This window comes from Magnolia sinica, chromosome 12 (assembly GCF_029962835.1).
Source record: "Magnolia sinica isolate HGM2019 chromosome 12, MsV1, whole genome shotgun sequence".
NCBI classification, from domain to species: Eukaryota; Viridiplantae; Streptophyta; class Magnoliopsida; order Magnoliales; family Magnoliaceae; genus Magnolia; species Magnolia sinica.
The window spans coordinates 82,824,129-82,896,217 of NC_080584.1; the positions used below are offsets into that span (position 1 = coordinate 82,824,129).

General features: G+C 40.0%; 1 protein-coding gene and 2 long non-coding RNA genes across 4 annotated transcripts; 2 read left to right on the top strand and 1 right to left on the bottom strand.

The window, feature by feature from the left end:
* The first annotated feature begins 16,996 nt into the window (after positions 1–16,996).
* On the top strand, positions 16,997–40,161 carry LOC131220337 (uncharacterized). Its single transcript, XM_058215284.1, has 3 exons — positions 16,997–17,389; positions 31,424–31,538; positions 39,437–40,161. The coding sequence occupies exons 1-3, from the start codon at positions 17,147–17,149 to the stop codon at positions 40,159–40,161; spliced, it is 1,083 nt and encodes a 360-aa protein (XP_058071267.1). The 5' UTR covers positions 16,997–17,146.
* An 11,054-nt stretch (positions 40,162–51,215) lies between these two features.
* LOC131221919 (uncharacterized) lies at positions 51,216–60,173 on the top strand. 2 transcript variants are annotated; one of them, XR_009159662.1, is made up of 3 exons: positions 51,216–51,609; positions 53,825–53,919; positions 59,681–60,173. It is a non-coding gene; the product is annotated as an uncharacterized LOC131221919 (long non-coding RNA). The 2 variants fall into 2 exon arrangements; XR_009159663.1 differs by lacking the exon at positions 53,825–53,919.
* Positions 60,174–64,298: 4,125 nt separating this feature from the next.
* LOC131221920 (uncharacterized) lies at positions 64,299–66,225 on the bottom strand. Its single transcript, XR_009159665.1, has 2 exons — positions 65,930–66,225; positions 64,299–64,744 (listed from the first exon to the last, which is right to left on the bottom strand). It is a non-coding gene; the product is annotated as an uncharacterized LOC131221920 (long non-coding RNA).
* Positions 66,226–72,089: the final 5,864 nt, after the last annotated feature.

Below are 72,089 nucleotides of genomic sequence, written 5' to 3' on the forward strand. Positions count from 1 at the left end.
ATAATAACAAGTCATGGCGTCAATCTTAATACACGTTGTAAATTACAGAGGAACCAATTTCAACTGTTATTATTCTCCGATTCCCCAATCCTATATGTTACTGGAAAAATATGATTATCTCCATCTAATGTCATAGCCATAAAGAGAAGTCCCTTATACCTGCCCTTTAAATGTGTCATGTCGACCGTTAAATACTCTTACAATATAGATTTAAAACTTCTAATGCATTGTCCGAGAGCAACGAAACATCTCTCGAAGTGTAGGGTTTATTCATTTACAATCACTTCCATCACTATCCCTAAGTTTGTCTTCTTCAACTCATGAAAATAAGACGGGAGCTCAACATATGAGTTTGTGTATCATCCCATTACCTGTTTTATTACAATCTCCTTACCCATTCACGCTTCCTTATAACTGACATCAACACTAAATTTTATAAATATTTCATACACAATATCTCTTGTCTACATTCTAGTAATAACTTGAAATGACTAACAATATGCTCACTGCTTACTCAGCGATGAGCTCTCCCCCTCCCCTTAGAAGTTGATTAATGGAGCTCTCCCCTTACAAAATAATCTGCACATGTGTTCGAACCTGTATGTCTTTATTTTTAAAACCTTAGCGTCATCCACTCTCGGTAAGTGGACCCTCTAGGTATAATTTTCAATGAGACTAAACCATATATCGATGCGTATTCGAATATGAGACCATGTACTAGAAGTCGTTTCGTATCGCATACTTGCTAAGAATATTCTGTAGTCAACTCTTGTCCATGTACATTTAACTGGTTGATATTTTATTGGGGTCATCTACTACATCTGGAAATCTTGAGAGATCCACATTAATGTATACATCATTATCTAAAACGATATATTCATTATTGGTCTGTAAGCCAAAACATGGGGCAACCACGAGATCTAGTGGAGTATGTCTCGGTAGAGAGGTTGATGGTGTAATGAAGTTGACCAATGGATCATGTCCCCGTTAGGAGAATGATAGCGTAACGAAGTCGACCAATGAATCATGTTTCGGTCAAGAGAAAGATGACGTAATGAAGTCGGTTGTTGAATCATGTCTAGATGAAGAAGATGATGGCGTAATGAAGTCGATCGATGGATCATGTCTTGGTTAGGAGGATAATGGAGCAATGAAGTTGACTGATGGATCATGTCTCGATCAAGAGGTTAATACTATGATAAAGTCAACTGCTAAATCATTTCTCGGTCAGGAGGATGATGACAGAATGAAGTTGAATGATGGATTATGTCTTGGTCGAGAGGATGATAGCACAATGAAGTCGATCGATTGATCATGTCTCGATTGAGAGTATGATGACTCAAATGAAGTCGACCTATGGATCTTGTCTTAATGGGGAGGTTGGGATATTGTCATGTATGTTAGGATCTAGCCAATCTTAACTATCTAGCAAGCTAAAAGTTAAGGTCTTGTCACCCTAGGTGATGTGGGAGATCCAAAACCATATTAGTATCCATTGTTGGTGCCTGATCATTCAACCCAACGAACACAGGTTTAGGAACAAGAATAGCTTTAAGGGTAGTATGATGAACATGCTCAATGTCTTGGCGCACAATGTTACGAGGACTATACAAGTGGCTAAAGGGTATGCTCCTCTCTTGGACAACAGTTACATACCCCACTTTCTCTATGAAGAATTGTATAAAGACATTTGGATTATGTTCACTGAAGTTAAGGAACACAAAGATAACTTCATCATCTATGATAATGGTTGGAGGGAGTGATCCATAACTATGACAAGCATAATCGACCTTTATTTTTACATCATTTTCCTCATGTGTTATCTTCATAATCTTGTGCATTTTAAGTACTAACTCCTTATATGTAGTTGTGTTACTCATAATGACATATTTTAAGTCCTCATTATTGTATGAGAATCTCTTGTTTTCACATACCCACTCTCCATCGTAAAAGCATAGAATAGTCCGAATAGCCATGATATAAAAATATTGAAGTAATTGTACAAAAAAATAAGTTTATTATTCATAAAATAATACAAGAAAAAGAAAAATAGATAAAATCAATGATGGATCGCAGTTTGAACGAGTGACAGATCGTGGTCCTAACAAGAAATCGATCGCGGTTTCGAGAATCCTGCAATCTTTGTTGTTGCGTATAGACCATCACGGTTATAACGTTAGAAGGATTGTTGTTGGAGCACAAGACCAATCACTGTTTGTACGATTAGACGATTGTTTTTTTTTTTTTTTTTTAACACACGCACGCACACCCCCACGTACTCACGCTGGTGGAATTTCACCACCTATGGATGCTTGAACCCTTGACCGGGTGTTGAAACTCCTGAGAGTCTACCACCCGAGCAAGAGTAAGGATCCTGATTAGACGATTGTTGATTGTATGCATGGGCAATCGTTGTTTGTACGTGTGGGTGATTGCTGTTGGACTATAATGTCACAATGCAATAATTATTTTCCCATTAATTTTCATTATACCTTCTATTAAAACAACCTATAACTATGTATCTTCTTACCTGTCATGCAAATAGAGTAGCCATGTTCGCCAATGATTAGTGGGACGGGGTCTACATACATTCTTTTTCGGGTATATGATGCCGAAAAAGAGAATTTAATAGTTGAGTGCATCAAAAGAGAATATAATATTTTGAGTGCATCAGAGAGTAGTGGTCGAACTTAGTATACAGGTGAAGGTTATCCAAACTATGGCCAAGGCTCACCAATAAATCTTTGATGAAGATGTCCCTGTTTCCCTCCCAAAAATTGAAAATGGCGTGAAGTGAAATTGGTTGTTGTCCATGGGCCTACTAGACCTTCAACATTGTTTGACCGTCGGGACCTTTACGAATATATATCCAATCTACACCGTCCATCAGTTTAGGCTTTTGAAGTTAGGGCATGGGCCAAAAAAAAAAAAGGTTAAATCCAACTTACGGGAGGCTCAAATCACAAGAATCGTCTCTAGGGAAAGTCTGGAGTAGGGTAAAATTTGCGTATTCCCCCGTCACGGTTCGTGAGACATTCTGAACAGTTTAGATGGCTCCGTACATGGATCAAACAAAGGTTTCAATATCCCACGTGATGTCTGGCATAGGCCCAACAAATAATCTCTCAAATGCAAACACATTAAAGGGCGCCAGGCTCCATGTCCACTTCTCGGGGGGCATTTTCATCCCAAGAAAATGCACAAAGTCATTTTAAGTTTTTTAAAAATAATTTATTATTATTATTTTAAAAGAAATGCTCTTTTAGATCCTAGCGGACCTCAATTTTACAGGGAAAAAGTCCTCAGTGGACTTGGATTTCCTCGTGGCCCCTGCTCCTAATTAGTAAAAGCTCTATGGGAGCCAACATGATGTGTGTGTTTTATCCATGTCATTTTAGGCCATGATCCCAAAAAGTGAGGTAGATCGCAAGCTCAAGTGGACCACACCAAAGGAAATAGTGGAGATTGAATGCCCACCGTGAATACTTCTTGTGATCCACAGAAGTTTTAGATCAAGCTGATATTTGTGATTTCCCCTCACCCAGGTTTATGTGAGGTTATGAACAGGTTGGATAGTAAATAAACATAGCGGTGGACCCTAGTAAGGTTTCAACTGTGGGTGTTCAATACCTATCCCTTCCTGTGGTGTGGTCCACTTGAGCATTGGATCTGCCTCGTTTTTTGAATCTTGTTTTAATATAAGCTGGAAAAATGAATAAACAGCATGGATAAAACATATACATCATGGTCGGACCCACGGAGCTTTTCCAGTCCCATGCACGTAGGGTTCACTAGAGGTGGGCATTTTTTACTCGATTCGGTGGATCCGACCCGATCAGACCCGATCCGACCCGTTCCGAACCGAACCGACGGCCTGGATCGGGTAGGAACGGGTAAGATCATTTAGATCCGACTAGTTTTCGGATCAAGATCGGATAGTGGTTAATCCGGACCGTTCCGATCCGGCCAGATCCGGAGTAAAAAATCAATATTTTTACTTGTTCTTATGGTGTGGTCCACTTGAGCTTTGCATATTCATCAATTTTGGGTTCAACAGCTAAAATAATTTGAAAAAACAAATGGACGGCGTGGATACACTACATGCATTCACGGTGGACCCCAACAAAGTTCACTCACATATGAGAGTTACTTGCACGACACGTCAACAAGGGGGCAACAGCTGTTTACTTGCTTTGCAAGTCAACATGGTAGGTTGTGAGAGTATATATTAAAGTGGCTTAACCAAGTTACTTGGGCCCCACCATGATGTATGTTTTGTATCCAACCTTCCATCCATTTGGAGAGATCATTTCAAGGCAATATCCAAAGAATGAATGAAATCCAAAGCTCCAGTGGACCCCAACATAGAAAGTTCCATGGACAGAGATGCCCACCATTAAAAACTTTTAAAAGCTACAAAAGTTTTAGATCAACCTGGTATTTGTGTTTTCCCTTATTTCTTTATTTTTCAACTTTTGAAGAGGTTGGATTTCAAATAAACATTACGGTGGGCCTTAGGATAATTTCAACGGTGGGAATCATTCTCTCCACTTTTTTCTGTGATGTGGTCTATCACAGATTTTTATCTACATCATTATTTGGCTCATGTCCTAAAATGATATCTCAAAATTGATGGACGGTGTGGATATAACACATACAGTGTAGTGGGGCCCACAGAACTTGGTGACGTTACTTCATTAGCCTGCCTGATGGGACGTAGCCGCCGGATGCGACAACACATGCAACAGGCGTTGATACAAATTTTTTATAGTCATGTGGGGCCCACCTTGATGTATATATGTTATCTAAGCCGTTCATCCTTTTTGACATATCAATTTAGGCGTTGAACAAAAAATTATGATACATTAAAGATTGAAGTGGACCACACCATATGAAATGATCCGAATAGTGTCCAACCAGATCCGACTCGGTTTCCCTCACCGAGTCAGACTCAGATCGGGTCAAATAATTCAAGCATCGGATCTGTCCAAGTCAAGTGACCTGAACTCGGTCTCGGATTGGATCGATTTCGGGTCAACCCATTGGAATTTCGGATCTGACCGGGTTAGGCCGAATCCGGTCCGACCAGGACCGATGCCCAGCTCTAGGGTTCATTACCGAATCTGAGTCCTTACTCAGTACGCTTACGCAATCTGGCAAAAGATGTGTCTACCAAGCATGGTATGCATAAATTGTAATGTGTCCAGTTGGGTGTGACATCCAGCCCTTCCAGTAGATTGGTCTCACATGAAAATTGCCCTCTGAAAAGAAAGAATCAAGCCTCATACACTTATCATGTGGGCTATGCGATAGAAAACAATTTCTAGCCATTGATAAATAGCAAAAGACAAGCGTGGTCCACGTCATGATTGGATGTGGCTGATTTTTTTATTTTTTTATTTTTGCAAAAGGTGGTCTTCATCATGAGTTTAACCTATTGGATGGGTCGGATGTTGCAGGCACATGAAAGGTTGGAAGATATTCAATGGGTGGACAGTTGCTCATGGTCCAACCAGTTATACATGAGACCTTCTAAATTTTAATTTGGGTCCATCTCTCTATTTTTTCTGACTGGAGTCTACACAGGTTTGTTAGATCTCTTTAACCAACTTCGAAATGCGTGGCTACTCCCGTCCAGTCATGGCAGCGGGAGATCCGAATGTTCCAAGGAAACGATGGAAGAGATGCAAGAGAAGATGGAGAAAATGCAGGAAGTAATTAATAACAACACGGATGAGACGCAAGAGAAGATGGAGAAAATGCAGGAAGTAATTAATAACAACATGGATGAGATGCAAAAGAAGATGGAGAAAATGCAGAAAGTAATTAATAAAAAGATGAAAGAGATGCAAAAGAAGATGGATAAAATGGAGGAAGAAATAAGTTACATCAATTACCATAACAAGATACTACTCGAGCGGACTAAGCGATGTGAGTGTCCTGGGGGGGAAATTTCACTTAGAATCGGTACGATGTGGGTCCTTTGATCTGGGTGGTGATTTCTTGGATGTCTGATACTTAACAAGGGCATGCATGGAGTTACTTTTAGAAACTGTAGAATTGATTATCAAAACATAAATGAGTTTGGTTTCCAATCAGAGAATGTTGTCTTAATGAAAGTGTAATTTATTTGTTTTGGGATTATATTTTCTCTATTTATTAGACATTACTAAGTAACTTGTGCAGATTTGTTGCACTAGACTGAGTTACTTGTGAATGTTAAATTAGACCATAGGTTGTCCATTGATTTCAACTTTGTGGCCTACCTGATGAGTGGATCATCCCGGATTTTGTTGCCGGGTGATCTTTATGATGGGCCCTAAAGTTTACAGGGTACGGATCTCCTGTACAAGTGGCATGTTGGCTGGAGAATCCGAATCCTCTGTTTGTTATTAATAGGGATTTTCTGTTTGGCTGCATTGTGATTGTGCTACATCATCACTGACTGCTCTATGGAGGAAACAGGGAATCCCTGTTCCCGACAAACAGAGGATCCGAACTCTTGGCTGGAAAGACAGCTGCATGACAAGTAATCATGCCTCAGCTTCTAAGTGATTAGCTCTAAGAAAAATCAAGCAGGTCAACTCATCCGTGGACCATATCGATCTGTTGAATCTGAGCCATTGATTATTTTCGTACTCTCCTTTTTGTTTGACAATGCGGACACTTGATGCAGGGCGTGATATTCCTGCCCACAAAGCTCTCAATGATTACCGGTGTTTCTAGAGTGGTTTGATCGAATACATACGTCCTGCCAAGACATTAAGCAATAGGATACATCAAGGAATTTTTCCTTTTATGTTTAGGCTATCTTTTAATGATCCAAAGCATTTTTACAATGGACTTTGTTACGGGTGAAAACGAACTGACATAAGATAACTAATGCAATAGAGTAGCATTTCTGAGGAGACAGCCCGGGTCAGACAACTGTGCACGACCTCTGTGACAGCTAGGCGACTTGGGCGCTATAGGAAGCACAATTGCCATTGAGGTCTCATTTTACTTGTTGAGGATTTGTGGTGCGGAATCACACAGATATGGATATAGAATAGCAATCCAAGAGCACCAAGCAATCACAAGAGAACACGAAGATTTAATGTGGAAAACACTTTCGGGAAAAAATTATGGCACAAAGCGACAAAATTCCACTATGAAAATAGAAATTACAAAGAGAGAAGACTTACCTGATTCAAACAACCTCGAATCTCACCCTTGCTACACCCTTTAGAAATCTTAAAACCCTTTTAGGAACCCTTGGAATACCTTTAGGAAGCCTTAGAATACATTAGAATAACCCTAGAGACCCCTATTTATAGTTTAGGAAACTCTACTTATGCACCTACTATAGAAAAGTCCGGAAACCACCTCAAATTTACGCAATCTGCGCGTAGCCTGCGAGACCTTCGACTAGTCGAGCCAGAGCCTCAATTGGTTAAAGGACCCCTTCGAACAATCGAGCCTGACCCTCGACTAGTCGAGTGCCCCGGACATCTAAAAATATAGCTTGCTGGACTTCGAATCGAGCGGGCCTCGACCAGTTGCTGGACTTCGAATCGAGCGGGCCTCGACCAGTCGAAAGACCCCTTCGATCGGTCGAGGCGCCAGTCCCTCGACTGGTCGAGTAGTGCGGTGTATTATAGATTTAAGACATCTGTTGACAACATTTACGACCAACTAGCTATTATATGGATCTAAAGTACTTCCCGAGATAGGAGAGAACGAAGTCCCCTAGAAAGCATAACTGAAGGAGCTGCGAGGACAGATCGATGACATCTGTCAGGCCTACCACGCACGAATTCCAACCTCCATCGAATCCATGCTGGATGAGACCGAGCCTCCGTCCACTGATGATATCATGGGAGCCTAGCTCCCGCACAAATTTCAAATGCCACAGATTGCCCCATTGTTGAGAATCAAATACTGCATATCAGACCTCAGTTATTACCTAATTTCATGAAAACGATACCGTTTAACACTCTATTTTAATTGTGTTTGTGCTGCAAGGTGAATTTAGGAGCTTGGACTGAAAAAGAGTGCTAAATGCATGGATTTGACGCTCTAGAATAACTAAGGCAAGGGACGGACCCCAAGGGACCAAGATTGACGGATTTACATGCTAGAGATCCGAGATAATCAAGAAACTAAAGATCAAGTGGCTCGAAATTGGTCCAGAATGCAAGATCACAGGGTTCCAACCATCCATTCGGCTCAAAACTTTATACAGGATCTGAACACCATATATTAACCGTACATGTCAAAATTCATCTGTTGGATCGTTGTAGTAGCAGCCCAACAGACAGATCAACCCATAAATTAGTGATTTGGAGCCCACCTGATCTCTGGATACGCTTCAATTTTGGACTCAACACCTTAAATTGGATGGGGAAAAGGATGGACGGTACGGATTTCTAGCGAACATCATAGTGGACCGCACCTGCACTTGAGTATGCACAGTGCGTACGAGCACTAGACGCGCACCGGATGGTCAGCTCGGTTAAAGACGGGTTAACCCGTCTTCTTCTTGCGAAGGAACAGCGAATGGACGCTGTCCGTCCGTTTTTCAGTAGTAGGGCCCACTCATCATCCAAATGGATGATTCAGACCGTCCATTGAATATCTGAGGTAGACGTGACCCTTGAGTAGGTGCCTTTTTGGTCCCATTCATATGTACAGACATAGATTGATGAAAAACATAAGATGAACGGTGAAGTGAGTTGATATAGTGGACCGCACCAAAACTAGAGAAAAGGTACCCATTCCTGACTGGTTTTTCGCCAGGATTTTAATGAATGGGGTGGATTTCTACGAAACCATCACTGCGGGGCCCACCGAACACGTCAGCACGTTTGCGTAGGCTTTACGCGCGTCCGAAAAATTTAAAAATTCCAGGCGATTGTGGGCCACTGTCCGTGATCGGATCAGCGATCCGACCCGTCCAAGTGGAGACCAGGCCAAGGCTTACCCTAGCCATGAAGACAGATGCAAAATCTGGGATGATCAGCGTCCTGATCATCCTTCCAAACGCAGTTGGTTGTACGCAAGGCTGTGCAAAACAGAGTCAGGTTCTTGTGTGATTTGGACTGCGAAAACAGGGTTGGTTCTGCCGATTCTCCGCCACCCCTCCTTGCTCTATAAAAGGAGAAGAAGGAGAGAGAGAGAGGGGGGGATTCAATTCCAAGGGGAGAACGTGAAGCAGAGGAGAGATTTTTCTTAGTTTTTTTTCTATTCTATTTTTTCTGTTATATTATTTTTTTCTTCAAGCTACTTAGCCTCATCATGTTTATGTGTGCCTCTTAGCTAGGGCTAAGAGGTGAAGCTTGTAACATGATGGGAGAATTTATGCGTGTGCCCTTTTGTTTAGATTGAATGGATTTTGATTTAATTTTATCATGAAAATATTTTTAGTTTTTAATGGTTTGTTGTAACTGAAATTACAATGGGTCTGCGATGGCTTTGCGTATTTCTTTTTCCTTATTTTGATTATGACGTCAGGAAGCTCTGTTGTTCGCCATCGTCTCATGGGCATGGTTGGATGTCGGTACCCTTCATAACCTTCATATCATGTTGTTTGGTTGGTAATTAGTTTAGTTTTGTTGTTTAGTTTGTCTCTTGGGCATGGTTTGGTGATAGAATCTATTCTAATTCATATAACTTTCATCTTTTTAAAAACTATATCAAATGAAGTTTAGTCTAATTTTCATGGTTACACCCTTCAACTAGATGAAGATGGACTCTTAGTCTAGTTGAGTTTCTGATGCAGGCATAAGATCTCCCTGATCTCTACAAGTGGATCATCTGAATCTCTAGTTTCCTTCCTCTGAATTCCTTAAGTTTTAAATTAGTATTTCACTATTATTCCTCAAAATCATTCGATTTAGATTTCATCTTAATCTAGTTCTAGTTCTAGTGAGTTTCATATTATGTACAGGTTTCAGTCCCTTGGGATTTGACCTCGGTCTCACCGAGTTTATTACTACATCACAACCCTATACTTGGGGAGTGAACACCCATACTCTGGGTCTGGTGATCCAACCGAGCATTTGGAATTGTTCAGGGCATGGATGGAACTCCTCGGTGCATCGAGCTCAGTAATGTGTCTAGCCTTCTTCTTAACTCTATTGGAAGTAGCGCAGAAATAGTACCGACAATTGAAGTCAAAGTCTATCAGCTCATTCACACAGCTCAGTAAGACCTTCATTACTCAATTTATTGAAATGAAGGATAGGCAGAAACCGATGACTCATCTCCTCACTATCACCCAAAAGGAAGACGAGTTGTTAAAATATTATATCGTGCGGTTCAATCAGGAAGTAATGCAAGTGGAGGGCTATTTAGATCAGATAGCTTTGGCTGCTATGATAAGTGATCTCAGGGAAGGGAGATTTCTCTTCTCGATCCGCAAGAACCCTCCAATGATGAAGAGCTTTTGAGCTCGAGAAAGGCCACCCGAAGTGCCGGAACTTCAGCCAAGGACAAGAAACACAAAGAGGAGGTGCTTCCACAAGCTATCAGCAATAAAAGAAGAAGAGGCGATGACTCAAGCAAGGGTCATTGCCCGAATCGAAGGCCCGAAAGTAGACTCTGTTTGTATACTCCCTTAAACACTACCCCTAAGTGGGTCCTCATGGAAGCTCGTGATAAAAGGATCTTGAAATGGCCGAACAAAATGAAGACCGATGTTGACAAACGAGACAAGAGAAAGTACCATCACTTTCATCACGACCACGACCATGCTACTAGTGATTGCTTCAACCTCAAGGAAGAGATTAAAGCCCTCATCTGCAATTGACACTTGCGGGAGTATGTCTTTAGGAGGAGGGAGGATTGGCTAGACAGCAAAGTCACAGGAACGATAATGAAGTCACAAGTGAAATTTGCACTATATTTGGCGGGCCCGCTGGAGGAGGAGACTCTAACAGAGCTCACAAAGCTCATGCCAGGAGCATTCCCTTAGAAGTTTGAAACATCACATCAACTTCACCAGCAGATCCCAAAAAGAGAAGAAAATGACCCTTGATGACCTGACGTTCACTAAAGAGGAGGCTCGCCGGGGTCTACCACCCACACGATAATACCCTAGTGGTAACCATGATGGTGTCTAACCATAAAGTGCATTGTATCTTGGTGGACACATGCAACTAGGCCGACATCCTCTTCGAGCTTGACTGGCCAGCTCGGCTCGGTTTGGTCAGTAGCTCGGGCCAGCTCGGGCCGAGTTCAAGCCAAGATCGAGCTGAGTTCGCCACCGAGGCATTTCCACAAACACCTAGACTGCACCTTCAAAACCCATCTGTATGTGAAACAGAAGCAATGGTTCTGCAGGTATTTTATCAAACACCTTATAAGCAACATAAAAACTAAGAAAAACCAAGGAAAAAGGGTATTTGTTTCATGTACATACCTTCCTTGTCACCAACCACACTTTGTTGAGTCATTTTATCAAACACTTGGTGAGCAACATCAATGGCAAAGTAATCGAGTCACCGAACTGGTTCGATCTGAGTTCGATTCGAGCTGGATTCAAGTTGGATTCGATCCGAGTCGAGTCGAGCTAGGGCCTGCTCAAACTCGGATAACTCGGCTCGAACTCATTTTCGAGCTCAAAAAATCAGCTCGAATCGGCTCGAAATGAGTCGAATCAAGCTTTTTGGAGTCTAGTCGAGTAAGCTAACCAAGCTAGCTCAGTTTGTGTACACCCCTATGTGTACTATGATGAGTTCCGAGTATTCTTTAAAAATGGTGGTTAACTATTACTTCGTCGGCCATTAATAAATACTTCTTGTGGGACATAAAAGTTTTGAACAGAGCGCTAGTAACAAGCCTTATACTAAAGTGGTTCCACGTCATTTATTTCCAGGTTTGTTTGTTGCTATAATAGCTGGCTTTGGACTAAAGTAGGGCTAGAATACATGTTTTTTCTTTACATTTTACAACTGGTGGAATGAAAGTGAGCCCCACTATTTACAACACTAGGTATTATTTTAAAGTGGGACATACATGGTATCATTAAGACTTTAAGAGTGTAACTTGGTATTAAAAGAAGTTTTTCAAAAAAAAAAAAAAAATGCCAAACATCTCACTTGAAAACAATATAATTTTTCTTGTGAAAATGCTATTCAAAAAACAACCATGGGAAATAATTTTTACTTTCCCACGCTTCTTGGAAATGGCATTTTTAGACAAATATAATTTTATTTCTTATACTTTCCCAGAATCCAAGCAGGGACTAAGGGAATTTTTTGAAGAACCTTAGGGCGTGTTTGGACAGGCCCATCCCACGGGATTAGATTGTAATAGGGTGGATTGCATTCAATGATGGCTGTGTCAGTGGATTGCAGGCAATCCCATAGGATTGCTAAATCCAAGGAATCTACCACCAAGTATGTTTGGCCCGCCTGGTCAATCCCGGGATTACGCTCAGCCAATCCCTTCCAATTTGTTCATCCAAACATGTCCGGCAAAAATTATGGGATTAGGTGGGAATAGGAGGGATTGGGTGGATTTCAATGTAATGATGGTGATGTCAGTGAATTGCTGGCAATCCCATGGGATTGTTCCAATCCAGGCAAAATTTCATCGTGCTTGTTTGGCACGCCCGGCCAATCCCGGGATTACTCCTTCCAATCCCTTCTAATACAATCTAATCCAATCCAGCCTGCCCGGCCAAACAGGCCCTTAGGGTGACATGAAATAGTGGGTTTCACGTGCCCACTGTTGAACAATGCCAGCCCACGCTTAGAAACAAGTGGGGCCCGCCGATGAAATGCTAGGCTGGCCGACCGTGATGTTTGGGAGAAATCCAAAATGTCTACTAGTTTTGTCAGCTCAATTTAGGGCGTAAGCTTACAGATGAGTTATATCCAAAATCAAGTGGGCCAGACCGCAAGATACAGTGGCTATTGAATGCCCACAGTTGAAACAGATGGGGCCCACTATGATTATTTTTGAGAAATCCACCCATCCACTATATTTTCTAGCTCATTTTTTGTGCTGGGCCCAAACTTGAGGCAGATCCAAAACTTAAGTGAGCCACACCCCTTGAAAAGGTGGGGATTATTGAAAAAACGTTTCCGGTTGAAAAAGTTGTGTGGCGCACCGTGATGTTTTTATAAAATCCACCGTCCACTAGCTTTGCCAGATACTTTTAGGGGGTGCGTTCAAATATGAGGCATATCCAATACTCAAGTGGCCACAAGCTTGAAATATTGCTATTGAAAACCCACCGTTGAAATAGTTATGAGGCTCACCGTGATGTTTTGAGAAATCCATCTGGTCCACCAGTTTCACTAGATAATTTTAAGGGGGAGCTCAAAATTAAGGTAGATGCAAAAATCAAGTGGGCCATATGACTTATAACAGTGCATGTTTAATACCCACAATTGGAACAGTCTCTCTTTAATTTCCATTCATGGCCACTGGAAAAATTCATGGGACCTCACCATGATGTTTTTGAGAAATCCACCCTATCCATCAGTTTTACCAAACGATTTTAGGGACTGGGCTAAAAAATGAGGCAGATCCAAAACTCAAGTAGGCCACAAAGCTTGAAGTAGTGGCTATTTAACACCAATAATGACCACTGAAAAGGTCATGCGGCCCACCTTGATGTTTTTTAAAAACACACTCGATCTATCAGTCTTGCCTAATGATTTTAGGATTGGGCCCAAATTTGAGACAGATCCAAATTAAACTCGGCTGCACGGGTTGAAACAATGCCTATTTAACGCCTCCACTGGTGAAATTGTTGTGAGGCGGACCATGATGTTTGAAAAATCCACCCCATCCACCAATTTTATCAAATGATTTTAGGGGTTGGCCAATCAATGGGGCAAATCCAAAACTCAAGTGGACCATACAACTTGAAACAATACCTATTTAATACAGTTGAAACATCCGTGGGGCAATAATGGTCCCAGAAATTTTTTAGACCGGGCCACTATATTTCAGTATCCAGTTCAACCCAGTGGGAATGACCTTTTGACTGGTGGGCCCTAGGAAGGTTGGAAGATATTCAATGGGTGGCCAGTTACTCATGGTCCAACCAGTTGTACATGAAACCTTCTAGATTTTAATTTAGGTCATCTCTCTTTTTTTCTGACTGGAGTCTACACAGGTGGGTTACATGTCTATAATGTATCTACTCCCGTCCAATCATGGCAGCAGGAATTCCAAATGTTCCCAGGAAATGATGAAAGAGATGAATAGGGAAATGATGGAAGAGATGCAAGAGCAGATGTATAAAATGCATGAAGTAATTGATAAGAGATGCAAGAGCAGGTGGGTTACATGTCTTTTTGTTTTCCTCTCTCTTCTTTTTCTTCAAAGTCTCTGCCGCGCCACCGAGTCGCCAACTGAAACTTCCGTCTGCTTCATCCTCAACTAATGCACGCCGGATCCTGATCCAAACCTACCCATCTTCGTCTGGTGATTTCTTGGATGTCTGCGCCACCGCTCTCTATGGTGTGGTCCATTTAACTTTTGGATCTGCCTTATTTTTTGGATAGTGACCTATAATTATCTCTTCAAATGTATGGACGGTTTGGATATAGCACATACATCAAATTGGGGTCCACAGAACTTGGTGACGTCAACACATCACTATTGCCCGATGGCATTGGCGTGAGAAGAGCCAACACATCACAAGTGTTATAATGTTTAGGGCCTGTTTGGGCGGAGGGATTAAAAGGAATTAGGTGGGATGGGATTTAAAAAACATAATTATTACCCATGGCAGGGATTGTCCCCTGCTGCCATGGGATATGATCAATGCCATGATTTGCTGATAATAAATGGATATACCCACCATCATTTGAAATCACTAAGGATAACACACATGTGTTATATCTAAGCCGTTCATTTGTTTTGTAACCTTGTTTTATGGCATGAGCTTAAAAATGAGATAGATCCAAAACTTATGTGGCCCAAAAAAGTTTTCAACGGTAATAATTCAATCCCCGTTGCTTTCTATGGTAGGGTCTACTTGAGCTTTAGATTTACGCCCATGCTCTAGAATAATCTCTGGATAAATGGGTGGACGGTGTGGTTATAGCCCACACATCATAGTGGAACCTACACAACTTGCTAACATTGAGTGAAATTGGCATGGACCCAATGTAATTCCATTTAATGTAATTCCAAGCTTTTCCATTGCTTCCCAAACATAGAGTGGAATTGGCACGGAATCAGATGAATCCCATCCCACCTAATCACAGTTCTAACGCTTTTCTACAGGCGTTATCACATATGCTTGGTCACATTCTATATTCTTTGAATAGCTGGCCGTTAGCTTATTAGCTTGGCTGGATTCCAGAAGTCTTCTTTATTTTAAATGGTGTGGCCACTGCGTAACACAACACTGTACGTATCTGACCGTGGGTCGCACATTAATCTATCTACTGTGTATTCATGCCGTTCATCCATTTTTTTACATTATTTTAGGGCATCACACTAAAGTATAAGTAGATCCAAATCTCAGGTGGTAGACTCTTAAGAGTTTCAACACCTGGTCATGGGTTCGAGCATCCATAGGTGGTGAAACCCACTGCGGCGTGAGTTTGTGTTGGTATGTGTGCGTGTGTTTAAATTTTTTTTTTTAAAAAAACGGATCCAAATCTCAGGTAAATCATACCTCAGGAAAAAAAGTGGTAACTGATGTGGGCCGTAAAAGCTTTTTTTAATCTAATATTTGGTGTTTCCAGTTGGATGGAAAATAAACATCATAGTGAGCCCTAAAAATTATTAAATGGTAAATGTTCAATCATCACTATTTCCTATTGCGTAGTCCATCTGAAATGTATCTACTTAAATTTTTGACACATGCCCTGAAATAATATGAAAAAAATGGATGGACGAAGTGGATATAAAATAAATACATCAAGGTGGGCCCTACGGTTAGCGCCGCACCTAATCGGCTCCGATGGTACGGAATTCTACTTTTTTGCTTTACGTACTCCGGAAGACTCATACTACCTGCTCTCGAAAGCATCTGGTCGGTAGAGAACCTTCCAGGAAGAGATATCGGCACCGGTCGGTTCTGTGGGCCCACCATGATGTATGTGTTTTCATCCATTCCGTCCATCTAGTTTAACAGATCATTTTAGTGTAAAATACTAAAAATTAGACAACTCCAAATTTCATATGGACCACACCAGAGGAAAGAGTGGTGATTGAATGCTAACCATTGAGACGTTTTTAGTCCCATCAAAATTTTTGATCAAGTTGAATTTATTTTCCCCTTTCATGCTAGTGGAAATAACCTTATAAATGGGTTGGATGGTATATGACCATCACAGAGGTAGTTAGGAAGGTTTTAATGGTTTAAGACTACATCCCCTTTTTTTCTTGTGGTGTGGGGTTATTTTAGTTTTGGACGTTCCTGATTTGTGGGTCAAACACTACTACGAGCTGAAAAAACTGATGGACGGAGTGGATTTCACACAGACATCCAAAGGAGCTTATTTTTGCAGGGAAGTGTTGTAGGAAACTGGCCTCCGATTAGATATGGTTCAAGGAGTTATATAATACTCTGGCTGGATAGGACGCTTGATACGCTGGTATGCAAAATGGTACATGCATTATGTCTCAACTGAAATTAAACTGATTAAATTTCGGAAAACACGTTTGAATAATCCTATCTTCGGACTTGTGGAAACTTGTTTTCTGGAATAAGGCCGTTGGATGTTTTCATTTTCACCGTCCAATAAATGTCCGCAATCTAATAATTAAATAATTAAATAAAAGTAATTTCCGGTTGATAATACATATAATATGGTACCCATTGTTTGGATAGTCTACTTTTAATTACATGCAAGCTACGTATTTAATTTCAAAGTAATTTCTAATTGCGTGCGTATCATCCATCATACTCTCTCCGAGTATCAAAGCATTTCTCATTCAACCGTATCATTTCCTCGTACTGGTGGGCCAGGTCACTTGTTAGCCGCGAGTGGTGTAAACTGCACTCGCTCCCCACTTCCCTTTCTCAGGCCTCCCTTGCGGAACGATTCTCAGAGACGGAGAGAGAGAGAGAGAGAGAGAGAGAGAGAGAGAGAGAGCGATTCCCAGAGAGAAGAGAGCCAGTGAAGAGAGAGAGAGAGAGAGAGAGAGAGAGAGAGAGAGAGAGAGAGAGAGAGAGAGAGAGAGAAATATGGGATTTTTGGGATTTTTCAAAGTCTTGTATTCAACCGTTAGAAACGCCTGTCGAAGATTGTACAATCTGGGCTGTGCTGCCGTTAGGAAGATCTGGCCTGCCGGAGTTTCGGAATCCTTGCACTTGACGGCCGTTAAACTCACAAAAACCGTTACCAACACCTGCAAGAGTTCGTACGACCTGTGCTGTGCTGCCGTTAGGAAGGTCGTTAACGCCGTTAGAGTGGCCGGAGAGCAGATCGTGCCCGATTCTCAAGACAGGGAGAAGATGGAATGGATTCTTCTGGAGGTTTTGAAATGCGGGGCCGATTTTACCATCAGGAAGTGGCTCAAAGGCTACACATGTAAGTTTCCCTTGACCTCAACATGTTGTATGTGTTTTATCCACTCCGTCCATCCATATTACAATATCATTTTATGGAATATGCCTAAAAATGATGTAGATATCTAAACTTCAGGTGGACTACACCACAGGAAACAGGGGTGATTGAACGTACACCACTGAAATCTTCATAGGTCCCCATAATGTTTATTTGCTATCCAAACTTTTGCCCCCAACACGTTTTTAATGGTGGGAGTTCAATCACCACTGTTTCTTGTGGTGTGATCCATCTGAGATTTGGATCTACCTCATTTTTGGCTCATGCCCTTAAATGAGTTGGGAAAATGGATGGATGACATGGATAAAACACCCATCATGGTGGGACACCAGGCTTTTCTAGCAAGGAGAGTCACTACCGAATCCCAATCCACAGCTTATTCTTAGATACAATTTAAGTAGAGCTCTGACATCTTCGAATTTCCATTTCTCATTACTAAAATGCTATAGCAAGTCAATATTTTAAGTCCATCTGTTTATGAGGCGGTCCATTTTCTTGAGGATTGCTAGGTGGTTATATGGAGTATTCGTCCACAAATTCCAATTATGGGTGCATTTAGGTTGGAAAAAAAAAAAAAAAAACTAGAACTTCCAAATTACAATTACTTGGATCAAAGCACTACTTTTGGTGGTGAATCCGACTTGTTGAGCGTTGGGGCCATCAAAATTGGGAGTAGGCTCAATATGAATTTTGTGGATCCACTACCCAAATAAATCCTAAAGAGATGTAGATTGTATTTTGTGGACATCCTAGTCAGCGAACTCCGTATGTTTCCATGCATGCCAACCCTTGAAATGATGCGACCCTATGAGTGGCAATGGTGGGCTGGCCCCAGTGGTGGCCGAACCATGTAGGGCTGGGCTCCTGAACTTGGCTTGAGAGCCGGGCCGGGTTCAAGCTAGAAACCTACGCCTCATGTCTAGGTTCATGCCCGGCCTGGTCCATTGGCTTGGTCCAATATACAAGATGACTTGAAGACACCCATGCGGATTCCATCTAACTTTTTAATTTAGTTTAAAGGCTTTGTTTTTTTTGGAGACAGGGAAGATACATAAAAACTTTCTTAGATTTATAATATTTCAAACCTTTAATCACGTTATTATTTTACTTTTACTCCGGTGGTAGACTCTCAGGAGTTTCAACACCTGGTCAAGGATTCAAGTACCCACAGATACATTAGTGTGTGTATGTCAAAAAAAAAAAAAGAAAACCCTTTGATCATGTCATTGTTTAGCCCTAGCCTGTACCATTGCCACCCTATGTGAACCCCATATTTCTTTAGAAATTGGATTCCACAACATTGGATATTTGAAATGATAGAATGATATTTCACAAATATGTGCTGTAAAATAAATAAATAAATAAATAAATAGAGAGAGATTAAATGAAGGGAATAGAAAAAAGATTCATTCCATCATTGAAGTAAATGGTAAAGAACAATCTATTGGCTATTACTATATTGAATCTTGGAAAGTAAGTGTTTCTCTCTCAATTATTGTAAGATGTTTTCCTTCATAATATCTTTTGATGAAAATTTTGAAAATAATCATCTCTTTTTATTAGGCTTCTTTCTTTTTTACGGTTTTAAAAATTTCCCATTACCTTGTGCACTTAAGCTTCAATCTTGTCTACTTTTGGGTAATACAAGAGTATAGATCCATACTATATTTCCTAGGTATGGCAAAAGATTTATCTACCAAACATGGTAAGCATAAATTTTAGGAATTTTTATCGTAAAACTCAAAATTTTGCATTTTATCTAAACAATGCCTTGACAATTGAAAATTCTAGGGAGATACATTTTGGGGAAGGAAATTACCAAAATGCCCTCTATCAATTGTTTATTTAAGCATGGAGAAAAATGAGATTTGTGGGGCCCAAATGGTATACGTATAACATCCAACCCATCCAACATATGCAACCCATAAGAAAAAATGGCCACTTGAATCATCAGATTGGCCATACTTGAATTTGGAGCTTCTAAGTAGTGGACATTATTTTTTTGGTTTGGCCTACCTTATGATTGGACCAACCATATTTTATGCTTGTTTGATAATATTAGTGGGGTGTATTTATTAGACAATTGGAATGTCATACACACATCACGCAGGCCCCACAATTCTCTAGTCTTTACTTTTTAAAGGAAAATTAAACATTGGCATTTAAGTAATTTCTCTCCTTAAATGCTCCATCAGGGAATTTTAGTTCTTTGAGGTACTATTTGGGAAAATCCAAACTGCTAAGGAATTTTCTGGTAAATTTTCCTAAATTTTAATGAGAGGGTTGCAGGTCCAACCTATTGGACCATAATTTATCATCTGCTCAATGAATAACTTCTAACCCATCATTTGATTATGGCATCCAACCCTTACAATACGTTAGTCCCACTGCAAGGATTGTGATGTGCAACAGTAAACCCCCCATACACTCATCATATGGACCACACCATAGAAAAAAATGTATAGCCATTGCTGAATAACAAAATACAAATGTGGTCCACTTGATGATTGTATGTAGCTGATTTTTCACAAAAGTGATCTTTGTGATAGGATTAACCTATTGGGCCGGTGGGATGTTACACGCACATCAGTGGTTGGGAGATATTCAGACATCAGTAGTTGGAAGGTATTAGATGGGTGGACGGTTTGTTATCGTCCAACCAGTTGTAGTTGAGGCCTTCTAAAAATATAATTCCCTTTTATTTGGATCCATGTCTCTCTTCTTCTTCTTCTTCTTTTCTGACTGGAGTCTACACAGTTTATTTACAAGTCTACAAGATTGTTCGAGTTGGACTCAAGTCTCACCGGCCATCGAATCATTGCAACAAGAAACCCAAATGTTCCGAGGATGAGGAAAAGATGGAAGAGGTACAAAAGGAGAAGTATAAAATGCAGGAAGAAATGAATAATATCAAATACCATATCAAGATATTACTCGAGCAGATTCAGATATTACTGCCGTGGATTAAGCTGTATGAGTTTCCAAATGAAAAGCTCCTCTTGGAATCAGTACAAAAGCTTGAAGAAGTCACAAGCCCTTGTGAGATGAAGGAGGAATTAAAGGTTGGTGATTAATTGCGTGCTTAGTGCCCAAGGGCCCATTTTGGTGTTGCCTCTAGCAACTGCAAATTTGATTCTGAAACAATGGATTAGTGTTTGGTTTGGTTTGAGGAATGGTTTTTTTTTTTGGAAGTATAATATACTTTGGTTTCGGATTATATGTTCTCTATTTAATGCAGCAGACCGAGTTACTTTTGAAGTTTTTATAAGCATGAGAAATATTTGCTTTTAGAGCACTATTTATAGTATATGTGATGGGACTAGCTTTTGGAGATTTTTGTTCCTGCGATTAGTTTTCTCAAGGTGGGAGATCTTTGGATATTCAAAGGAAACGAAAAGATATAAAGTCATGGGACCCCACCATGAATTTTTTGAGAAATCCATCCCATCCATGAGTTTCAGCAGACGATTTTAGGAACTGGGCCAAAAAATGAGGCAGATCCAAAACTCAAGTGGGCAACAAAGATTGAAGCAGTGGCTATTTAATGCCGACGGTTGAAAGTTTCTCTCTGGTTTTCATTAATGGCCACTGAAAAGGTCATGTGGCCCATCTTGATGTTTATGAAAATACACTGTCCATCAGTTATGCCTTATGATTTTAGGATTGGGCCCAAATTTGAGACACATCCAAAGCTTAAGTGGGCCACACTCTTTGAAACCATGCATATTTAAGTCCCACCATTGAAATTGTTGTGAGGCACACACCATGATGTTTCTGAAAAATCCACTCCATCCATCAATTTTTCCAAATGACTTTAGGGAGTGAGCCAAACAATAGGGCAAATCCAAAACTCCATTGGACCATACGGTTTGAAACAATACCCATTTAACGCCCACTGTTGAAACATCCATGGGGCGATGATAGTCCCAGCAAATTTTTGGACCAGGCTACTATATTTCAGTATCCAGTTCAACCCAATGGTAATGAACTGTTGACTGGTGTGCCATAGGAAGGTCTCAGCAGTCATTCGATCTTGATTGTTTCCTTTCATGTTGTCTACTTGAGTTTTGGATTTGGCTCTGACGTAGAAGGTTTTATAGATAAATTCTTAGTAAGATTAGATCAAAAGGAGCCCAAACAGAAGTGGAAGTAGTCCATCAGATCCAGACATAGTCCTGCATAGGGCATGACATAAATGGGTCCTAGATGCGTTCAATTTGAATAAATTCATTTCAAATAAGGAGAAATTATCAATGAAGTGTGGATCATAAATCTGTTATAACTTTTGATCTAGACATTATTATGAAATGAGCAACCTATCAATCTGTATGTAATAATGGTTACTGGGTCAACCAATGTGCCTGGTAGGTCATCCACCTCCGTTTGGCAGAAAAAATGCACAATTCCGGTTCAAAATTGCAATATGAGGAAAAATTATAATTTTTAATTTTGTCATATCATCTAACTTTGATTTTTGTCTATTTCAGAAATTGCTCCTAATAATGCAAAAAATGTTTTGGTAAGGTTTATCTGGACTTTTTATTTTTGGCAAAGTAAACTTTACAAGAGTTTTGCTATTTTAAGTAACTAAGAGTTTTGCTATTTTAAATAATTTCAAATTAGGCTTTGAGTTTTCTTTATTAGTGAAATAATCAAGAAATAGTACACATGTTATTCAATAAAATATCCAAACATTCTCTTCCATTTTCTTGTTGACTCAAGAATTCATCCAGTGGATTCAAGGCTTTAATTAATTGGGGAAGATGGTAATCCTCCTCTTACTGTTTCACACTCTTCCTTATGTCAATCTCATTTTTGGGCCCACTCCTTAACCTGAGCCGAAAATACAGATGGAAAGGGTAAATTTCTTAAAAATATCAAGGTGAGCCCTACCTCTACCACAAGGGATCGAAGCCAACGAAAGGAGGCCCCTCAAAGCAGCACGGTTGTTTTCGTCGATACGCAAAAATATAAAAGTCAAACCATTTAGGAGACTTAGCAGCAGGCGGCTGCTTGACAAATGGTAAGCAGTTTTATGAAAATAATTTAGAAGTAGAAGGTTTTCAGTGCTAAGCCCCAAAGAGAGTAGCTATATAGAAAATTCCCCTTTTAAAATCACAAGGACTTTGTCGCCACATGAGCACACTACTCCTGATCAAGCATATGGTTTCGCAAAAGCAAGAGTGACTTGCTTTTGCTTTTGTTTTTAGAAATCCTAAGGTCTCGATGAATGTTGTACGGAGTGTGCAAGTGAGCTCATGATAATTAGGTGTTCCAAACTGCTGAATGGATATATAGCATTTGTCCTGTTATAGATTTTATAAAAATATCATTTATTGTCTTTCATGTGACAAGTACAATCATTTATCATCACTTTAAATCTCTTTCGACAATTACTTATCCCCACTACAATAACGATAGTCATTCTATTCTATACCCAACTAAATGGCTTGATCCATCTAGAAAGAAATATTGTTCCGTAAAAAAATATATATATATATACATACAAAATATTTTTTCACCCCTAAAAAATTAGGTCATTTGGCTAAATACAACACTCATTTTTAAGGCCATAAAAGTCATTGGTGGTGCCCTTACATCAACAAAGTTGATGATTGTGGCCGTACACCCAAAAATATAGCCAAAATGGTTGATGGTGGGTCCCCGGAAGATGTGTTCGAAAAAGAAAAAGAAGAGTAATATAAAATCAATAAGAAAATATCTGTGAGGGGACTAGGTTTAAAAGCCTGGGCATTTTTGTACGCTAATTCTTTTTGAAAACATTAGTCTAAGGGTTATAGAAGTTTTTTCAAGGATGCTTTTTGGTCCCTTTGCCAGTAGCATAAGTTATTTTGTTCAAAATCCTTGACATTTTCTAGAGGGGAATCGGATTGCGTACCGAGTTACTCGGTATACTCTTATTGTACTGAGTAAACTCAGTTGGGCCCACCTTGAATGTATGTGGTCTATCCACTCCGTCCATCCGCTTTTTCATCTAATTTAAGGTGTTGAGCACAAAATTGAAGCATATCCAAAGATCAAGTGGATCATACCACATGAAACAGTGGGAATAATGATTTTCACCGTTGAAACCTTTCTAGGCCCCACATTGATGTTTATTTGTCATTCAACCTGTTCATAAGATTATACAGGCATGGATGAATGGAAAACACAAATATAATCTTCATACAAAACTTCTACTGCCGCTAGGAATTTTTCAATTGTAGATGTTCAATTCAACTGTTTCCTTTGGTGTGGTCCATTTAAACATTTTATATGATTTATTTTTAAGCTCAAGCACTAAAATTACCTGATAAAATGAATGAACGGAGTAGATAAAATACGTAAATCATGATGGACCTCATAGGGTTTACTCAGTATCCTAATCCCATGGCTCGTCATGCATATCCCGGGATATCGTGATCCCATCCCTCCTAATCTCATGGGATTCGCCCTGCGAAACAGACCCTAAGCATAATAAGTTACTGGCCACGCAATCTGCTTCCATCTAGAGGCATAGCAACTGATGCTCGGTGACTATTGCTTTTTGACTTGACAGGAGTCTTCCTAATTTCTAATGGTGCAGCCAGGCCTCACCCAACATGATGAGGCCTGACTGTTGAGCCAAAGTTAATTTCTTTAATGGATATCAATGCCGTTCATCTGATTTGCTAGATTATATTAGGGCATGATCTCAAAAAATTAAACAGATCCACATGTCAGTTGGATCAACTAAAGGAAACAGTGGTGACTAACCATTAAAAACTTTTATGGGCTACAAAAGTTTTATATCAAGCTGATATTTGTTTTTTCATTTTTGGTCAAGCTAATATTTATTCTCCTTTCATCCAAGTCTGCGTGACCTTATCAACATGTTATACGTAAACATTGTGATAGACCTGGGAAAGAATTTAATGGTGATCATTCAATTATCATTGTTTCTATAGTGTGGTCCACCTGGGATTTGGATCTTCTTCAATTTTGTTACCATGCTGTAAAATGAGCTCTCAAAACCAATGGACAAAGTGGATATATAATAAATACATCAGGTACACCTAATCAAATCTTCTTCCTATACCTTATAACTAATGCTAGGGACTTGTGCTTTATTCGGGGGAGCCGGGGCGCACCTAATCCACTCCTTCATCTTACTTTTTAATGGCACTATTTAGTAAACTCTGTGGGGCCTACCATAATATATATTTTTTATTGGCTCCATTTACCCATTTTACTAAAAAATTTTAGAGCTTGAGTCAAAAAAGAAGCATATCTAAATCTCAAGTGGACCACACCATAGGAAATGGTGCGAATTAAATGCCTATCGGTGAGAAATTCTTGAGGGCTACGTAAATTTTGGATCAAGCTGATATATGTTTTTTTCCTTCATCCATCAGTTTTGGATCAAGTTGATATATGTGGTTTCCTTTCATCCAAGTTTGTGTGATCTCATGAACAGTTTAGATAATAAGTAAACGGTTACTGTGGGCCTAGGATGGTTCCAGGGTCAAAATTATTATTCTCACTACTTCCTGTGGTGTGGTCCACTTAAGCTTTTGATATACTTTGGGCTCAACCCTTAAAATGAGCTGAATCACATACATTCACAGTGGGTGATTTCGTGTTTTTTTGGCGTTATAAATATATCAAGGTGGGCTCCACACGGCTAGGGCCGCGCTGTGTTGGGTGAGACCGGGGCGCACCTAATCGGTTCCTTCTTCATACTTTCTAATGGTACGGATTTGTGCCTTTTCGCATTATAAACACATCAAGGTTGGCCCCACAGTCAAGACCGCACCTTGTGGGGGTACCTAATCCGCTCCTTCTTCCTACTTTCTAATGGTACGGACGGGTGCTTTTCGCATTACTTCCTCCCGAAGTCTTCTTACTTTCCAAGGACACCCGTGGATGTCTACTCACACTCTTACTTGCAAGCATGCTTGACACTGAGGCATCCGCACGTGGCCGGAGCATCATTCAGCTCAGAAATGACAAACGGTCCGCATTCACCGTATATGTGGCCCACCTGATTAGAAGTGGAGGAGACATCCTAGTTTCTGGGCCAAGGCAGGAACAGACTAGGTTAAGTTCATAAAGTGCAAGGATCTTTTTATTCCACGTTAGTACGGTATATATGGCTAGCGTGAATCTGCATATCGAGTGGACAACCGTTCTATCTAAAATCACAGCTTATGAAATCCTAGCCCTTCATCTTTTAACATTATGAATCACATTTCAAATACCTTTCAAATGTTTGTCGTCCATGAGAGGACTAGAAGGTTGTGGAGCCCCATGGTACTTCTTTTAGTCCAAACATGAGAGAGATACAAAAATAAAGTGGGCCAAATTCTTGAGGACTACATAAATTTTGGATCAAGCTGATATATGTTTTTTTCCTTCATCCATCAGTTTTGGATCAAGTTGATATATGTGGTTTCCCTTCATCCATGTTTGTGTGATCTCATGAACAATTCAGATAATAAGTAAACAGTTACTGTGGGCCTAGGATGGTTCCAGGTCAAAATTATTATTCTCAACTACTTCCTGTGGTGTGGTCCACTTAAGCTTTTGATATACTTTGGGCTCAACCCTTAAAATGAGCTGAATCACATACATTCACAGTGGGTGATTTCGTGTTTTTTTGGCGTTATAAATATATCAAGGTGGGCTCCACACGGCTAGGGCCGCGCTGTGTTGGGTGAGACCGGGGCGCACCTAATCGGTTCCTTCTTCATACTTTCTAATGGTACGGATTTGTGCCTTTTCGCATTATAAACACATCAAGGTTGGCCCCACAGTCAAGACCGCACCATGTGGGGTACCTAATCCGCTCCTTCTTCCCACTCTCTAATGGTACGGACGGGTGCTTTTCGCATTACTTCCTTCCGAAGTCTTCATACTTTCCAAGGGCGCCAGTAGATATCTACTCACACTTCTTACTCGCAAGCATGCTTGCCACTGTGGCATCCGTGTGTGGAAGGAGGTTCATTCATCTACGAAATGACAAACGGTCCGCATTCACCGTATATGTGTGGCCCACCTGATTACAAGTTGAGAAGACATCCTAGTTTTTGGGCCAAGGCAGGAACAGACTGGGTTAGGTTCACAAACGGCAAGGATCTTCTTGTTCCACGTCAATGTAGTCTGGCTAGCTAGCATGAATCCGTACATCGAGTGGACAACCCGTCTATCTAAAATCACAGCTTAAGAAATCCTGGCCCTTCATCTTTTAACATTATGAATCACATCTCAGGATATCTTTCAAATATTTGTCATCCATGAGAGGACCAGAAGGTTACGGAGCCCTTTGATATTTGTATTAGCCCAAACATGAGAGGTCCAAAAATCAAGTGGGCCACACCATAACAAACAGTAGATTTTGCATTAGGTTGATATTTATGTTTCTCCTTTGGTGAGGAAATGCAAATTGCTTGTAACCATGGCCAAGTGCCTATTTTCTACACCTTGACATGGCTCAATGAAAAAGTATAACGTAGCCCCACGTGGAAAATTAAAGTTTCTCGAGCTTCAAGCTACCATTTTGCTTCTTCTTCTTCTTCCAATGTGGGCTTATATTGCATACACACATAGTTCTTTCTAACTCGGCCATGTTAAGGATTACAAGAGATTCTTATAATTTTATAATCTCTCGTTGCAAACAATTCTGAAAAATTAATAAAAGGAACTAATATAATTAATAATAATAATAATAATAATAATAATAAACATCTTAGGGGGCACCATGAAGCTTAGGGTTCCTCTAAGGGTCCATTTGATTTTTCAAATCAAGTGTAAATACCTTGTGAATGGGTAATCATTACCATTTCACTCGGCTTGTATATTCATTAGAAATTTTATCTTGAAAACCAGTTCAAAAGAGTTAGTTTAAAATTTTGAATTCCATGGTGATGTAAATAATACATTTGTTCCGTCTAGCTGTTTTGCCATAACCGTGAGTTGAAAAATGAAGCAGATCCATCACTCAAGTGGCCCACGCCAAAAGAATCAGTAGTCCCAAGAAGTTTTTAGCAGTAAGTGTTCGATTTCCTTTTTTCATGTGGCGTGGTCCAACTGAGCTTTAGATATGCATCATTTTTTAACTCATGTCATAAATTCAGCTGGCATGATGGATGAACGGTGTGAATAAGAGATATGGCTTTCTTGGTTTTTGTGTCTAAAAAGTAGACCGTCAAAAATATTGTAAATACCTATGGAAGTAATTATTACCCATTTACAGGTATTTACCATGAATTAAAAAATTAAACAAGCCCAATCCCTTAGTCATTTGGAAAGTTTACCTGACATTATGATAGGGTGTCCCCAAGAAAAAAAAAAAAACAAAAACAAAAACAAAAACAAAAACAAAAACAAAACAAAAGAAATGCTGGGAAGATACTTGGAGAAGATCCACTCCTTTTCATTATTTTTTGCAGCTCATGGTAATATGTCAAGTGTAAAATTAGGCAGGTCCAAGACTCAAGTGGACCACGACACAAGAAATGTTGGGGATGGGGATGAAGATGCCCACCGTTAAGATGTTCTTAAGCCTCTAGAATTTTTAGATTGGGCTGATTTAGTTTTTTTTGTTTTAATAATCTCCCTTTCATGCTAGTGAGAATAACCTTATGAATGGGTTGGATGGCTTATGAAACATCACGATGGTTATAGAAAGGCATTGATGAAGAGCGCTTGAATTCCATTATTTCTTATGGTGTGTGTGACATCCAGTAAGTTTCTACAATATTATAAGTCACCATATATAAGAAATAATGAGCAACGTCCAGGGAGTGTCTTAGGGAATTAGCCTCTCATTAGACGTTGTTCTACCATATTATAACATGAGTTATATGATGCTCTGACTGCACATGCATGATGCTTGATACACTGGTACATAAGATGCTACATGCAGAATATATCAAATCAAATTGAACCGATTAATAAATTGCAAAAACCACTGTTTTAAAGTATCATTCTGAAAATGAGAGATGTATATATATATATATATATGGGAAAAGGTACTATGCGCTCGACCTCACGAGTCTGTCCCATGAGGTCAAGCTGTGTGGGCCCCACCGTGATGCATTTCCAACATCTAACCTATCAGTCAGATGCACCATTCCATCGTGGGCCTAGATCTCAAAAATCAAGTCAATCCGTGACTTTTGTGGGCCACACCACATACAGAAGTGGAGAGGGGCCGTTGTAATTCTTACTGTCCTATTCTGGGATTATGGGAAACATTTTTATTTATTTATTTAAATATGACCATTGGATGCTTTTAATTCTTACTGTCCAACAAATATCCAGCAGTCTGATAATGACTTGATTAAATAAAAGTAATTTTTGGTTCATTATACATAAGAGGTGCCCATAGTTGGATGGTCTATTTTGAATTACTTGCACTCCACGTATGAAAAGTCCAAGTAATTTCTAGCTGCTTGATCATCATCCACCACATTCCCTGTGCATCGATCAAAGTTTTTGTCATTCAAACTGTGTGTTGGATCCCTGGCTGTGGGGCCCACCATAATGTATGTGCCTGACATCAATGTCATCTCTCTGTTTTGACAGTTCATTTAGAACATGATCTAAAAAATGATGCAGATCCAAATCTCTAGTAGACCATACCACAAGAAACAACGGGGATTAATCATTAAAAACTTCTCAGAGGTCACAAAAAGTTTCATATCAAGCTGATATGTGTATTGTCCCTTCATCTAGGATCTGTGATCTTATCAACAGGTTGTATGGCAAAAAAGTATGGCAAATAAACATTTCAGCGCCCCTAAGAAGTTTTTCATGTTAGGTATTGGATCATTGCTCTTTTGGAGTTCACCTGAGATTTAGGTCTTGCTTCATTTTTTAGATCATGCCCTAAAATGAGCTGTCAAAACAGGTGGATGGTATTGATGTAAGGCACATACATTATGGTGGCTCCCATACCACCTCAGTAGATCTGGGGATCCATGGAGCCATACTTAGAGATGTACACGAACAAAGTTACGGCAGGTAACTCGCTTGACTCATAACTTAACTCGAACTTAACTCGGTTCGAATTGATTCCACTCGGATCGGGTTCAATGATATAAATATTTATATAAATAAGTTATATATTATATATATTATACCTTAAAATTCTAAAATCTAAACTCAAACTCACACTAAGCTCAGCTTGAACTCAAATTCAACTTGGAATATTGAGCTCAATCTCAGCTTGAGCTGGGCCAAGTTGTTGACCAAGCCAAGTCGAGCTAGCCAATCAAGCTTGAGGTCCGAGCTAAGCTGAGTTTGAGCTAAGGTAACCTGGCCAACATGGCCAATCTGGACTCGGGTCAGCATGTATACATTTTTAGCCATGCCCCATTCAACTAGTATCGTCTCCTCATACACGTGTGCCGAGCCACGTGTTAGCAGCGTAGCAAGTGGTGGAAGGGAACGGATTGGCTACTCCCCCTGACACCAGCTCCGTGGCTGGTGTTCGGCGCTCTGTGGGCCCCACCATGATGTAAGTGTTTCATCCATTCCGTTCATCCATTTTTAAAGATAATTTTATTTCTTGATCCCAAAAATGAGAGGGATATAAATCCCAGGTGGATCACACCACATGAAAACAATAGTGATTGGATATCAACCATTAAAATCCTCCTATGGCACACTACACTGTTTATTTGACATCCAATCTGTTGATTAGGTCATACAGGCCCAGATGAAGAGAAAAAACAAATATCAGCTTGATCCACAACTTTTATGGTCCCCAAAATGTTTTTAATGGTCGACCCTCATTCAACACTGTTTCCTGTGATGTGGTCCATTTGAGATTTGGATATACCTCATATTTGGACTTATACTGTAAAATGATCTGTAAAAACAGATGGATGGCATGGATGAAACACATACATCATGGTGTGGCCCATTTAGCACCGACCATCAGCCATTGGCTGGTGTCGGGGGGAGTAGCCAATCCGTTCCCGTGGTGGAAAGGGGTGCAGATTACCTACTGACACTGACAGTACAAGTAGCAACGTTGCTATTGGACGGTGTTACCGCGTCCACAACGATGAATGAATCATCGGGTCCCTCTGCTTGCCACAGATTGAAAAATCCTGCTTTCCTACATCTTAATTGGTCTATTGATGGGTCTAATTAGATTACAACAAGTAGGATTTTCTTGTGGGTGGCAAGCAGACGATCCATATTCTGCATGTACGCGTTTTATCCTATCTATTCATGTTTTTTTTTAAATTTTTTTTTCATTATTTTACTGAGTTACCTAGACTTAAATCAAAGTTGGACCATACCACATGAAAAGAGTTTTGATTGCCATTTAAAAAACTTTATAGGGCCCACTGTAGTGTTTATTTTCCATCCAACCTGTTGATTAGGTAACAACGACCAGGATGAAGCAAAAACATAAATATCAGCTTCATCCAAAATTTCCGTGGGCTCAAGAAGTATTTAATGGTGGTTGTTCAATCATCACTGTTTCTTGTAGTCTATTTTGCATTTTGATCTGCTTTCATTTTTATCTCAGGCCCTAAAAATGAGCTTAAAAATTTGATGGACGGTGTGGATAAAACACGTACATCATGGCGGGGCCCACAGAGCACAGTCCAGTAGCGACTCGCTATTAGTATTGTGAGTAGGCAATCTGCGTCCGGTGGAAAGTGCACTCGCGGCCACTGCACTTTATCAAGCGTACCTCGCGGAACGATTACCAGAGAGAGAGAGAGAGAGAGAGAGAGAGAGAGATGGGATTTTGGGAAGTCTGGTATTCCACGACCGATAAACTCAAACAAAATGCACCAACGGCCGTTACAAACGCTTGCCGGAGTTGTTACGATATGGGCTCTGTCGCGTTTCGGAAGATCGATAACGCCGTTAATGACGGAGTGCAGAAGTTGAAGGATTACCTGTCCGATTCTCAAAGCAGGGAGAAGATCGGACAGATTGCAACGACTATCGTGAAATATGAGGCCGATGTGGCCGCGAGGACGTTTCTCAGACGCGGCACCGGTAAGTTTCTCTGGTTTACCAAAATAACCCTAGGAATTTTTTAAATGGCCGTGATTTTTGAAAGCCGATTGCGTCCTGCCCGTCTATGCAGGGGCTATGTGGGGCCCACCGTGATGTATGGGTTTTATCCATGCCGTCCATCCATTTTTTCAGATCATTTTCAGTATGAGTCTAAAAATTAGGTAGGTCTAATGGTAATTGGACCACACCACAGGAAGCAGCGGTGATAGTGAAACTCACCGTTGAAAACTTCCTAGGGGCCACCGTGATGTTTATTTGCCATCCAACCTGTTCATAAGGTCATATGGACCTGGATGAAGGGAAAACACAAATATCTGATTGATCCAAAACTTCTGCTGCTCATAATAAGTTTTTAATAGTTGGAGTTCAATCCCCACTGTGTGGCCCACTTGATCCTTGGATCTGACTCATTTTCTGGTTCATATCCTAAAATGATCTGAAAATTTGGATGGGCATAGATAAAACCCATACATCACGGTTGGCCCCACGTAGGCCTGCCTGGACGGATTATCACCCAGGCCGGGGCAGGAAGCAATCGGCTTCTGTGATACTCGTAATTAGGTAGATGAAAAGATGGCACAAAAGTTAAAATACATAAATAATCTTAGAGATGGAAAATGACACTCAAGCGGATTGTGTCTAGAGCTGGGCATCAAGGCAAGTTCATATAGGCTTGAGCCAAACTTGACCCGACTCGGTATCAAGTCTAGCATGTCTGATCCCATACGAGTCCAGGTTTGACCTGGACTAATCCAGATCGAGTCCAACCATGTCAAAAGTACTGAGTTGGGTTGGTTGGCACTGAATCGGATCGAGAGATGAGGGAGGGAAGGAGTGGAGGGGAGAGAGAGGAGGAGAAGGGTGGTGATGGTGGTGGGTGGCTGCCAGGCTTGAAATAGTAGGGAGGGACAGAGTGGAGAGGAGAGAGAGAGGAGGAGGAGGAGGGTGGTGATGGTGGTGGGTGGTTAGGTAGGGTTAAGGTTAGAGATACTTAGAAATTAAGGTTTTTTATTATACACACACACACACACACACACACTTGAATCCAAGTCGAGTCAACTCGATTGATTCGAGTCTGACCGGATCGAGTTTCGGGTCGAGTTACTGGGTAACTCGGACTTGACTCAGTTTGAGTTCGGATTGGGTGAAGCCTACTCGATTCGGACTTACTCACTCATTCGGTTCGGATTGAGTTGGGTTTGAACAAGTCAGACGAGTCGAGTCAGGCAAGTTGAGTCATCCCGTGCCCAGCTCTAATTGTGTCTTACCTCTGGCTGGATGATAATTTGTCTTGGCAAGGCTACATAGGCTCCACCCTAATTTATAGTTTTATTTACGCCACCTAAATATCATAGGGCCCACCGGAGCCACCACCCATTTGCTCTCGCGAAGGTAGTGAATTGATAATAAGATTGGTTAATAAGGTAGTCTTTTGAAATAGGGAGGTGATTAGGTGATACCCAGTATCGATGGAGGTGGGTGGGACCCCTAACTGTGGGGCTCACAATGTTGTATGTGCCTTAAATCAATACCGTCCAACCATTTTGAAAGCTCATTTTAAGGCATGATCCCAAAAATTAAGCCCCCTCAAGTCGTAGGTGGACAACAACATAGGAAACATTTGTGATTGAATGCCCACCATTAAAAACTTTATAGATTCCATCAGAATGTTTATTTTCCATCTAACCTTTTTTTTTAACATGCACACACACTCACGCCATAGTGGGATTTCACCAACTTTGGATACTCAAACCCTTGACAGGGTGTTGAAACTCCGGAGAGTCTACCACCTGAGCAAGACTAAGGATCCCCATCTAACCTGTTGATAAGGTCACAAACAGTTCGATGAAGAGACCACACAAATATCATCTTGATCCAAAGCTTTTGTGGCCCACAAGAAGTTTTTAATGGTCAATCATCAGTGTTTCCTATACTATGATTCATTTGGGATTTGGAACTACTTCATTTTTTAAGTCATGTCCTAAAATGAGCTTCCTATAAGGATGGACGGCGTGGATCGAATGTAGTCACATACATCATAGTGGGCCCCACAGTCAAGGGTCCCACCCACCTTGGTGGATCCATTGTCTCAACCAATCCACTCCCTTGAAAAAGGTACTGGAATGTACAGTTGTAGACACCCCATTTACACTCGGTTGTACCACATTCGGTGCAGCCTATTTTGCCCACCAAAGTGGTGGAGGTGCCACCGTCTTTACACAAAGATAGCCACAGCCATTTTGGTTTAAAAACAACATCCCTCCAGTCGTTTGTGGGTTTGGCTTCTGCCAACCTAGACCAACCCTGTGTTTACAGGTCAGCTCCGTACTAACCCTACTACTCACTCATTGGCACGATTCACACGAGCACCCAAAATCATATTCAGATGATGATCCATACCCATCCATGACCCATGTGAGGTCACACAAACCTTACTTCGAAGCTAAGCCTATGGTTCGTAGGATCCAAACTTGACCCCCAAAAGGCCTATAAAAGGGGTTCTTACCTTCATAACAAGGCAGAGGGTAGAGCTGGGCATCGGACCGAGTCGGATCAGATTGGGTCCAACTTGACTCGGTCCGGATTTTACATGACTTGACCCGAAATCGATCCGATTAGGGACCGAGTCCAGGTCAGAATTGGATCAAGTCCGGGTCATCTAACTCGATCTAATCCGATGTATTGCTAATTTGACCCGAAGCGAGTCCAACTTGGTCAGAAAACCGAATCGGATCGAGTTGGGTACCGTTTGGATCGAAAGAGAGAAGTGGACGGTGGTGGAGGTATGTGTTATATCCAAGCCATCCATCCATTTGGAGAGCTTGTCTTAAGGCTTAAGCTGAAAAATAAGACAGATCTAAAGATCAGTTGGACCACACTGTAAAAAATAGTGGTGGATTGATCGTTTACCATTGAAACCCTTTTCAGATTAAAGATGTTTCGGATCAGTTTGAAATTTGTTTTTCCACTTCATCTATATATTTTTAAAATTATTAACGGATTAGATGGAAAATAAACGTTATGGTGGGGCCCATGTAACTTTGATCTTATTTGAGCCGTTCATACAACTCGGAGCTCGATGCGCGTACGTGCTTGTCTTCACACGACACATATCTACAACAAGCTGTAACCCCATGTGTAGCTTGCGTGTGGCCACGGGAAACGGATTGGCTAGTCTACTACCCCGACAAGCCAATGGCTGGTGGTCGGTGCTATATGGGCCCCAACATGATGTATGTGTTTAATTCATTCCGTCCATCTATTTTTACAGTTCATTTTACGATATGAGTCCAAAAATGAGGTATATCCAAATCTCATGTGGACCACATTACAGGAAATGGTGTTGAATGAGGGTCGATCGTTAAAAACATTTTGGGGCCAATAAAAGTTTTGGATCAAGATGATCTTTGTTTTTTCTCTTCATCTAGGACCGTATGACCTAATCAGCAGATTGGATGTCAAATAAACAGTATAGTGGGCCTTATGAGGATTTTAATGGTGGATATCCAATCTTTATTATTTTCACGTGGTGTGGTCCATCTGATATTTATATTCCTCTCATTTTTGGGACCAAGCCATGATATTATCGTTAAAAATGGATGAACGGAATGGATGAAAAGCATACATCATGGTGGGGCCCACAGAGCACCGACCACTAGCCGTGTGGGACGCGGATTAGCTACTGACAGGTTTAGTATCTAGACTCCTTGCCCGAGTGACGTGACCAAGTTTCGTGAAGTGATGTGACCAAGTTTTGTGGGACCCACCATGATATATGTGTTGTATCCGCACCGTCCATTCATTTGGAGATATCAATTTAGGGTAGGAGCCAAAGAATGAGTCAGATCCAAAGCTCAAATGGACCCCACCACATAAAACAGTGGAGAGAGTGACGCCCACCATTAAAATTTTCTGAGGCCCACAAAAGTTTCTGATTAAACTGAAATTTGTGTTTTCCCTTCTTTCATGTCTGTCTTAACTTGTGAACACGTTGGATCTCAGATAAACATCATAGTGGACCTTAGGAAGGTTTCAACGGTAGAGTCACTCTTCCCACTGTTTTTTGTGGTGGGGTCCACTCCAAATCTAGATCTTATTTAAAATGATCTCTACAAATTGATGGACGGTGTGGATACAATACATACATCATGGTGGGTCCCACATAACCTGGTAACGTGACTTCAGTAAGAGTCTTGCTGGCTACTCAACCTCTGTCACTTTTTAATTTTCATTTATATTGCGTGTGATGCAAGAAACCCGCTTGAGCTTATCCAGGCAACACAGCTGTACAGTTGCCTAGCTCTAAGCGTGAATGCAAGTGGGCCCACCGTGAATGCATGTGGTTGATCCATACCGTCCATTCGTTTTTCCAAATCATTTTACGGGTTGAACCCATTGTTTTGTTGGAGAGAGTACATGAGTGGTATGAAGTGAATGAGAGGGAAGATGTTTGCACATGAGAAAAATGACAGATCGGATGTGTTTGGATCGGATCGGTCCGGATTGGCATTGAACCGAACTCGGTCCAATGAATGGTCGGATCAGCCTGACCCTACTCAAACCGCACCAATCCACGCTGTCGGTTCAGTTCAAATCGGGTCGGATCTAGTCGGATCGGGTCGGATCGACTGGATCAAGTCAGACATGCCCACCTCTAGCAGAGGGAGAGAGGGAGAAAAAATGGAAAAGGAAGAGTAAGGTTGTAGCGTCTGACAAAGGGCAAGAGTCCAAAGAGTGTCCAACTAGAGTGCAATCTCCTGTCGACCTCTTCTCTGATCCTTTCTTTTTTTCCGCCCCTTTTATTATTTCAGAACTTAAATATTTTTTATTCTTTTTACAAAACTAGATGAAAACTCAAACCTTTTATTATTATTATTTATGAAATCAAATATGGATTATCAATCTATCCAGTTCCTGTCTATATATTTCAACCCTCTTTCAAATCCTCTACTTTGAACACCTGAGGAAGTAGGCTTTGATCTAACATCATGGAAAGTATGCTCTACAATTGACTCTCTTGTAAATCTTCTGTATTACAAATTGCGACTTGAAAGAGTAATCAAAAACTCCATATTCTTTTTATTTTCCTTATTTCCCTCGAAAATTATTTTTTTACCGTTTTCATTTTGATTTTTGTCTATCTTTTATAGTTTAAACAATTAAATTAAACTTAGTGCATTTACTAAAAGTTTTTTCAATCCCTTATAAAAGCATACAGTTTGGCAAAGTAGAGACTAGGGGTACACAGTGGTCAGTTTAGTCCAGTTCTGGGGTGAAATCGGAACCGTACATTTCCTAACGGTTCCAGGAAAATCAAAACTGAAACCAGACCTTTTGCACCCTAGAACCAAACCAAAACCAGACCGTAAAAACTGGTTCGGTTTCGGATTGGTTCTACGGTTCTAGGCTTTTTATAATCCAGAGAGAGAGAGAGAGAGAGAGAGAGAGAGGAATGGAATGGGGGAAGCATTGTAGCAGGGGCGGCGTGAAGAGAATAAAGAGTTAGAATTTTTTTTTAAATATATGGTCCAGTTCCAAGTTCGGTTCCAAGATCGATTCCACAGTTCGGTTCAGTTATACATAACCCTAAACTGAGAACCGAACCGAATTAATCGGTTCTTTGATTTTCAGAACCGAAACCGGAACCATTGCACTTTAAAACTGGACCAAGCCATACGGTTTGGTCGGTGCCGATCCAGTTTAACGGTTTTACTGGTTCTATGTGCACCCCTAATAGAGATTGTGTCTGACAGGAGTGGTAAAAGGATGCCTAACCTCTTCCTCTTTCTTTTCCGTAATCGAGATCCTTACCCGAAATCCAGGGCACAAACCTGTTCAAGATTTACTCGGGTAAGGAATTCTTCAATTTTCCCGATCTCTAAGCGATTCTACGAATTCTAGCCAATCTTGAATTTTGGAACCTTCATTTTGGCTAGTGGCGACTCTTATCAATATATAGATACAATTACGTTGTATGAGGATTATGAATGGTTTACATATAATTATTAATTTTCTCTTCTCAACCCCTCCATGAATTTTGGGTATGGAGGTTTTAGTTATAGGTTTCACTGGATCTGGATAGACTTTGAATATGTGCTTTCATATGCTATCGCCCGTATCAACCAAGCACCTAAAAAATTATATATTCTTTTCTCAACCCCTCTGCAAGGTTGAGTATGGAGGTCTTACCCATGGGTTTTATGGGATTTGGATTGACTTCAGATATGAGATTTCATATGTTATCGCCCGTATAAAAATGAGGAAGATCCAACACTTCCTTGGCCCCGAAAATCTTGCAATAGCAGGTGTTCAATTCAATTGCTTTATGTGGTGTGGTCCATTTATGGTTTGGATCTACCTTATTTTTTGTCTCATTTCATAAAATGATCACTCAAGGATGATGAACGGTGTAGATATAACATATACATGATGGTGGGGTCCATCATGTATATGTTATCGCCGGTAAAAAAATATTTTGTCTCATTTCATATGTTATCGCCGGTATAAAAATGAGGAAGATCCAACACTTCCTTGGCCTCAAAAATCTTGCAATAGCAGGTGTTCAATTCAATTGCTTTATGTGGTGTGGTCCATTTATGGCTTGGATCTACCTTATTTTTTGTCTCATTTCATAAAATGATCACTCAAGGATGATGAACGGTGTAGATATAACATATACATGATGGTGGCGTCCACGAAACTATGTCACACGAACACACCTTCGCTCATCCATTTTGTGCGGTGATCTCGGAAGATTACCATGATTTGATAGTTAATGATATCCAATCAAAGACAAGATGCAATGACGTAAGTTTTACACCGCATTACCACAGTAGTACCCATCATCCAAACAGGCCCTTAAAGTCATTTTTGTGGACCTGGAGTCATGTGTCAATCATCAAAACCATTTATGTGATGGAACTTGTAGCGGATGGAGCATTATAAAACATTTCTTAGATTTGAAACTAATTTCCAACCTTTCATCATGTCATTGTTTCCCTTTCAAGGTTGGTCTCTAAGGCTGAACTCTTTTTAGTCTTATTAATGGAGCCAGGGACAAGCGCGCAGCTCTAGCAAGTGGGTCTGCAGAATTCTGAAATTGCCATGAATCAACATGGAACCGAATTCTGAAATTGTCATGAATCAACATGGAACATCTGAAACGGAATGATGTTTCACAAATCTGGGCTGAAAAGAAAGAAGAAGAAGAAGAAGAAAACGATTTGATTTCTTCATTACAGTGAATGGCAAAAACTAATCTATTGGTTACTAGTTATAACTCTAGTGAATTTTGGAATGTGTCTCTCAATCATTATGTTTTCTTCCCTAATCTCTTCTAAGTGAAAGTTTTGAAAATAATCATTATGTTTTCCTTCCTAATCTTTTTACAATTTTCCCATTACTTTGTGCATTTAAGCTTCAACCTTGTCTACTTTTGGGTAATAAATGAGTATATATCTGTACTATTCTATTGTCTAGGTATCGTAAAAGAAGGTGTATCTACCAAACATGCTAGGCATAAATTTTAATGAGAATGTCTCAAGGACAACCTGTTCTACCACAATTTACGGTCCACCTAGTGAATGACTTCTGACCCATCATTTGTGGGTGACATCCAACCCTTCCAATAGATTGGTAACACCACAAGCATCGCCTTGTGCAAAAACCAACGTCATACACTCATCAGGTGGGCCACACCATAGAAAACAAAATAGGAGTGTGGCCCGCATGATGATTAGATGTGGCTGTAGTCTTCATGAAAGGTTGGAAGATATTCAATGGGTGGACAGTTACTCATGGTCCAACCAGTTGTACATCAGACCTTCTAGATTTTAATGTAGGTCATCTCTCTTTTTTTCTGACCGGAGTCTACACAGGTTGGTTACATGTCTATAACCTTGTTCGAAATGAACTCTTGTATCTACTCCCGTCCAATCATGGCAGCAGGAATTCCAAATGTTCCAAGGAAATGATGGAAGAGATGAAAAGGGAAATGATGGAAGAGATGGAAGAGCAGATGGATAAAATGCATGAAGTAATTGATAAGAAGATGGAAGAGATGGAAAAGAAGATGGATAAAATACAGGAAGAAATAAATAACATCAATTACCATAACAAGATAATCCTCGAGCGTACTAAGCGATGTGAATCTCCTGGTGGAAACATTTCACTTAGAATCAGTACAAAAACTCCAGATCTGGGTACTTTGACCTGCTCACAACCCGCACCACCTGTTGTCATTGTCAACCCATCACAGATGTCAGCTTCTACCACACTCCGAATTCGGAACCTGCCCATGGCGACTACCACCACCAGCTACAATGCTGCTGCACTGCCTCAACCCGCACCACCTGTTGTCATTGTCAACCCATCACAGATGTCAGCTTCCACCACACTCCGACGTCGAATTCGGAACCTGCCCATGGCGACTACCACCACCAGCTACAATGCTGCTGCACTGCCTCTTCCCTATTGCCGCCCTGTCCGGAGCTGCAGACCAACAACCCATCACCACCCAAATCCTCTACAACAGCCCTCTTTTTGTTTTCCTCTCTCTCCTTTTTCTTCGAAGTCTCTGCCGTGCCACCGAGCTGCCCACTGAAACGCCCGTCTGCTTGATCCTCAACCAATGCATGCCGGATCCCGATCCAAACCTACCCACCTCCATCAAGGGTGGTGATTTCTTGGATGTCTGATAGTTACTAAGCTTGTTTGGTATTACTTTTAGGAACTGTAGAATTGATTTAAAAAATATTAATGAGTTTCTTTTGTAATCAGGGAATCATATTTTTTTAGAAGTGTAATTTGTTTTGGTTTTGGATTATATTATCTGTATTTATTACACGAGACTGAGTAACTTGTGGAGATTTGTTGCCCTAGGCTGAGTTACTTGTGCATATTAAATTAGACCATCAGTTGTACATTGATTTCAACGTTGTGGCCCACCTGATGAGCAGACTGTCCCTGATTTTGCTGCTGGGTGATCTTTATGATGGATTATAAAGTTTACAGGGTATGGATCTCCTATACAAGTAAGCATGTTGGCTGGAATGATTACTGTATGACAGGTTATCATGCCTCCATTTTGGTCAACTCATCAGTGGACTATATTGGTCTGTTGAATGTGAGCCATTGATTGGTTTCATACTGTCCATATTGTTTGACCATGGAGCCACTTGATGCAGGGCGTGAATTACTACTCAGGACGCTATCGATGATTAACGGCTGTTTCTAAAGAGGTTTGATAGAATACATAGTTCATGACATGACATTAAGCAAGAGGATACATACAGGAATTATTTTCATTTATAGTTGAGGTCATCTTTCAATGATCCAGAACATTTACAGGACCTCAATATTGATACTGATATGGAAAAAAATAAAAACTTTTAAATTGGAATATTTCAACCCTTTGATCAATTGGCTCTTTTTCTTTAGGGACTATTTAGTGCATGGAGTTAGGAGGTATGTCATTACATTTAACCCCGTAAAAATTTCATTTGATGTTTGATAACAACAAGAAGGATTTGATTAATCTAGTATCACATATTCCAATGCCAACAGTGAATATTGCAGAATTTTTAGTGAATTTCAAAATCCACTATAAATGTGAGCCCCACCTTGATACATATGTTTTATCTATGTCATCCATCCAAAAGTAACTTTTATGGTGACATTCAAGCTGCAGATGTTCGCAAGTGACCAAAATCAATTATAAAATGTGATCCGTTGATTACAATTTCATGGTCCACCAAACACAAACTTTACATAATATAGTTTATTTCTCAATGGATGAATTTGATCCCAAACATGAGATTGGACAATGAAAATACTATGGTATTTCTAGACATGTAATCATTATACAATAAATAATGTTAATCCCATCTATTACAATTCCATCCTGTTTAATACAGCTGTCCAAATGGGCCTTTAAGATTTTCTCATATAGATACTTACCTTTGCAGGTATGGACCATAAACATTAGTATTTTGGGAATTTTTCGTATGGCTGCCTGCCTTTTTAGCTATGTATCAAAAACTTTTCAGTTTAAACTATTTCTCAAAACTCTCTTTTATTGTTAGACATTAACCGCTTGCTGTTAGTTCCCCATATAGACAATAATCGTCCAAGCAAGGCTATGTAGGGCCTACCGTGATGCATAAATTTTATCAATGCTGTCCATCCATTTTGAAGGATCATTTTATAATATAAACCAACAACGAGGCGGATCTAAGGCTCAAGGTGGATGAGTGGGGATTGAACACTCACCATTAAAAATTTATTGGGAGTGACAAAGGTTTTCAACCTGCTTCTAGTGACCTAGGCCAATGGGATTTTTGTATTTTAGTATGGATGAAACTGTCCTTACTTTACTACACTGGTCAATCTCCCTTTTGATTCATGTGCGTGACACCCAAATCTGAGACTATACATGGGGTCGCGTTGTTGTTCGAGAGAAATCCACTCCGTTCATCTGTTTTGCAGATTCATTTTAGCATATGGGCCTTTATGAAGTTGATCCAAGGCTCAAAGTGGCCCCATGATGGCCCAACGATTTTTCAACGGTGGGCGTTCATTCACCCTGTTTCCTGTCCATTGGTGCACCGGATCTTGCTACTGGCCTCAGCTTTCTAACCATGCCATAAAATTAGGAGTTGGCAAAATAGATGAACGGGGTAGATTTATTACAAACATCCAATGGCCCCAGATTTTAATGGTGGGAGTTTAATCCCCATTGCTTCATGTTCACTTGGCCTAGTTGAGCTTTGCATCAACCTCCGTTTTTGTTCCATGCCCTAAAATAAGGTAGCAAAGCAGATGGGAGGAGTGGACTTGTCACAAACATCACATTAGCCTATAACGTCATGAATTTTCATTATTTTGGATTGCCAAAAATCTTTATTATATAAGCCTATAATGTCATGAATTTTTATTATTTTGGATTGCCAAAAATCTTTAATTATATATATATATATAAAACTAGCCCATGTTGTCACTTATTGACCTTTGATGCTCGAAGTGAGCCTACACGTAGTTATACTAATAAAAAACAACACAAATTCGATTAATCAAATATATAAAGCCAATGAATCCACCGAATCACTTAAGCATCGAGTTTAGAATCATGATTTGTTCACATAGGGCCCAAATCTACCCGACCTATCACTGAATAATTAAGATAACCACAACTAAATTAAAGACATACATAAAACAGAGACAACTATGGGTCAGATCTTAATTAATGAACCAAATCAACCAAGTTACTCATTTAGTAGAAGAATCAACGGTCTAGAATGATCATGATCGAATCGTCATTTTTGCTAATTGCGAACTGACCACACTATGAATATAGTTAATCTAAACCCTAATTATTGCGCACAATCTTAATACCTAATTCATTACTGAAATGCCTTGATTATCCAAATGAGCTCTAAACTGCTAGTTAGGGGCCACTAGTTCTTAAATTATAGAATAATGTCCATCTCACCAGGATTGACGTTCATTGCGGGTGGCAAATCAAGATAGTACCGACAACTACGTAACTTAAGCTAAAGGCCAAGTGCTTGAAATGTGCAAATACCTAAGGCTAAAGCCTGAAACTTAAGTGAAATGAATATCCCACTCTTTCGTGAAGTTGTGGCTTTCTGACCGTTAGATCGCGACCAAAATCGATATGATTTAAAAATATTTCCCTGCTCATATCCGTATAACTGTGGCCCCGATCGAATACTAATAGTCGTTAATTGTAAGTAGGGTCCTCGCGGTTGATCAAGGCATCCGATCTCCACCAAAATTGGATTGATCGCTCATCCTACGATGGGGCACCTTCCCCATAGTACGGATGAGTCAATGGCCCCCTGAAGGAGCCCTGTGGGCCAAAATCTAGCCCACTAGGGGCATGCATGTTAAGAAATGGGCCCCCAGGGCCATTTATATATAAAATACAAACTATTTAAGGCCTAAAATTTCACTCTCTCACTCCCATCTGAATTTCTAATTGCAAGGGAGTGAGGGAGAGGGGAGAAGAGAAGGTGGAAGCTCTTTAGAGAGTGGCCCAGTGACGATAGAGAGGTAATCTCCTAACCCCCTTTTGAATTTGAGCTTTGCAAGCTATTGCATGCGCCCTTACAAGCTAACCTATTCGACGCAGGGTGTCAATCCACCAATTGCTCGGTCGGTATCCTAAGTGCAGCATAAGAGAATGGTCAGATTTTCCCTTGGTGCGGACCATTACCTTTATCTTGCCAATTATCGAACTCGTGTCACAATTAATGATTGTGTAGTGAAATTTGGAATTGCATACTAAACAATGAGTAATTCTTAGGTGTAATATCCTCTATGAATTGTGAATTTTTCCTATAATAGTTGATCATTGATTGCGTGCTAGAATAAACCATTTTTTACTGAAATTTCCATGCCCATGTGCTCCACATTTTCCCCTTGATACATGTGCGTAATTATTTGGTTGTTGTAAATTGTGCGATGATTGAACAATGCACTGTATGCCTAATTGTTTGCCCATATTAGACAGAATATCCTAAATCACAGATGAGTTTGGTTGCCTATTCCTGAATAAAATTTGTTGTGGCATGATATAGAATTTTAGTCTATTAGTAATTGAGTTAGCCAGCAAATCAAAAAAAATTCACAAGGGCAGTCCTGCTGGATTGGCTTTGGGCCAATCCGACCGATTCAGGTAGAAGACGGACAACCGACGGTAGTTGGACTACACAAGATTCTTGCACCCAGTGCCGATTGCATCGTAGTTTGCCCAAGTTAGCCAAATTAGTCAACTAGTTGGCCAACCATGTGTGTTTACTATGTATGATCATACCTGTTTGAACTTGAGACACCTCACGCTCTTGGAACGCCCACTTACAACCGCTATGATATGATCCACAAGTCTCTTGAGTCGGGCATGGCGGTATGTAACACTATATATGCTCCAGCTATCGGCCTATGCTGGGGTGACAAGACTCCCAGTAGTGACCGCAACAACCTAGTTTACAAACCCGCATTTCGTATGAGCTTAGCTGGGAGTGACGAACACAGACGGATCAAGGATCATAGGCACGAGGCCGTTACAGCCGCCCTGGGCATCGCGATCGGATTAAGGCATTAGTTTCGTGGGAGTGCCTGAGTTTCCCCATTCTTATTGGACGAACGGACATAACTAAACACTCGGCTAACATGATCACTGTTGCATTGCATTAGTTAGGTTAACAACTCGACAGTCCAGGTCACATTAAGAGAGTGTTAGTCATATGCGAACGTATAGATAAAGTCACTTAAGGGAGTGTTAGATGGTGAGGGCATGCATCATATCATAATATACCATACATGTGCATTAACAAAAGTATCTAGGGACTGTACGCTTAAATTACTTTTCATTAATTATGCATGTGGATTTGATATCTTGTATAACTTGATGTTAATGGAACCATTGGGTTGATCACTCACTCCCAATCTAGGGCGGTGTTTAAAAACACCAACGAGACCCTATCTTAGATGCAGGTATCATAGAGTCCGACACGTTAGATGAAGCATTTATAGACTCAGAGGAGGAGCTCTCATATTTCCAACTGCTGGGCGGATCGCTATAGGTTGCCCTAGGGCTAGCGATGGGGCCTTAGCGCAGGGACACTTTGTATTTTTTTTTTAGGACTGTATGTATTTTGTTGGGACGTAGTCCCATAGACTAAACGTATATGCATCATTTTGTTAGTCGTACCTTAAATTTAAGTTATGTTTACTTTAGTGTACATTGCATGATCAATTTAATTTCTCAAGTGCTCATACACCAAGCAAACAAACTCAAATCATTCGTTTCTGCGAGGCATAACTGACACCCAAGAATTCGAGAGTCAAGCATCTGCTTGGCCCCTGAAATCCGGGGTGTTACATGGCCCCACCTATGGTCAAGTAACTCTCACCCTTCGAGACTTAAATGTCAACCAATTTTCAATTGATTGATGTTGATTGACTTGCTAACCAGACGTTGACAGTATGTGTGGCCCACTATGTTGTTTGTTAGAACTCCACCCAGTTCATCTGTTTTTCCAACTCATTTTATGATATGTACCTAAAAATGAGGCAAATCAAAAGCTTGAAGTGGGCCCCATATGGCCCTAGGATGTTTCATCAGTGGGCATTCCATGTCATTATTTCCTGTTGTATGGCCCACTAGACTTAAGGAGTCGAATCCTATTTACATCAGCGTTTTTCTAGATTAGCCACGGGCTAGCTGATTTTCCTTTTAGGGGGAAGATGAACTAGTTGACGTCATGCGTTCCTTCTCTAGAAGTAAGGCTTGAAATGGTGGCAGGTGTAGTTACGGTCACATGCCCAACCATCATGATAAAACGAAGGTTGGGCTCAGAGTCGTGTTGGATATCTTGACGTCTTATTTGTCTATAAGGTCAGGAGTTCCTCAGGCTATACAATTCTAGCAGTATCTCCATGGAGGTCCAATTGAAATGGTGCACTTCTTTTCCCTTATCCAATTGTTCCTTGGGACGACCTGTGTTGGCATGGTAGGGGTGATGATTGAGTGGATTGGGAGTTGGACTTTCGTCTGAGTGGATGATTTCAGTGCTACGAAATATGACTAGAGCAAGGGATGAGGGATGTTCCTCATCCAGAGATCTATCCATCTTCTCTTGGGGTTAGGCTCCTCTGATCCATATATCTAACTGGGGGTGCCCGTATCCTAATCCTATCTAGTCTACCTTTTATCGCACCTCAATCACCTTGTCTATGTCTAAATGTGTGAGTCGATATTTCAAGATCTAGCTTTCAGCTAGGGTGAAAATGGATTTCACCCCGAGAGGGTGCATGGTAAGGATGTGATTCATGTTTTCAAATGGGAGGCTATAATATGGTCCTCTTTCCTCTGGGCAACATGCGTCGATGACCAAGATATTAAGCTCCCCCGTGCAGATTGCTTATATGGGAAAATGTTGTTCAAGATTGGATAAAATGGAAGCATTTCATCCCTAAGAATGTATTTAACTTACTAATGGAGCATTGAAGGGATAGCCCCGACTTTTTGTAGCCAGGGAAAATCGAGAGGAATTGAATGAGGAGATGTCCATGACCTAAAGAGTAATGGTGGATATGTCTGAACTTACTGTAGTTTAATGTCAATTTCCCCTTCAGTGTGCCTTCGTGAATTGTCAAAGGCTCTCACATTCATATTGATGAGCTTGAACATGGACGGATCCCTTCCAAGATACATGGCAGTCCGAAGTGGGCACACATTTAAGCTTAAACCATTATCAATGAGTACAAATAGGATGCTACAATCTTTATGTCCAATGGTTATATTTAAAGATCTCTCATGGTCGCATCCTTCCGGCGGCAGCTCGTCGTCTAAGAAAGTGATGGCCTGTGGGGTGAGGAGTTGTCCTATTATGTGGGTGGCCATTTCTAGTGATGCTTCCCAAGAGATGTGTGCATTATTTAATGTTTTGATGAACATTTCTTGGTGAGTTTTTGATGTGTCGAGGAGTTTCCAAACGGATATCTGGGTCGGAATGGCTTTGAGTTGAATGGCCATGTCATAGGCATTTTTAGTCTTGGTACGTAGCTAGTCTGGTTAGTGGTCCCTTGGGATCTCCTTTGGGAGCATCTTTTCAAAAGCATCTACCATTGGGTTACATGTTCCCTACTTTTGAGGATTCTGGATAATGTCATGGAACTGCCATTTTATTGTAGATTGATATCATTCTTCCTTAAAGGACCAGAGGAGGTTGCGGTTCCAACAGTGGCAATTGACAAGTGATGGGAACTAGTGGGGGTAGTTGGACCACTGGGGTTACCACCTAAAATACAAGGGTTGCAGATGGGTTTGGAATGGGGGCGGATCGAGTTGACTTGGCAAGTTCATGCAGCATGCAGAATAAAAAAGGTCCTTCTGTCGAGATGTTTTCTGAAGGCTCTCTTTGGGAGGCGATTCCGGAATTCTTCCCATGAGGGTGACTGACTGATGCTTTCAGGACTAGTTTGGAGGATTGGATGTGGGCACAAGTCCTTGTAGGATCAATGGTTGGCTCCACGATTGATATGCGTGGAGGGCCGAGCTGTGGGCAAGCTCAGGTGCTTTTCCTTAAAGGATTCATGAATGGGGGAGTGATGCCCATTGTAGGAGGAACGGGGGAAACTCTTAGTCGTAACTCAGGATGGCATTTTCATGGTAGACATGGGTACGTAATCTTCCTAGATGACATTAACAGCAGGGGTGCCTGTCATGCTGGGACCTGCTTGATGCTGTTGTAGAGGATTCTAAAGTATGTTGTTGTTGCTTGTAGGAGTCTGGTCAGGAATGATGATCGTAATTTATTTTGATTCATTAGGTCTTGAACCACATGTTTCAAGCAAAAACATTATTCCATGGTGTGGCCCCTTCCCTAATGGTATGTGTAGTACTCATTTTCATTATAGTTGGGAGGCAAGGGGTTCAGTGGCGGCCAAAGTGTCTTTGTTGAGAGACCAAGGGTTTGGTAATATTTGGATTGGATCCAATGACCTTGTGGGGGATTAGTTAGGGATTTTATGTTTAAACTTTCTCAATTATCCAAAGATGGTTAAGGAGTCTAGGTATGGTTTTACCGAGGGCTTTGTTAGCTGATTCAAAACTAATGTCTTTTATGATTTAGGTAGGGTATTTACAACATGATTTTGTGAGACTATCTTTCTAAACGTATATGGATTATGATAAATTTCCTATCTTGGTGGGGCTTTATAGGCTTGTTAAGCATGCTACTTGATCACATGTGTCACTCATGTGAAGGCCATGTGTCTGTTCTGCAGTATCTCACTTTTTTCGACCACAGACGTGCATACGACTCTAAGTTGTGTTGAATTTATCAAGCGATGTGTCATTGAAGGAAGTGAGATTGAAAGATATCTTCGATGTATGAGTAATATTTTGTCTGTCATTCATACATAGTGTTGACATATGACAACATTTCATTGGTCTACGTCGACACAGCATGATATGTATAAACACCTGCATATCATCCATCACAATTTGCCTGAGTATTTTGATTTTCCATTTACCCATGAAATGCAAACTAATTGAGCCATCATTATCATTTCCAGTGTTTGTTTAAACTGAAATTATATGTGAAAATTAAGGGTCAAATATACTAATAAAGGAAGTAGGTAAAGTGTAATTATTATATTTTTACATTATAAACTTATTATTTTTACTATGATTTTCAGTAAAACAAACAATATAGTAAAATCATCATTGTGGTTAAATGTAAATGATGTCACCACACAATTACAAATGTAAATAATAATTACCCATTTATAGTCATTTATGATTGTAATTAGAACACCTAACTGGAAGAATGATTTGGTAATTAATAGTAATTAAATTGCATTATGTGAAATTAATAATATTATTACACAATGATTATATGTCTATAAATATTATTAAAACTCGACATCCCAATCCTCATGTTTGGATTCATATTCTTCGGTTGAGAAAAACACTATATCAAAGTAAAGCCAAAGCTTGATAGACCATAGAATATCAAAGTAAAACCAAAGCTTGGTAGACCATAGAATGCAGTCAACAGATGAGATTTCACAACTCATGCTGGTCAAGTATGCAACCTAAGAATCACATGTAAATGGCCTGTCCATAAGACGACGTGGATAAAACACATGCATCATCGTGAGGCTCACGGCTGTAGCAAATTTCAAATTCCACAAAAAAATCCTATGGACGTGGATAAAACACATGCATCATTATTAGGCTCACAGACATAGCAAAAGCTGAACTCCTGGATTAATCCAATCCTTCCCATTTGTTCGAAATGCAGGGTGGAATTTACATTGAACATACAAAATGCAACTCCATGTTGCTTGAGTGGATTAGGTGCGCATGTGGCCTCAACTCTCACTTAAGATGGTGTGACCCTTACCATGGGGCTTACATTGATGTATGCATTCTATGTCGACACTATCCATTCATTTTATCGGATCATTTTAGGCCATGAGCCCAAAAATGAAGCAGATCTAATTCTTAGGTGGATCATTCCATAGGAAACAGTAGTGATTGACCATTAATAGGCCACTAAGTTTTGGATCAAGCTAATATTAGCTTTATCCCTTCATTTAGGTTTATGTGACCTTATCAATAGGTTGATGGAAAATAAAACTTAACGTGAGCCTTAGTAGGTTTTTAATAGTAAAGTGTTCAATCACCACTATTTTCTATAGAATTGTCCACCGGAGATTTGGATTTTCTTCATTTTTGGGCTCACGCCCTAAAATGATCCCCAAAAAAAAAAAAAACCAGATGAACAGCACCCAAATAGAAGGCATACACCAAAGTGGGCCACACACGCCCATCTTATGAGGTACTACCCTCACTGCGACATAGCTAGAGATCATCTTGTAACGGGCTCTATCAAGCTCACTGTAATGTATATGTTTTATTCAGGCTGTCCATTAATTTTGACATTTTATTTTAGAGCATGAAGCTAAAAAGAAGATAGATTGAAAGCTCAAGTGGACAGCATTACAAGAAACAGTGGGAATTGAACTCTTACCATTAAAAACTTTCAAAACCCCACATAATGTTTATTTGCCATCCAGCCTGTTCATAAGGTCATATAGACCCATATAAAGTTAAAATATAAATATCAACTTAATCCAAAACTTCTCTAACTCTGAGAAGGTTCCAACGGTAGGTTTTCAATCCCCACATCTTTCTTCCCGTGGTGTCCTTCACCTGAGCCTCCAATCTGCTTCATTTTTTGGCTCAGTGAAGTGATATTTAAAATGGATAAATAGCGCAGATAAAACATATAGATCCAGGTGGGCCCATGGATCCCCTGACAGGACCGTCCGTCTCTATCCAGGTCCTGGTGTGGGTAGCACCGATCGAAAGGCGCCCAGGCCAGGGCGCGCCCCAAACCAGCTGCAACCCCGTATAAACTCACGTTCGTGGTTTGGCTAGTGACCCAAAACCAGCCAGCTAGCCAGCGTGACCCACCGTTAAGTAGGTGTTTAGTAAACCCCGAGGGGCGCGGATTGGATACTGACAGGGTCAGTAGCCAAATCACAACTGAAGTGACAACACCAGGCTCTGTGGATCCCACCGTGATGCATGTGTTATATCCATACCGTCCAACCACTTATAGAGATCGTCTTACGGCATTACAAAGAGAATGAGATAGATCTAAAGCTCAAGTGGACCCACCAAAGAAAACTGTGGGAGCAGTTACACTCACCCGCCGTTGAAACCTTTATAAGGCTCACCGTGATGTAATTTTGAGATCCAACCTATTCATAAGTTAACATAGAGATAGATGAAGTAAAAAGAAAAATACCAGCTTAACTACTGTAGTCCCTAAGAAGTTTTGAACGGTGGATGTCACTGTCCCCACTATTTTCTATGGTGGGGTCCGCTCCAACTTTAGATCTATCTCATTCTATTTGTAATGACATAAAAAGAACTCTAAAAATGGTTGGACGGTATGGATACAACACACGCATCATGGTGGGGTGAACAGAGCTCGGTGACGTCACTTCAGTAGCAATTTGGCTGTCAGTATCCAATCCGCGCCCCACGGGGAGCCCAAAAATGGAAATCGGACTGCGTACTAAGTTACTCCCGTTACCGAGAGAGAGAGGGAGGGAGTGGGAGTGGGAGAGAGAGAGAGAGAGAGGGAGGGAGATGGGATTCTGGGATTTCTTGTATTCCTGGAAAGTCAGGCCGCCCTTGCAAGACGATTCAGAGGAGAAGAGAGAGATGGAGAGGGAGAGGGAGATGGGATTTTGGGATTTCTTGTATTCTACGACTGATAAACTCAAAGAAAATGCGCCCGATATGACGGCCGTTAGAGTTCGTACGATCTGGGCTCTGCTGCCGTTAGGAAGATCGATAACGCCGTTAGAGTTGACGGAGCGCAGAAGGTAAAGGAGTACCTGCCCGATCCTCAAACCAGGGAGAAGATCGGACGGATTGCAACCAACGTCGCCAAATACGGGGCCGAAGCGGCCGTCAGCCAGTCGCTCACAGGGGTCAGAGGTCAGTTTCTCTCGTTAACCAAAATAACCCTGCCAACTTTCAAAATGGCCCAGATGTACAGTGGATGGGAGGGTAAATTAGAGCTGTACATGAGTTGAACCGACTCAAGCTTGGCACAGCTCGGCTCGGCTCGGCCAGCAGCTAACCCGAGCTCGAACTCGGCTTGGCTCGGTCACTAGCTCAGGCCAATTCGAGCCGAGTTCAAGCCTATAGGACATTTTCTCAAATACATAGAATGCATCTTTAATCCGTCACAAAATGCAAAACAGTAACAAGATATGAGGGCAATTCTATAACATAAAGTTTTTTTTTTTAATTTTTATTTTTATAGTGATTTGTTTCATATCCACTCTTTCCTCACCACCAGCCAATTTTGCAGAGAATGTACGCACCAAAAACAACACTCTGTTGAGTCATTGCATCAAACACTTGGCGGGCAGCAACAAGGTAAAAATAACCGAGTCACTAAGCCGATTCAACCTTAGTTGATTCGAGTTGAGGTTCGAACTGAGTCAAGTCGAGCTCGAGCAAGCTCAAACTTGGCTTGAAATTTTTTGTAGCTCCAAAACCTAGCTCGACTCAGTCCGAATCCATTTTCGAACTGAGGCGAGTCGAGCTTTTCCGAGTCGAGTCGAGCGAGCTGACCAAGCGAACTCGACTCGTGTACAGCTCTAATCCCAATGCAACTAGGAGTACTATAATTTGTAGTCCTTTGAGAGCATTGGGGCATTTCTCATCTCAAAATAGATACTTCAATTAGAAACCGTATGGCCCTGTTTGGTAGTGATCATCACAACCATCTATTGATCAATAAGAATTTGATATTAGTTTGATTATTAATTCCATTGCAAGGATATGCACTCAAATATTCTCTATTGCATGGGAAACAAAATACATTGGAGGCAGTGGTCTTGCACATGCATTTAATTACATTCCTCACAACAAAACCCTTAAAATTAAAAGGTAAAAACTAAAGAATAGTAATTGTTATATACTACAGAGTAGTATAATGTAAATGATGCATAAAGCCCTTATATAAGGTCATCATGAACCTTTCTAGTAAATCTAGTGGTCCAATAATGACAAAAAAGAATACATCGAAGAGCATGCTGACTAGGGGACATCGAAGAGCATGCTGACTAGGGTGCACGATTCCTTTAAGGGGGAGCGCAACCATTGGGGACAGCGTGCTATGATTCAGGATCAAGTATTTATTCTCCCAAATGCCTTGACATTGGAGATAGGTGAACAAGAGCTCTCATTGGCCAGTTTGAGCATTTCAGCATGGAGTCAGGACATGTGAATGATCTTATGTCAATGTGATAGACAAGGTGCTCAACCACCTGAGGACCAAGGTATTCAAAATCGGTTACATAACAGCCGTAATGGCCATTACATAACGGTAACGGTCATAACCGTTACGTGTTACTTGGCCAAAACGGCCGTTACAAGAAAAAAACAAAAAAACAAAACAAAACAAAAAACAGGCTGTAATGGTCCATAATGGCCCAGTAACGGTCCCATAACGGTCCTTATCAGTTTTTTCAAAAAATAAAAAAGGACCATAACGGCTGATACAGGAGCCATAACAGCCGTTACGGCCTGTATCATAACGATAACGGTCACCATTACTGTTTTGGAGCACCTTGCTGAGGACTATACCTTTTAGAGCATATAGCCTCAAGAGTTGTCCCAAAGCAAGGTGTACCTTCATGGATGACACATCCAGCACATGTGGCAACCAGAGGTCCCCCGATTAAGGTGTACAACATCCGTTAGGGGTGCATGAGCTGCATCATGGACTTTAAGCAAGGGCACAAGACCTCAACCAAAGGTGAGTCTTTGGACTCTTCCTTGCTTACCTTGTCTCTATTTCTGGGGGTGAAGAGATGGAAGTAGGAAATCACAAATCACAAGCATTCTGGGGATGAAGAGATGGAAGTAGGAAATCACAAATCACAAGCAAAGTAATAGCAGTTCCCCAAGAGAGAGAAACAAATCACATCTCTCCTTCAAATGAAGCTAGAAGGGTATGGGAAGCCTTGGTTTCCCTCCAAAATGAATGTTGGATAATTATTTCCCTCTCTTGGAGTAATTAGGCAGTTATTTTCTGCTCAAATGGCTGTTATGGGTATTTCTACATGTTTCTCGACATGTCGCTCTCTTTTAAGAGTGACTCACACCATCCATGCTTTGACACAGTTCTGTCGTTTAGGTGGCTGGATCCTGCTAGAAGTGTGCGCAAGGTGAGCAAAACCTAGGATGCTGGAGAGTGCCACTTGGATGTAACCAGTTTTGATGGCTCAACAGGTAGAATCTAAAAATGAATTTGTCTCATTTCAGTTAACGATAATTATGTTGTAGAGATTAGTTAACAGTAATACATATTAGAGATTAACTAAAATGAGATGAACTCATTATGTATTTGAGAAAAGATCTCTAATACATAATTACTGTTAACAAAAAGGGATTTTTAACATAAAATTCTTGAGAATTCAAATTTATTCTCAAAATTTACAAAATAATGCCTCCAAGAATGAAAAGTACAGTGGAGAGCCTTTTAAAAAGTGATGAAGTAGAAATTGTTAGGTCCACATTGTACATATATGACATCCAACCCATCCATTAGATGAATCCCATCACAAAGATTACACGAATGAGATTCTAGTGGATCCAGCCAAAAGCTGGACCACACCATGGAAAATAATATACACTACCCAAAAACATCCAAATTCACATATAGCCCATTTCATGATTTGATTGACCAGTTCTTTTGTTTGAGTGATCCTCATGGTAGGTGCATATGTTGGATAGGTTGGATGTCATACACATACCACGTGCGCTCATAATTCTTAACTTGTCATTTTCTTGAAGAAAAATAAAATTATATAAGATAATCTAGTAGTTTCACTCCCTAGAGATCACTACATGGAAAAGTCCGTATCCGTTACGATACGCTTGTAAAGGCCGATATGTATAGGTAACGGTCATGACCGTTACGTGATACGGGGGTGAAAAGAGACAATTAGTTTTTTGAGACTGTATCAGCCATTACGGTGGTTGTAAAGGCTGTTACAGGGCATAACGACCGTTACTCCAGTAACAGTCGAAAAACGATTACTTTGATTGTTTCTATTTAAATTCAATTTTCTCCTCTTTTTCACTTTTCTCATTCCAAAATTCTCCTATATCATTTTACAATAGATTTTGACCACTCTTACTATAGCTTTTAAAATTAAAACTGTAAATTAAAGTGATTTGAGCGAATAGAATCTCAAGGGCCTTTTTTTTTTTCAAAAAATTGAAAAAACAGTATTTATGCCTTTTTCTGATTTCTAGTTCTAATGCTTGATTGTGATGTGTAAACATTAGAGACATAATCATATTAAACAATTCACTAGACAGCCCGATACAACACTCTTCACCAAAGAGTGGACCGTTACACTACCATAAACATGTTCAAAAAAAAAAAAAATGTATACATATTCAAAATATTTACATTATTCTTGATTTTCTAAATATTTTTTCAGATTTTTTTCGGGCAAAAGAAAATTTTCAACCATTACTTATCGGCCGTTATGGCCGATACTCGTATCGGTAATGGTAGTGACCATTATGGCCACCGTTACCGATACGGAATACCTTGGTTCATGGAGTCATTATTTGGTAAACTTTGAAATTTGGAGGGATTTTGTGGTAAAAATTGCTAACAAAAATGCGATGAACTCATTTTCAGGGTTTTACCAAACACATATAGTAACAATGTAAATGGATAATGAAGTAGTGATTAATGTCATTCCTTGCCTCTCTTAATTTTTTTTCAAATAAAATTTTCCACTGTTTATTCAATTTACTAATGGATGTTGATCATGAATCTTTATTTTTAAATAGCCCTCAAAAGCTCTTTTTCTTTTTTCTTTTTTAATAAGAAGTGTTTTTATGAAAAAAAAAAAAATCATGCTTACTTTGATGTACCTAAAAAATGAGTTGAAGCAATTATATGAGTTTTTTTTTTTTTTATTACTTTTTTCTTTTTTCTTTTTTCCTTTAAAAAAATACAGTTGAAAACGGAGTTCTGCTAACTATAGTTCTCAAATCACTTAATGCGGCTATTAAGATATGTTTCAATTTCAAGAGTTTCAGGTTAAGTAGCGCAACCCGGTTATCGAATCAATGAGATATCAACACCAAATCACAAAGAAGTGGACAAGAATTACACCAACACAAATATTAGAGTAGAGAGGGTGAGAACTATATTTATATCAAACTTCTTTTCTTATAATACTTAAGAGAAACTCACACTTCGAAAAATATTGGAATGACTAACTCCTACACCACCTCCCCTTTTATAGACCCTGAATGAATCATTAATAAAAAATCCCCAACTAAGAGATTAATTTCAAATCAATCATAATTTATTTCAAACCAATCTAATCTTCCTAAAATGGTAAAAGCCTAATACTAGTGAAAGCGAGCATATAAAATAATCTTAATTACATCAGCCCCATATCTTCAATTGCGTCCCCTTCATATCTTCAATCACATTTTTAAATCAACCCCCATCTTTCCCAAAAATAGCAAGTTGCAATTCTTAATTTAGGCCCCTAAATTTATAAATAAACAGTAAAAAAATCAGCACATGTTGAGCCCTATAGTGGGCTGTGGACCTGCATCCTGCTGGGCTCTACAGTGGGCCGTGAGCTGGCATCATTAAGTGCACTGGTTTGGGTTAGAGAAGTTATAGGGTCCTGGCATCTTAACAATTTGTTGAGTCTTAGGATTCCTTAGTTCTTGGACCAAATATCAGGGATCCAAACCATTGATCTGAAAGGACCCACCATGGACAATGAATGCCTTTTAACTCTTCTAGATTGGAAAATTATGAACTTCCAATTACTGGCCTACAAGTACATGGTTAAGGAGAAAACACAACCTGTCAGCATTCAGTTTAAAGGAGAGTCAATATCGGCTGCGCACTCGCTTGTCAAACTTTTGCCAAGCAATCGTGACAGTATTTGCTTGAATCTTGATTAGCAGAAAAGGATTTGTGAAGCCAGCCCTACTGCTATGTTGGCCCCAAATAGGATAAGCAACGATGATTATTATGATCATTTTCCTGCAGTTATATTAGTGCTCTTTTAATAAATTTGTTATATTCTTTGAGAATTCAATTGCTTTTATTTAGATTCAGTCCCTTTGATTTGGATTGTTTTGATGACAGGACTTGTGAGAGTATTCAAGTACGACCTGATTTTGTGCCATAGAAATTACAGCTTTTCCATACCTTTCTCGGGATACATTGTCAGTAGCTCTGCAAAACTTTGAATTTCCATTCTCATCACTAAAATGCTAGAGCAAGTTATTTTCGTGAAGTCCATGAGTTGTTTGGATGATTCATTTTCTTGAGGTTTCTGAAGCGACTGTATTGAATACTCTTCGTGGAGTTAATTTTTCAAGTTCAGCACAAGGGTCATTTCAGATTTGCCACAATAAAGTGGTGATTTCCTCCACTAATTGCAATTATGGGGGCATTTAGTTCTTTTCTAGAACTTCCAAACTACAATTACACCGATGAAAGTGCTATGTTAGGATGGTAAATCAGACGTGCAAAGCACGGGGAGGGGACCCATCAAAATTAGGAGTAGGCTTAATCCTAAGTTCGTGGGATCAACCTCCCTAACAGATCCTGAAGAGAAGTAGATTGTAATTTGTGGACGTCTTCGTCTGCAAATTCAATTTGATGTTTCCATGCGTACAAGTGGCCCTACGTGTGGCAATGTCAGCCTAGTCCCAGCAGCCCAAACCTATATTGCCAGGGCTTGAGCCCCTAAACTTGGCTTGAAGCATGCTCAGGCTTGAAATCTAGGCCCTTGTCTAGGTCAATTGGGCCAAGACTAGGGCCAATGTTGGATGGCCCGGTCCATTGGCCTAGTCCAATAATTAAGTGGGTCAAGGATGGATGATTTGAAAGACACTTGTGAAGATCCCACTCAACTTTCGTATTTAGTTTAAAGGCTATTTTGGGAAATGTTTCTATCTCAACCATTCTAAGATATTTTCCTTCCTAATCTCTTGGTGAAAATTTTGGAAATAATCTTCTTTTGTTCTTAGGCTTTATATATATATATATATATCAGTGCTGTCAGTAGCGCTGGTAGCGTAGCGCATCAAATAGCGCAAATCGCTACTTGGGTCGTAGCGTGTAGCGCAGGTAGTGCGTGCTACCTTGTTGTATTTTATTATTATTTTTTTTGTTGTACTCAAACCACAAGCATTAAGTAACTTGAAATAAATAAATAAACCCTACGAACAGGGTATTCGAAAGGCCTTCCAGACCCAAACCGACGCTACTTCCTCTCCCCCCTCTTCAATCTTGCGATCGAAAAGCCCTTCGAAGGGGCTTCTTTGGCCGATTGTTGGAGACTACAGGGAGCTCCATTTGGTGTAGTTTCATCAACGATGGAGAAGAAATGACAGAGAAATTGGATTTCCCCTATTCCGGTTGCGATCGGTTGTGGAGCTTCAACTTTTGTAGTTTTCATTAATTCAATCTCATCTTGAGACAAAAATAGGTACACTCGTTCCTTTTTTTTTGAATTTTTTTCGATATACAATGAAAAAAACTTTGTATTTTGAGTTTTTTTTTTTTCTCATTTTTCCCTTTTAAAATGCCGGTTACTGTATGTTTTTTTTGTTTTTTTTTTTTTTATTATAATTTTTTTCATTTCTTTTTCAATATCTCTATAGATATAGATTTTTTTTCTGTGGTATGGCCCACGTAGGGCCCACTGAGGTGTGTGAAGGGGTGGATTTGCATTTTTTTTCTATGGAATGGCTCACGTGGGGCTCACTTAGGTGTGTGAAGGGGTGGATTTGCATTGTTTTCTATGTTGTGGCCCACCTGGGGCCCACCGTGGTGTGCGTATGTGTGGATGTGCATTGTTTTCTATGGTGTGGCCCACGTGGGGCCCACTGAAGTGTATGAAGGGGTGGATTTGCATTATTTTCTATGGTGGGCCCACTATGGTGTGTGTATGTGTGTAAGTGTGTGCATTGTTTTTTATTGTGTGGTCCATGTGGGAACCACTATATTATTTTTCACAAATTAATGTTGATTTTTGTGATTCACTGATTTGTTTTTGACATTTGTAATGTACTTAATGTTGTTAACTTTGGAATTTTTATTTTGAAGAATGTGACATTTATATATTTTGCTTTTTTCTTACTATTTAATATTTATCATATATATATATAATGGAAGTATTGTGTAGCTTACGCTACACGCTACGGAGGGTTGAACGCTACCGTTATTTAAAACACCTATCTATATATATATATATATATATATATATATATATATATATATATATATATATATATATATATATATATATATATATATATATATAATGGAAGTATTGTGTAGCTTACGCTACACGCTACGGAGGGTTGAACGCTACCGTTATTTAAAACACCGAATATATATATATATATATATATATATATATATATATATATATATATATATATATATCCCCTTACTTTTGCACCTAAGCTTCAACCTTGTCTACTTTTGGGTAATAGAAAAGTATCATTATATACTATTCTATTGTCTAGGTGTAGCAAAAGAAGGTTGTGTCCATCAGAGAAGGTAAATTTTTAATGAGGTATCAAGTCCAACCGATTAGACCATAATTTAAGGTCCACCCAGTGAATTACTTCCGACCCATCATTCGGGTACGATATCCAACCCTTCCAATAGGTTGATCCCGCCATGACCATCAGCTTGTGCAAAAATCAACCCCCATACACTCATCAGGTGGGCCACACCATAGAAAACAATATCAGGCAGTTGATATCTAATATAATACAAGGTGATCTTCGTGATGGAGTTGACCTTTTCAACGGGTGGGATGTTGCACGCACATGAAAGGTTGGAAGATATTCCTTTGTTGGCCGGTTACTTATGGTCTGGTTGTACTTCAGACCTAAATTTTAATTCCCTTTCTTATTTGGGTCTCTCTCTCTCTCTCTCTCTCTCTCTCTCTCTCTGACTGGATTCTTAACACAGGTGGGGTACAAATCTATAAGATTGTTCGAGATGGACTCAAGGATCAACCGCCATCTGATCATGCCAGTGAGAAATCCAAAAGTTGCAAGGAAATGATGGAAGAGATACAGAAGAAGATGGATAAAATGCAGGAAGAAATAAATAACATCAATCACCATAACAAGATATTACTCGAACGGATTAAGCAATGTGAGTCTCCTAATGAAACATCACACTTGGAATTGGTACAAAAGCCTCAAGATATCAAAAGCCGTTTATGATGAAGGGATTCTGAGGGTAGTGATTTCTTGGATGCTCTGATAGTTCCTAAGGTCCGGTCTGGCATAGCTTCTTGTAAATGCAGAATTGATTCTCAAAGAATGGATTAGTGTTGGGTTTGGTTTGGTTTGTAATGAGGGAATGGGGTTTTTTGTATGTGTAATTCTCAAAGAATGGATTAGTGTTGGGTTTGGTAACTTTGGTTTGGTTTGTAATGAGGAAATGGTTTTTTTTTTTTTTTTTTTGAAGTGTAAGTTTTTTGTTTGAGATTGTATTTTCTCTATTTATTACACTATACTGAGAAAATTGCATAGATTTAAGATTTAGAACAATAGACTGAGCTGTCGTGCTGATTTTCTCTACTTATTAGACTAGACTAAATTACATTAAACTGAGGGTCGTTTTCGCATCTCTCATCTAATCCAATAAGAGCTACTCTAATAAGGCTTTTTGTATCAACTCTTTTTGCACAATAAGCTCATTTGGAAAAATCATTTTTTCAAACCTAAATAATCTTCTTATTAAAGTAAAGCACGTTTGGTAAAATATTTAAATAAGAACTTTTTTATTCTTGTTCTTTTTTTCTTAAATAAGAATAGTTGCTGTCATTTTTTAAAATTATAACAACTCTATCTCAAACAAGCACACCCCTTCCTGCCTCTCACCTTAGATGTTGGACATTGGAGGTGGATTGTCCATCAGGTGGAGCCCAGCTTTGATGTGGATAGTCCATGTGGGTCAAACATTCAAAGTGGGCCATCCATCATGCAGGGCCCATTTTGGATGTGCATCATCAGGGGGTTAACCTTTGATATGGACCATCGATTATGTGGGGTCCACCTTGATGTAGATCATCCATCATGTGGGCCTACAATCAATGTTAGTTGTCCCCCATGTGGAGCCCTTCAATGTCCACTGGCCATGACATGGAACCCACATTTGACGTGTCTATCATGTGGGCTCCACCTTCGAAGTGGATTGTCCATGATGCTTGCCGTTCATCATTAGGGCCAACCTTTGACATGAATTGTCCATTATATGGGACCCACTTTCTTGTGGGTTATCCACCTTGGGGCCCACTTAATGTGGGTTATCCATTATGTGGGACCACACATTTATGTCCACCATCCAAAGTGTGGAGAGCACATGTACGTGGATCATCCATCATGGTGGGCCCTCCGTCATCTAAGACCTTCTTTGTGGACCATCCATCAGGTGGGGCATACTTGATGCCGACAGTCCATCATGTAGGGGCCACACTTTGATGTGGGTCATGTCCATCATGTGGTACCTACCTTGATGTAGACCATTTAGCATGTGGGGTCCCACCTTTAATATAGGTCGTTCATCATGTGGCCCACCTTTAATATCAACTTTTCATCATGTGGGCCCACCTTCAATGTCCACCATCCATCATATGGGTCCCACTTTTGATGTGGACCACTATCAGGTGGAGTCCATTTGATGTGGATAGTTGATTATGCCAAGCTACACTGTGATGTGGGCTATCCATTATGTGGGGCCATGCTTTGATGTCAATCATCCATTATGTGGACCCACCTTGATGTGAACCAACCATCATGTGGGGACCCACCTTCAATACAGGTCGCTCATCATATTGGCCACCTGGGGAGAGAGAGGCCATGAAAGAGTGAAGGAGATTGCAAAGAGAGAAAAAAAATTGGATGAAAGCCCTAACCTTTACTTGCTTAAGCTCGGTGAGTTCTTGAAGAAAAAGTGAATATTCCACCACTTAAGAAATTAAAGCTTATTTTCTACTTTCTAGATAAATAGTATAATTAGACATTTACCAAACAATTTAAAACTTTTTTAAAAAAATAATAAATAAGCTAATAAGCTCTTATTTATAAACAAGGGTGTACACAAATCGAGCTATCTCGGTTAACTCGCTTGACTTGGCTCAAAAAAGCTCAAATCGGCTCAGTTCGAAGTTGAGTTCGACCCGAGTCGAGCTGATTTTTAGAGCTCGAAAATGAGTTCGAGCCGAGTTTGAGCTGACACCGGCTCGACTCGACTCGGTTCAATATATAGCTCAAACCCAGCTCAACTCAGATCAACTTGGTTAGGTAGTATAAGTAAAAGAATAAAAAAAGAAGAAAAAATGAGTATTCTCTAATGTTTTAGCAGGAATTATAGAAATGAATGTGTGTAATTGAAGTAAATACAAAACAGAAAACAAAGCAATGAGTATTCTCTGATGTTGCTCACCAAGCATTTGATGAAATGGCTCAACGAAGAGTCGGCTGGTGGCAAGGAAGGTATTTTCATCAAACAAATATCCTTTTTTCTTAATTTTGATGTTGATTACAAGGTGTTTGACAAAATACTTGTAAAACTGTTGCTAGTGTTTTACTTTCAGTGAGAATTTGAGGGTGTAGTCCATGTGTTTGTGAAAATTGTACATAGGTGAACTTAGCTCAATCTTGGCTCGAACTCGGTTGGAATTGGCCCGAGCTGCTGACCGAACCGAGCCAAGTTGGCCAGTCAGGCTCGAGGATCGAGCTGAGCTGAGTTCGAGCTGAGGTCAGCTAGTGGCCGAGCCGAGTCAAGCTGAGGCCAGCTCGACTCGGTTCGACTCGATGTACACCCCTATTTATAAAAATGCCAAATATCCCTTAAATTAGTTGAGCAGATTTATTACACTAAACTAAGTTATTTGTGCAGACTGAGTTTTGGTTTGGGATTATATTTTCTCTATTTATTAGACTAGATTGAGCTACCAGAGCAGGTTTTAGACCTTTTTGCCCCCAAAATTAGTTTCATTAGTGTAGAGACCTTTGGATATCCAAAGGAAATGGGAAGACATTTCAGATAAAGGTAGGGTATTTTGGAGACTAAAAAGTGTGGTGGTTGTTGATCAAATGGTTTCATATTTTACTTACAGAAAAGCCTATAATGACGTAGATTTTATCTATAAGCAGCTAATTTTTAATACTAATAGTTTTACCCTCTTCTTTTCCGCATATAGCCTATTCCGGCGATACTATAAAAAAAACCGTGCAATGAAGGCTTTTTAAAGACTTATGTATGAAATTCACTGCGCGGATTTCCTGCGAGAGCCTTTAGCAGGAAGTTCATGTGCTGGAAACCTAGTTGGGGCCCACCGTGATGTTTGTGAGAAATCCACCCCATCCATCCATTTTATGAGCTCATTTTAGTACTTGAGCCCAAAAATGAGCAGGATCCAATGCTCCAGTGGGCCACACTAAAGGAAAAGGTGGGTAGGGAAATTCCTACTGTTGAAACCACCCTGGGTGGACAGTGATGTTTGCATGCCATCCATACCGTTCATACCGTCATTCATACTGGGATGAACTGAAAGCACAAATATTATCCTAATTCAAAACTTCTTTGGCCCCACGAATATTTTAACCGTGGACGTTCAATCCTCACATTTTCACCCCACTTGAGTATTGGATCGGGCTCATTTTTGGCTTTAAGTCCTAAAATGATCTCACAAAATGGATAGACAGGTGAATTTCACACAAACATCACCGTCGCCCCACCTAAGTTCCCATCACCTGTCTAGCAATTCTACTGGTTGAATCAAGGGTCCTTGTTTGCTCATCTGCTGCTCCATATAGAAATATAGGGACCGCATGATTTGTATCAAGGAACATTAGCAAGTGGAATAAAAAGTTTGAAGAACTGTCTGAGAAAACAGGATTTAGAACGGCTCATTCATAACATGGTCTTCTGCACACATAGCAATCCCTCATCATTATTTGCTACGGACCTCCTTTCTGCAACATACTCAGAACCAGTCGTACCCCATGGGATCTCTTCAGGGTTCCTAAAGATTTCCACAGAATCAAGCAAATTTTAGTGACATGAGATTTCAATTCAAGGCAAGAACATGTAAAATGAAGAAACTACAGAGATATAAGCCACCATCAGATCAGCTGGGCTCAATCCAACTCAACCCATTGATAACTTATAGGGGTAGAACAAGTTGACTAGGGCTCAATCCAAGCCCAACCCATTTACTTAAAATTGTTAAGTCCACATAATTAGCAAAACTATGTATCCGGCAAACAAACAAGACGAATGGATGAGATGAATTCAATCTGCAGTTGACAGTGATTAAACAGGAGAACTAAGCAGCATTTTCAATTGCTTCAATGCATTTCAACACACTCCAAACCACTCAATAAGCTTCAACTCAAACTAGCCCAATTTCACCCAAAGAAAAAAGAAAAAAGACCAAAGTGATCAAATATAAGGTGGGATACATATGCATGTATCAGAAAATGAACAGTCATGTTGGATGCAGATAAACTGTAATCAGAATGCTCTCCAACCGAATAAGTAAGAGCCGCTAATAGCTTAACTACCAAAATCCCATTACTTCCCAATCAAGCTACAACCATTTAATCTTAAAAGCCTTGCCTCAACAAGTAGACATGAAACAACAAATGTTACTGGATCATATGAATCATCCAATTACTTGAAAAGGTTAGTTATAATAAATTTTCCAGGTCAAACCAATGGGGCATCACTCATTTTTGGTCATCCCATGTGCTAATAACCTGCAACATCCAATAAATATTCAGTAACAAAAGTCAAAATAAACCAAATGCATTAGGACCCCAAAAATCTTCAATCCATCCAAAAGGCAGAGGCATCAAGTAAATCAACCAGCATTATGATCTCATCTTCAAACTCCGGTGAAAAAAATCAAACTCTTTACTTCAATAATACTTGCATTCTTCAGAGAAGATCTGGGGTTGCTTCTCAGGAATGGAATCTAGCAGTTATATGTCCTTTGCTACCTGCTCATCAACACTGCAGATGAAAATGGATTTTGTATTAAATCGACAATGACATTGACAAGTTAAAATCAAAGATACAAAAAACTGGGAGTGGGTTGTTCCTGAAAGGCAGACCAGCATAAAATCATTCACCAAAGAAATGAATATTTTACACCACCTTCAAGCAATTGATGAATGAAAAAATAAAAAAATAAAAATTCCTTCTATGCACATCAATTATGCCCTGCAAAAACCAAAACAAGTATATTGTGTAGTTCACTACTGCCAAGTCACAATCCCAAGATTAGATTGGTTGAACAATCCTAATCTCTGATTCACAGACATTTGTTTGCAAAAATAGGACAGTAGGAGATTTTCCATTTTCACACCAATACTCCCGGGTCAGTCACTAATCTTTGTTTGAATTTCTTTTTCTTTATTTATTTACATCACCATCATCATCATCCTAGCCTCATCCCACCATTTTGGGGTTGGCTGTATGATCATGCTTTGTCGATCATATACCAAACAAAAATTCTCATGATTTCATAGCTAAAGTTTTATGTCTGTGGTCTCCTTGTGTAATCCAGGCATAGCGATGTGATCCATGCCTCCTCACCTTTAGCAAGTCCTGATCAAGAGCCTTGGCCCCCTATAGTTTCTGGCCTAATTGTTTCTCCTCACTGGGGCAAGTGTTTTCAGCATGATGGGAGAATAAAAGAGATGCATGTTTGTACTATACAAGTACAGATAAACAAAACATGAAAACAAAACCATTAAAAAAAGACCTACCAACCCATTAAAAAAAAAAAAGACCTACCAAACCATTAAGAAAAACAAACATAAAAATTACATACATTTGTTTTAGGAATTTCATCAAACATGTGACATGCTTATAGCTCAAATTCTATACAAGCATGCTTTGTGTAAGAAATAAGTAGCCTGTAAAATCCCAAATCCAATGAAGTAAAAAAATAAATTCATTAGTGATTAAAAGAGAGAGGAAAAAAACCACCTGACTAGTCTCTTTAGTTCAGGCAGCTGCAGAGTTGGAATGTGAATAAAGTTTTAGAAGATTTAGAGAAATCAACTCAAATCTCTAGGGTTTTGGGAGATTTGGAGAAATTGGGAGATGCATGGGAGGAATGAGGTGCGAAGAGAGAGAGAGAGAGAGAGAGAGAGAGAGAGAGAGAGAGAGAGAGAGAGAGAGAGAGAGTACCGATCGAGTGTAGCAGACGTAGCAAACGCGTTCAGGTGCAGTGGCCTCGAGCGACGTTTTCAGGGGTAGCGATCACAGATCGCCAGATCTAAAGGCGTTGCTTCTTTTCAAACAAAAAGAAAGCTGGAGAGGAGAGAGAGAGAGAGAGAGAGAGAGAGAGAGAGAGAGAGAGAGAGAGAGAGAGAGAGACGGGATCGGGGAGGAGAAAGGGAGGGAGGGAGGGAGAAGGATAGGGCGCCGAGAGAGGGACGGGATCGAGGCTGTCATTGCATCTAAAGGGAGAGAGAGAGAGTTAGAGAGAGTTAGAGAGAGAGAGTGTCGGGGCAGTGAGAGGGAGAGAGTCGGGAGAGGGGAGAAAAACAGGGTTAGGACTTTTGGTACAGGTATATATACCCGATCGCTAATCATCGACGCCCATTTTAATTAGCGCCGGTAAATTAGCCACATAAATCGTCGGCTAATCCAATTTTTGTTGTAGTGTACCCATCGGTATATCTATTACATAATGTCATGTAAAATGTCAGTCCAAAAATAAAGTAAATCTAAACTTAAGTGGGCGTGGAAAAATTAATGATGGACCATCCGCCGTTGAATGTATAATGTGTAGCTACTTCCTTTGGCTTCGTGTATCTAAATGGCCAAAAATGTTTATTGGACCTACTTTTACAAAAAAGATCTTTGTTCTCTTTTTAAGTTGTCCATCACAGCCAACATATAGTTAATTAATGATTATGAAAGAGTTGCAATTTGATATGCCGAATGGATAGTGCACACAGTTACTGCAATGGTGGTATAGATATAGATCAATCCAAACCGTATGAAAACAAAGATGCTATTGTATATGTGGCACAATTTAGAAATTACACCACACAAATAATCTGATGGAGGGAAGGACACGAGGTCGATCACCATCTTTCTCAAGGGGATAACTATTCCAAATCCACAGAACTTCTTTGGACTCCTCAAACAGACTTCTCGAATCCATGAGAAAGAAAACAAACAAAGTAGAAATATATTCGATAAAATTTGTAATTTGATCAATGAATGAAATAAATGAGTTTACACCCTTCAAATACGAATACTAAGTCATGGGAGAAGTTTCGGAATCAAACCACAACTAAAACTCCCATAATTCGCAACTTACTATAAATAGTAAACTTAATATTTATAGATTGTCGTGATTTCCACTAGTGCGCAAGGTTTTCGGCTAAAAAAAAGAAAGTGTCCTATTTGGTTGAACCATGACGTTTTCTTAATTATTCTAAGCACTTTTTATGTTGGGCGTAGCTTCTAAAACCTAACGGATGAAGAGTTACACTGAAACTAAAACTTATTATAAATAGTAAAAATGAAAATAAAACGGAAATTCAACTGTCGATATGATGGTATTTGGCAAATTCGGCATGGGCAACTTGGCGTAGCAGGGTTGGGTGCTTAAAGTAGCTTGTCCTACACTAAAATGATATATGGTACGTCAAATAACTCATTCCGGATTGCAAGATATGCCCAATTTAAGGTCTAACGGTTCGTATCACTTCTGTCGTCGACCGGGCCTTTTCTTATCCAACTTGGCCATGAAACTGTCCACGACCCGCTCGACATCATAATCCTATCCATCTAATTGGTCATCAAAATGAACAGTTTAAATGAAAACCAGTGACTGATCCAAAATTCAATGAAAGGCTATAATCTGAGTTATAATGGTGCATCAATGAACTGCATGGTAGCTGGCAATGCAATGCTATCATTTCCCCCAACATGGCATTCGTCTATGACATCCGTACCATTAAAACGGTAAGCCCCATAATCAGAGATCATTGATTTCAAAAATCAGACTAATGCACTACCAGATGGGACCCACATGCACATTGTGGCCCACTTGATGATCGGATCACCCTGATTTTAGGGCTAGGTGATCTTTATGATGGGGCCTAAAGTTTATAGGGTACGGATCTGGCATACAAAAGGCATGTTGGTTAGAACGATAGAGCTGCATGTAGAGGTGGGCATAAATCGAGTCGGACTGGATTGGGCACAACTCGATTCGGCCCGAAATTTTCAATGCACGGACCGAACTTGATCCGATCCGGGATCGAGTCTTGGTCCTCTGACTCAATCCGATCCATTGCACTGCTGGCCTGACCCAAACCGAGTCTGACTCGGTCAGAAAAACCGATTCGGATCAGGTTGGGTACAGTTCGGATCGATCTTCTGAATTTCTTTTTAAAATAAAAAATATGATTTTTACCATTAAAAAATTCGTAGGGCCCACCATAATGTTTATTTCCCATCCAATCTGTTAATAAGGTCACAAGTATATGGATGCAGAGGAAAAACAAATTTCATATTGATCCGAAACTTCTATGACCCCTAAAAGAGTTTCAATGGTAGATGTTCAACCCCCACTGCTTTTTGCAGTGTGGTCCACTTGATCTTTATATCTACCTTATTATTTGGCTCAAGCCTTGAGACGAGCCAACTAAATGGATGGACAGTTTGGATATAACATATACCTCTTGATGGGACCCACAAAACTTGCTGATTTCAATACATCAGTACCTGGTGCGTGGTACACCTGCCCATCTGCCTCTTCGTGTCAGGAAATTGAATTGTTGTAGTACGCTCCTATCGTACTTAGTAAACTCAATTGGGCCCAGCTTGAATGTATGTAGTCTATCCACTCCGTCCATTCGTTTTTCCATCCAATTTAAGGGGTTGAGCCCAAACTTGAAGCATATACAAAGATCAAGTGGATCATACCATAGGAAACAGTTGGGATAATGTTTTCCACAGTTGAAACCTTGATAGGCCCCACACAGATGTTTATTTGTCATCCAAACTGTTCATTAGATCATACATACATGGATGAAGGGAAAAAAAAAAAAAGCTTGATCCAAAACTTTTGTGGCCCCCAAGAATTTTTCAACGGTAGACATTTAATTCAACTATTTCCTAAGATGTGGTCCATTTGAACATTGGATATTCCTCAATTTTGGGATCAACACCTAAATTTATCTATTAAAATGGATTGATGGAGTAGATCAAATAAATATATCATGGTGGGTCTCAAAGAGTTTACCTAATACGGTAAGATAGTGAGTTACTCACTGCCCAGTCCGCTTCTTCTTGCGTCAGATGACCAAAGCTCGGTGCTCGATGCGCATCTAGAGCCATGTGCTGAGAGGACGGGTTGACTACTCCCCTACCACTAGCCAATGGCTCATACTCAGTGTTCTGTGGACCCCACCATGATGTATTTATTTCACCTATGCTGTCCATCTAATTTTTAAGATCATTTAATGGTATTAAACCAAAAATGAGGTATATATACTTATTAATAGACCCCATTCGGATCAGATCGGATTGGATCGGATTCCGGATCGGATTCAATCAGATTGGATCGGTCTGATTTGACATTGATTTGAATTCGATCCGATTAACGGTCAGATCTGACTGGGCCAACTCGATCCGGCTCGATCCTGACCTTCGGTTCGGATCAGATTGGTTCAGATCTATCAAATCGTCTAATCGGTCCCGATTCTGCCCAGCTCTAGCTGCATAACAATTTAGCATTCTAGATGTCCTTCTTTCTTAGCCAAGACACGTACATTTATGGACGGCAGGGATCTTCCCATTTCTTGTCTGTGTAGTATGGCTAAAAGCAGGTTTTTATATGTTCATGAAACTGCACATCAAATAGATTCATTTATGCACATCTTCCTATTCCATGTTTTTCCAAAGTTATCACGGTAAATGTCGGGTCTAATTATTTGTGCTTTTAATAGCGGACTTCTACTTCATTCCCAATGTGACATCCTTGTAAGGCAGGTGAACATTATCCAAAAAATTGAAAAACGGTCCACATTAGCCCACCTGATTAGAAATTGAGAAGATGTACTTCTTTGTTTGCTGAGGCACAAAATAGATTCACTTTATTAACGGTGGGGATTTTCTTGTTCCACATCTCTGTGGTATGGCTAGGAGTATGGAGGCAGGTTTAAATGTTAATGAGACTGCACATTGAGTTATTTCTGCACATCTTTCTGTTCTACGCTTTCTAAAGTCATTATGATAGATAATCAGTCTACTTATTTATGCTTTTGATAGTAGACTACTACTTTAATTACTTTGTTTTGAAGTCTTCTTTTAGGCACTATTGGATCTCTACTCACCCTAGTTACTCGCAAGCATGCTTTCCACTAGGCAGCTAAGGCAGGTGGTTTATCAGAACGGCATCTAAGAAAATGAAAAGCGGCTCACATTCAACATACATGTGTGTCCCATCTGATTAGAAATTGAGAAGATGTCCTACTTTCTTAGTTGAGGCACAAACAAATTATGTTCACCTTATGGATGGCAGGGATCTTCCTGTTCCACATCCATGTGGTATGGCTAGGAGTACGAGGCAGGTTTATATGTTCATGAGACTGTCACACTGAGTGTAGTTATTTCCTCACATCATGCTTTTCTAAAGTCACTGGAATAGATAATCGACCTACTTATTTATGCTTTTAATAATGTACTTCTACTTTATTCCAATGTTACTATTTTTATGTAGCTATTTAATTAAAGCTATTCCTAGATCTCTACTCAAGTTACTTACTCAGCAAGCATGAGTTCCACTAAGACATCCAATAAGGCAGTAGGCAGTTCAAGGATGGCATCCAAGAAAAAGAAAAACGGCCCACATTTAACATACATGTGTGGCCCATCTGATTAGAAGTTGAGAAGATGTTCTTTTTGTTGAGGCACAAACAAATTAGGTTCACTTTATATATGGTTGGCCAGGATCTTCCTGTTCCACATCTGTGGTATGGCTAGGAGAACCAAGGTAGGTTGATACTGCACATCAAGTGGAGTCATTCCTCCATATCTTTCTGTTCTATGCTTTTCTAAAGTCATTAAGTGGAGTTATTCCTCCATGATAGATCTACTTATTTATGCTTTTGATAGTAGACTACTATAATTACTTTGTTCTGAAGTCTTCTTTTAGGCACTATTGGATCTCTACTCACGCTAGTTACTCGCAAGCATGCTTTCCACTAGGCAGCTAAGGCAGGTGGTTCATCAGAACGGCATCTAAGAAAATGAAAAACGGCTCACATTCAACATACATGTGTGGCCCATCTGATTAGAAATTGAGAAGATGTCCTACTTTCTTGGTTGAGGCACAAACAAGGTAGGTTCACCTTATGGACGGCAGGGATCTTCCTGTTCCACATCTATGTGGTATGGCTAAGAGTACGAGACAGGTTTATATGTTCATGAGACTGCACACTGAGTGTAGTTATTTCCACACATCATGCCTTTCTAAAGTCATTGGAATAGAGAATCGACCTACTTATGCTTTTAACAGTGGACTTCTACTTTATTCCAATGTTACTATTTTTATGTAGCTATTTAAAGCTATTCCTAGATCTCTACTCAAGTTACTTACTCAGCAAGCATGAATTCCACTATGACATCCAATAAGGCAGCAGGCAGTTCATGAATGGCATCTAAGAAAAAGAAAAACGGCCAACATTTAACATACATGTGTGGCAACATCTGATTATTAGTCGAGAAGATGTCCTTTTTGTTGAGGCACAAACAAATTTGGTTCAATTTATGGATGGCCAGGATCTTCCTGTTCCACATGCGGTATGACTAGGAGTACCAAGGTAGGTTTATATGTCATGATACTGCACATCAAGTGGAGTTATTCCTCCACATCTTTCTGTTCTATGCTTTTCTAATGTCACCGTGATAGATAATAGATGTACTTGTACTTTTAATAGCGGACTTTTGCTTTACTTTATTACCATGTCTTCCTTTGTACTTTTACTTCTTTTTACTTTTTTTTTTTTTAAAAGCCTTTTAAAGGCACAGCTTTTGGATCCCTACTCGCACTACTTACTTACAAGCATGCTTGGTATGGTGGCATTCGTGTGAGGCTAGAGGTTCATCAAAATGGCATTTAAGAAAATGAAAAAGGGCCTACATTCAGCATACATGTGTGGCCCATCTGATTAGAAATTGAGAAGTTGTTCTATTTTGTTAGTTGAAGCACAAACAAAATAGTTAGGTTCACTTTATGGATGGTGGAGATCTTCCTGTTCTATATTGGTGTGGTACAACTAGGAGAATATAGGCAGGTTTATATGCTCATGAGACTACACAT

Bases quoted from the DNA above. Each gene is read 5' to 3' on its own strand.
- LOC131220337 (XM_058215284.1), top strand. From the start codon at position 17,147: ATGGGATTTTTGGGATTTTTCAAAGTCTTGTATTCAACCGTTAGAAAC. The intron at 17,390-31,423 runs GTGCCCGATTCT...GGAGTGCAGAAG, and splicing joins GAGTGGCCGGAGAGCAGATC to TTGAAGGATTACCTGTCCGA. The intron at 31,539-39,436 runs GTAAGTTTCTCT...GAGTCTACACAG, and splicing joins GTTTCTCAGACGCGGCACCG to GTTGGTTACATGTCTATAAC.